This window comes from Aquarana catesbeiana, linkage group LG01 (genome assembly GCF_042186555.1).
Source record: "Aquarana catesbeiana isolate 2022-GZ linkage group LG01, ASM4218655v1, whole genome shotgun sequence".
In the NCBI taxonomy this organism is placed as follows: domain Eukaryota; kingdom Metazoa; phylum Chordata; class Amphibia; order Anura; family Ranidae; genus Aquarana; species Aquarana catesbeiana.
Window position 1 is genome coordinate 385,921,932 of NC_133324.1, and position 72,089 is coordinate 385,994,020.

Genomic DNA, 72,089 nt, shown 5'->3' on the forward strand with positions numbered 1-72,089 from the left:
CCCCCTCCTCCATTAGTACAGACACCCCCTCCATTAGTACAGACCGCCCCAGGACAGACCCCCCCCTCCATTAGTATAGACCCCCCCAGGACAGACCCCCTCCATTAGTAATGACCCCCTAGGACAGACCCCCCTCCATTAGTACAGACCCCCCAAGACAGACCCCCTCCACTAGTACAGACCCCCCAGGACAGACCCCCCTCCATTAGTACAGACCCCCCAGGACAGACTTCCTCCCCATTAGTACATACCCCCCTAGGACAGACCCCCCTCCATTAGTACAGACCCCCAGGAGAGACCCCCACTCCATTAGTACAGACCTCCCCCTTTAGTACAGACCCCCCCAGGACAGACCCCCCTCCATTAGTACAGACTCCCCTGGACAGACCCCCCTCCATTAGTACAGACCCCCCCTCCATTAGTACAGACCCCCCAAGACAGACCCCCCCCACTAGTACAGACCCCCAGGACAGACCCCTTCCATTAGTACAGACCCCCCAGGACAGACCTCCCCCCTATTAGTACAGACCCCCCAGGACAGACCCCCCTCCATTAGTACAGACCCCCCCAGGACAGACCACCAGCCTCCATTAGTACAGACCCCCCAGGACAGACCCCCCGTGCATTAGTACAGACCCCCCAGGAATGACCCCCCTCCATTAGTACAGACCCCCAGGACAGACTCCCCCTTCCATTAGTACAGACCCCCCCTCCTTTAGTACAGACCCCCCCAGGATAGACCCCCCTTCTCCATTAGTACAGACCCCCTAGGATAGACCCTCCCTCCATTAGTAATGACCCCCCAGGACAGACCCCCCCCCTCTATTAGTACAGACCCCCCAGGACAGACCCCCCTCCATTAGTACAGACCCCCCAGGATAGACCCCCCTTCTCCATTAGTACAGACCCCCCAGGATAGACCCTCCCTCCATTAGTAATGACCCCCCAGGACAGACCCCCCCTCCATTAGTACAGACCCCCCAGGACAGACCCCCCTCCATTAGTAATGACCCCCCAGAACAGACCCCCCTCCTCCATTAGTACAGACCCACCTCCATTAGGGTACGGTACCTAAAAACACCCGGGCGGCAGCTGGAGAGGAGAGGACAGTGTGCAGCCGCCCAGTGGATAGCAGAGCAGTTCACAGCAGGCAGGAGTGAGAGACACAGAGAGGAGGAGAACGTGTCAGGCACGGACCGCCCCACCCCCCGCACATGACATCACTGCGCGGCTGGTCTCTCTCCACACAGAGACCAGCCACTCTGCCTCCGATCTCATCTTCGGCTGGCTGCTCTCCTTCTCTGACAGGAGGAGGGAGGGGCTTGAGCAGGAAACACAGCAGCGCCTTTCTTCTTAGAACACCGGCGGAGAGCCGCCACGGGACACAAACAAGAGGAGGAGGGAAGGGAACACTCTGGCGCTTCAGCTCCCCCACCTCTCTGGCGCCCGGGTGCACTGCACCCCGTGCACCCTGTCTGGGATCGGCCCTGAAGGGAGGCCCGTAGACGTGGTGTATCTGGATTTTGCAAAAGCATTTTATACAGTTCCCCATAAATGTTTACTGTACAAAGTAAGGTCCATTGGCATGGACCATAGGGTAAGTACATGGATTGAAAACTGGCTACAAGGGCGAGTTTAGAGGGTAGTGATAAATGCGGAGTACTCTAAATGATAAGGGGTGGAAAGTGGGGTCCCCCAGGGGTTCTGTCCTGGGACTATCCTATTTAATTTGTTGATGACCTGGAGGATGGGGTAAACAGTTTAATCTCTTTATTTGCAGACGATACTAAGCTAAGCAGGGCAATAACTTTGCAGGATGTGGAAACCTTGCAAGTAGATCTGAACAAACTAATGGTGTGGGCAACTACATGGCAAATGAGGTTTAATGTGGAAAAATGTAAAATAATGCATTTGGGTGGCAAAAATATGAATGCAATCTACTCACTGGGGGGAAAACCTCTGGGAAATCAAGGATGGAAAAGGACCTGGGGGTCCTAGTAGATGATAGGCTCAGCAATGGCATGCAATACCAAGCTGCTGCAAACAGAATATTGGTATGTTGTATTATGCATTATATGCTGTTTACACAGATGCCAATAATATATATGCTGTTTACACAGATGCCAATAATACCGTGATAATCATTTCTGAAGTCTCTACTTTATAAGTCATTAATTACATAAATTTGTCTCCAGACTGTCAGACTACCACATTTCTCAGCAATTCAAACACGGTCCAATTTCCCTACCGGCTTAACCCATCTGGACCTGATATCCACGGGAAACCAGCCCCAGGTGGTCCCATAATGGGTGAATGGTTGTGCAATGGTGCGGTTTAGTGGTTCACTTTCTTTTATTAGACCAGATGAGCATTTGTAACATTCTTTCTATACAAATGTAATTTAATTTAATTGAATAATCTTTTTGGTGTTTTTCAAATTGATGATAGGATATGTATTACTATACTCATGGTATGTTTTATATTCTATGTAATCTAGATGAAATCAGTAATGCACGTAGTGCCCTGATGAAGTGATAAGCGAAACATGTTGGCCGCTCCTGCATACCTACGTAAATTGATTTCATACACGAAGTTGTAATTTAAGGTCACAATATGTATTTTGGCTGTATTGTCTTTTATCTGTCTTCTTCAATAAATGTATATTTTTTTATATTAACCGTTGTCGGTGTTGCTCACCTTTTAACAGACACATTATCTCCCTCCAAAATCTCATCATCCTCTTGAGAGAGCTATGTCTCCCTCTCCACAATCTTAGAATATTGGCATGCATTAAAAAGGGGATTAACTCCAGAGATAAAACGATAATTCTCCCACTCTACAAGACACTGGTCCGGCTGCACCTGGAGTATGCTTTCCAGTTCTGGGCACAAGTCCTCAGGAAGGACGTGCTGGAATGGAGCGAGTACAGAGAAGGGCAACAAAACTAATAATGGGACTGGAGGACATTAGTTATGAAGAAAGGTTACGTGCACTGAACTTATTCTCTCTGGAGAAGAGACGCTTGAGAAGGGATATGATTTCAATTTACAAATACCGTACTCGTAGGGATAAAACTTTTTGTGAAAGGGAGTTTAATAAGACACGAGGCCACTCATTAAAATTAGAAGAAAAGAGGTATCTGTCTGCTAAGTATACCTTTTTTGTATTCACATAGGGGAGAAAAGAATCAGTACATCTGAGGACACCAGTAACCCCACACCTACTGAAGAAAGAGAACTCAGCACACAACCTGAGGATGTGGATGCAGAGGTTCAGGAATTGCTGGATGAAGTGGTCGAAATGGAGTCGACAACAGGTCAGTGTCTGAGACCACAGCTTCAGGTAATAGATGGATGCCTGCATATTTATAATACATGGTGTGTTTTTTTTTATTTTTAGGTGATGTGGATGTTGTGGAAGAAGAAACTCACTTCAGCAGTGCAAGTGCACAAGTACTCATCAGTGAGATCATGGTGTGCAATCGTAATTTAGAAAGGTGAAGCAAAATATCAATGATGTTCAAAAAAGACTGAGCAACATCATTGATATTTTAGGCAATATCTAAACAAGAAAAAAATTTTAAGTTGTTGTTTTTGTTGTATGTGTTTTAAAAGAATTGTAAAGCCAAATTTTGAAGATGCACACAGTGGAGGTTATTTCCGAAAGGCAACAAATCCACTTTGCACTACAAGTGCAAACTACAACGGCAAAGTGTAGTTGAAATTGCATTGAAAGTGCACTTAGAAGTGCAGTCACTGTAAATCTGAGGGGAAGATCTGAAATGAGGGGAAGCTGCTGATTTTATTATCCAATCATGTGCAAGCTAAAATGCTTCTTTTTTTTTCCTTGCATGTCCTCCTCGGATCTACAGTGACTGCACTTCCAAGTGCACTTTCAGTGCAATTTCAATTGCACTTTGCAGTTGTAGTGCAAAGTGGATTTGCCTTTAGTAAATAACCCCCAGTGTGTCAACATGTGCTATCTGCCATCATGGGATATCAATGTACGCGTTTTGTGGGTGCAACCCCTTCCTCCAAACTAAAGTAGGTGAGAGGAAGAGGTTGCAACACGTCCACTGATCCCCCATGATGGGATCTAGCACATGTTGACACACTGTGGCTTATTTAAAAAAAAGCAAAACCACTTTGCACTACAAGTGCAATGTAGGGCAAAGTGGATTGTCCTTTCTGAAATAAGGCCCAGTTTGTCAACATGTGCTAGCTCCCATCATGGGGGATCAATGGACGTGTTTCAGGGGTGCAACCCCTTCCTCTCACCTACTTTAGTTTGGAGGAAGGGGTTGCACCCACAAAACGCGTACATTGATATCCCATGGTAGTAGATAGCACATGTTGACACACTGGGCCTTATTTGAGTCCCAATTTGTGTGCATCTTCAAAATGTGGCTTTTACAGGGGTGAGATCACCCCATCTGATGACTTGCAGTGCACTTGTAGTGCAAAGTGGACTTACCTTTAGTAAATAACCCCCACTGTGCTGTAAAATTTGCCAAAATCAAGCCATTTTAGGGACTCCAAGCAATTAATTAATGGAGTTGAAAAGGATGATTATTTTTATTGTTAATGCATTACATACATTACCAACAATAACATTGTGTGTGTGTAGCAGACCCACAGCACAACATAATAGCTGAAGAAGAGATTGTCACCTCATGTATCAAATAAGTTACGTTTGCACTATTGAAGAAAATGGCCAAAAATAAAAGGCCATTTAAGAACCTAGGAGACAGATAAGAAACACAAACAGAAATTCAAATGAAATATGAGTTTAGTTTTTTTTTTTTTTTAATTATTAAACAGATTCCAGATTTTCTTGTAAATCAATTGCCCCCCTACCCATGAAGTACTCGACATAGTTTTGCCGTACTTCGCGGGCGCTTTGGGGGGGCAAGCCAGGACGGCCACTTTCAAGCGCCATCATTATTTGATCCGGTGAAAAGTCGGCGTCAGTCGCAACTGAGGCCAGATAGTTGGCTGCATTCTTCTGCAGAAAATTGTGAAGAATGCAGCAGCTCAAGATAATGTGGTTTAGTTTATATTCAGCCATGTTGATGGCCATAAGGAAAAACCGGAGGCTGGTAATTAAACCCTCTGCTCCGGGGTCAGGGTCCTCATGGGGAACGGCCTCATCAGATGTTCCCCCAGCGCAAAGGCCTCATCCGCCACAAAAAAGAACTTGAGGCCCGCAACGTTATCCTCTGGAGGTGGCAACACTAAGGTGCCATTTTGGAGACGCCAGTAAAATTCCATCTGGGTGATCACTCCTCCATCAGACATACGGCCATTCTTCCCTACGTCCAGATATAGGAACTCATAATTTGCCGTCAACCCAGCCAACATCACAATACTACTGAATCCCTTATAATTGAAGTAGTATGACCCTGAGTTTTGTAGTGGGATGATCCAGGCGTGCCCATCGATCGCACCACTGCAATTGGGAGTCCCACTGCTGGTGGAATTGGGAGGCCACAGTCTGCCATTCCTGTGGGTTGGAAGGAAACTGTGGAGTCAAACAAGAAAAAAAATAGTACTTTTGCACATAACATTGCAAGCAGATTAGACACAAACATTCTTGGCCAGTATAAGTATAACATTTATTAAAATGAGTATTTAAAGACAAAAGTATAAGGTCCACTTATCAGATTCCTCACCCCCTCTGATGGCCCATTGTAAAAATTTTAGGGTGGGGGTGGGTGGGGGGGAGATGTTTTGGACAGGTAACCCTCTCCACTTCATTGAGAGCTGATGCATTAATGATGTGTGTTACTTTGGCCAGCCCCTCCTTACTTACACTATTGGCAGCCCACTGGACAGGTTAGAAGTGTCATAATCCAAAAATATGAATACACACTGTACAAATTGAAGCAAATGTTTACATTCTGCAATTACCTATCAAGATAATAGGAGAACAACACTTTAAACAGTACCATTTGAAAATATTCAGGCAGGCACTTGCACTACATGCTTTGGTGAATTCACCCATAAATATGACCACAAAAGAGGTAGGTATCGTGTGTATGGGTTTGGCAAAGTCAGCAGATAGAGTATTGGTATCGGTTGACATAGCTATTGGGGGGAGGAGGGTTCCAAATGAGTTTTGGCCCCTCAAAAAAAAGCCTCTTGCACTCTGAATTTAAGGACAACAATAACATTTGGACACATTTTAGGGGGTGTTTAGGGTAAGCACTACAATGGAGCTGACAAAATACATTGTTAAGTGACTAGGCTAGGTGTGTATGGGCCCAGGATAGCATGCTGGGGAGGTTAGTGAAGGCAAATATGCATGAAGGACAAAAAAGGAGAATAATCCTGCTAATAATCCAGCCTGCTCCAAAAGAGGCAATAAGGTGGCTGGATTCAAATGTACGCATTTTTCATTGTTAGATTTGTACATAAACAAACTCATATTTTAAACCTTTCATTAGACAAACATTTAGTTAGCTGTATATTTGCTGCACAGCATGTCGGACCCTTAAAAATTAAATGTTTGACCAAAACAATATCTAACTTTGTCTAATAGCACTTTTGCATAAAAGCTACAGCTCTGATATATCGGGATGAACCCTTCATTACTGGGTCCAGCTTGCATTAATATATTACAATGGCTTGTTTTCTATCACGCTGTTTGTGTAAGAAATACAGTTTCATGTTTCAAAAGACAACTTCTTCCTGGCAATATTATAATAAATGATAACAATACCCCCCGGTCATGCAGAGATGCCCATAAATCCAAAATATTCTTCTGCTTATACCACTGTACTTACAAGGAAATGGGGCACATCATTTCACAATCCACACATTCTGCTTTGGATTTCAAAAATAAAAATAAATAAAAACAAAAGGACCAATCTGTATGATGGACCAGAAAGCATCAAAAAATATAAAACAACTGGCTGCATGTGGCATCTATCCTAACAGGGTGTGTGGACTTGATGTGATGGTCTGTTATATTTAAATTTTATTTATTATTACTCTTACATCATGGACTGCACATCAAGTTATTATCAAGAACCTTGAAATTTCATTTTTGTAGAAGAACTTCTTATGCATTCCATCCATCTTGGCTTTGTTAAATATTATGGCAGCTGTATTCCAAATAACAACCTCATCTTAATTTTTTTTCTCTCAATAAGGGCTTATTGAATAAATGTAAAATTACAAAATCATTATCTTAATCTAAACTAATCTCATTCATTACAAATTTCCCCATTAACCTGAATTTCATTTCCAACCAAAGGTTGTCTAAACCAGTTTCAATATATCTATAAAATTGTTAAACTCATATTAGAAATGAATACTCATTATTACTTAATTTTACTTAATTTCCCTTTTTTAAATGCACTGTTTCCACGATCAAAGGATATTCAATTTGTGTAATACACGGTTAAATGTAACCTTCATTTTACCATGTTTGGAAAACAGATTCAAAATAATTGTGATCACATTGTTTACCATTAGATTCGTTAACCTGGCACATTTTGTTATAAATGTTTTGTCTAAAAAACTGGAATTGGCATGGTGTCCTTCCAGCTTATCACTGACCTCTCATCTCAGCCACATTCTTTCATGAGAACACAAAGGAGGGGGTCACATCTGCGTACATGACACACACAAGGGATAGAACTAAAGGTCCCAGCATTCGCACACACATACACCAATATCTCTCTAAAATCGCTTACTTTTTTCCCATTTGTACACAACACATGCATATTATTCTCTCACATTCTTTTAACTCTCATTAATATTTCCCTGCCTAAATTCTGCTTTCCTTATTTTGTTCAGATGTCTTTTATATCTAGCTTCTATGATCAGACAGGCAGCCAGAGTGCTCATCCCATCTTCCCTCTCTGACAACATGAAAATGTCCCTTTCTGTCTAGTGTTAATGTCACCCTTGATCCATCCTGCTCACATAGATAGCTGTTTCTCTAGCTGTTTACTCTGCATGATTCTTAGTCCCTGTGGACCTTTGTAACCCAGTTACCCATTGTGGATCCCTGTCCACTTTAACCATTAATCTAGGGGCTCAGTATAGGCAGAACCGCACCTTCGGTTCATATATAGCGCTCCTCTTGCGCTGGGCATTTTTGAGGGTCTCTTACCCTTCATTCCCTTACTTAATTCAATACCCATAATGACTGGCCAGTCTTCTCTATATGTGCCTATACCCTCTTGCCTCTAAACTACTTTATCTAGCAGATGTACTACATATACCAGCACTATTCTTCCCTTTCTTATCTATAACACTCCGATGGACAATAGACAGTGACAACATAACATATAACCACCAATCAATACAGTTCGATTAAGGGGAGTAAATAGGTACCCTTTGTCCTGAGAATGCCTTACCGATCAAGGAAGTCTGATAACTCAAATGTAAGCAAAAGGCTTACCTCAGCCGGCTGATTATCAGAAATTCCCAGATCGTCTCAAGCCCCTTGTTTCGGATACTCGGGGTCACCTGGAATCCCCTCCTAAGGCAAAGCTCGCCATGCTGACTCGGTTAAATTGATGATAGGCAACTCCTATCCTCATATTGATTAGTGGTTCCAAATTAATAATAACTACTGCAGTAGGGAACAGACACAAAAGATACGCTCAGCATCTTTCCAAATAACTGTTCTGCTTTATTATGACGCAATTGAAGGCTTTTATGCACATGATTACGTAGGTATCACATTAATATTACAATTGTACGTTAATGGTAACAAGGGGCGTTACATAGGCAGGCTAATTCTAATCAGGACTCCATAGAATGTAAACATTTACTGAAATGTACAGGGCATTAGTCATGCACTCCATAAATCTGGCCTTTATGGAAGAGTGGTAAAAAGAAAGTAATTGTTGAAAGAAAGCCATAAGAAGTCCCATTTGCAGTTTGCGAGAAGCCATGTGGGGGACACAGCAAACAGGTGGAAGAAGGTGCTCTGGTCAGATGATACCAAAATTGAACTTTTTTGCCTTTTGGCAGAAAACTAACACCGCACATCACCCTGAACACACCATCCCCACCGTGAAACATGGTGGTGGCAGCATTATGTTGTGGGGATGCTTTTCTTCAGCAGGGACAGGGAAGTTGGTCAGAGTTGATGGGAAGATGGATGGAGCCAAATACAGGGCAATCTTAGAAGAAAACCTGTTAGAGTCTGCTAAAGACTTGAGACTGGGACAGGCAGGTGGGTAACAAAAATCCAGTTTTCTCTTACGTCCATTGAAGGACACAGCTCTTCTGATTCTTGACAACAGGAATGTCCCAAAGCAGTGTCTCAAGAAAGGGTGGGCAAACCAAAAACAAGAAATCTTAAACAGCGGCCTGTAGAACCTTACAACTCAAACAAGCATCTGAAGATGCAAACACATCAACTTGTAAAATGTATGTGCACAGATAACCAGGAGGCCACCTTGCAAATCTGAGACACAGACGCCAGAAGTCTAAAAGCCCAGGAGGCACTAATAGGCCTGGTTGAGCATGTTGAAATGGGGAAAGGAGAAGCCTGACCCTTAATGGCGCATGACAGAACAATCGGCTGCCGAAGCCAATGGGATATAGTAGCAGAGGAAGCCGTCAGGTCTTTTCTTGGACTGTCCGTGAGCACAAAGAGAGAATCTAACCTCCAGAAGGAGGCTGTAGCAGGCAAGCGCACACAAACTGCCTGAACCACATTCAAGGAGTACAATGCAACCTCCTTGATATGTGACAGCCGTGAATACAAGGATGGTAGAACAATGTTCTCATTTAGGTGAAAATCCAACACCACCTTCCAAGGAAAGGAGGAGTACGGACAGCAAACCACGTTATCCTTGTGCAAGACCAGAGAGGAAGACTAGTTCTGACACCCGGCGCATGGAAGTGATGGCAACTAAGAAAGCATCCCTTGAGAAAAAGTAAGCAAGGGAATATCTCAAGTTTTCCCAAAAGGAGGCTTCTGAAGGACCCAAAAGAACCAAGTTCAGGTTCTATGGCGGCAATGGGGAACACACAGGAGGTTCCACATGACAAACACTTTCAGATAAAAGTATGGATTAAGGAACGCATGGCCAAGGGATGTTGAAAAAAGTCTGCAAGCCTGAAACCTGCCTTTAATGGTACTCAAAGCAAGCTGTTGTGCAATGCTCCATTGGAGAAAGGCAAAAACCCGAGCCACTGAAAAAGAACCTAGACAGACACCCAGAGCCTCGCCCCAGGCAATATAAGCCTTCCAGGTGCGACGAAATATCTTCTGAGAGGAACCTGAGTGCCTTCAACATTGTAGGAATCACTGAACACGACAACCCTCTGTTCCTAAAAACCTGGCTTCAATAGCCATGCCATTGAAGCCAGAGATGGTAGAGCAGGGTGGTAGACTGGACCTTGGGACAGGAGGCCCTCCCAAAGAGGCAATTGCCAGGGTGTGTCTGTGACTAGCCACACCAGGTTGGCATAGCACGGATGACGAGGCCAGTCTGGTGCTATAAGATGGACCAGAATCTCTTCGGCCTCTATTCTGCACAGCAGGTGAGGGAGCAATTTGAAAGGAGGAAAGGCGTAAATTAAACTATGCTGGTCCCACGGTGCCATCAGTACATCCGCCAGGGGGTCCCGTGCTCTCGCCACAAACCTTGGTACCTTCCTGTTGAGATGGGATGCCAGAAGATCCCCATCCAGGGTCCCCCAGCAAGGGCAGAACTGATGGAACATGGTGTATGGACCACTCCCCCTGAACCTTTATTTGGTGACTGAAATAATCTACCCACCAAGTCTCGATGCCTAGGAATAAGAATGGCAGTGAGAACCAGAACATGCTGCTCTGCAACTGCAAAATGCTTGATGCCTCCAGAGCCGCTTCCACTGCTCATTCCACCTTTGACATAGGCCACTGCTGGGGCATTGTCTGACTGGCTCCTGACCAGGATCCCCCTGAGAAGATTTTTACAGTGGTCCAGTGACAGCCTGATAACTCCAAGTCCCAGGACTTTGATGAGTAGCCAACCCTCCAGAGTCCAGCAATCTAGTGCTGATCTCGAACCCAGGACAGCTCCCCAGCTGGTCAGGCTGGCATCCATTGTGACTACCATCCTGTGGAGGGGGAAAAGGACTTCCCAGTCTGTAGGGGAGCAAGTTGGTGCCACTAATGGAGGGAGGCCCTCGTCAACTGGCCCAGACAAATCTGGTTGTTAAGGGATGCAGAAGACTTGTCCCATGTCAACAAGATTTTCCTCTGCAGAACCCTTGTATGGAACTACACATATGGGACTGCTTTGAGGGCGAACACCATAAGACCCAGAGCCTGCATGCAAGTGAGGAGGACTGCTTGTGGAACCAGAGTAACAGATGAGTTGAGACTTGAGACTCAGGCCCAGACACTCCACCCTCCCGGTTGGGGTAAGGGCAGACTTCTTGAGATTCAGAACTCACCCGAAGTCCCACAGGGAGCGCATCGTGATCCCCATGTTGTCCTTCAGGAGCAGACCGTCCAGATAACCTGTCACGGGAAACCCCCAGTTGTTTCAGTAAGGCCAGGACTGGGGCCAGCACCTTGGAGAATACCCAGGATGCCAAGGTCAATCCAAAGGGGAGCAGGCCAGCACCTTGGTGAATACCCAGGATGCCAAGGCCAATCCAAAGGGAAGCGCAACAAAACGATAATTTGTGTGATAATTTGCCCCGCTGCAGAGCAAAGAAACAACTGATGTTTTTCATGGATGGGAATGTGTAGGTTGCATCCTTGATGTCTATGGATGCCATAAAGTCCCCCCAATAAAGAGAAGCCACTACCGAATGGATACATTCCATCTTGAATTTCTGCACCCATACAAAGTAATTCAAGGCCATGGAGGTCAAAAATCGGGGGGGAACCTATTCGTTTTTGGAATGTGAACAAGTTTAAGTAAAAACCCCCCAAACTATTCTGGCTCGGGCACAAGGACTATCACTGCCTGGTGCAGCAGATCCTGCTCCTCCCTGCACAGGGTCCAAAGATGTGATGGGGGAAGGTAAATATTGGAGAGAAAAAGTTTCTCTGGCAGATAAGAAATTATACCCTGTCGCCGACAACAACCAGTTTGTGGACCCACTTCCCTGAATCGAAGGAGGTCCATGGGCCCGAGAACCATCGAAGACAACCCCCCCTCCCTGAAAACCAGTGGGGACAAACCTTCATACTAAAGAGGACTGATACGTCCAGGAGCAATAAATATTGGGGTAGTTTTTTCATTCTATTTATTATAAATATGTATTAACTTGTCTATTCCTATACTTAGCTAGTCTAGCAAAGCTCTGATAATGTTAATGGTGATGGTACAATAACAAGGTTAGCTATAAAAATAAACACACTGCTTTAACAAAGCCAGGGTCTAATTTATTTCCCAAGAAAATAGGAATGCTAACATAAACACTAAAAGAAAATATTACAGAGCATATGAAACAAAAGAACATCAATGATACTTTATGTAAGGTCGTCCTCTGTGTTCGGTAGCTTTCAGCTAGGCTCAATGGCAAGAGGAGGTTCCTCCAGCCAGTCAGTTCTTTTAAAGCCCACTCAGACACCACCCACACAACACCCACTGCCAGCCCATCTAGGATTCTGACAAATCAAAATCGATAAGAGGCAGTCCTTCTTAATATATTATTCTTTTGTCTGTCCTCTAGGAAGCATGCTGTAGTGACCACTAGGGGCAGCATTTGTCCATTAATCGCCACTATTTGATGCGGGTCAAATCTTCAGTGACAGCTGGTCTTTGATCTTCTGTAACTCAGGCCATCAGTCATCTTAGCAGCAGTTGCTTTTTGAAGCCTTTGTTTGCAGTCATGGTAATCAAGCACTTCAATCTTTATTACATCAGGTGGTTTTAAGCCAAGCTCTACTCCCATTATCCCCCGCCAGGGGGCGTGCTTCAGTCACAAAGCCCTGATGGATAAACCTGCTGTAACGGCATTCCTGGCTGCCCCAACAGTGTCGAGGCTAGGTATAATTAGATTTCATAGTTCAGAAACATCTTACATTAGGACAAAAAACATGTCCAATACCCGGACTACCAACAAGGTTCAATCCCCTTTCTTGACCCGTGTGAGGAAGGTACTCTTGCCTCCTGTGATAATCTAAATGATGTCATCCAAGGTAGGACTGAAGAGACGGTCTCCCTAGAAGGGCAGATCCCCCAAGGCCTTTTTTAAGTCTGGTCAGCAGACCAGCATTTGAGCCGAAGCACCAACAACAAGACGTAGAACTTGGAAAGAAACAGAGCAGTAGCCAAGGAGGCATTACAAATGTATTTCAGGCCCTGGACCAAATGGTCTGCCAGATCCATGTACACCTGATCCACATGTCTGGTGGACAAACTTTTGCTGAAAAACCTTGGCCCATTCAGTAAGTGTTTGAGACACCAGGGACTTGGCCAATAAAGGCCACAACACTGACCGATGGCGACCGATTCTGTCCAACCATCTGCAGGATTCATAAAAGAGGCAGACTCCTACACCAGTATCATGGCTGCTTTATTCAACCTCAAAATAGGTGGATGCACCACAGGAGGCGAGATCCACTTCTTCAGAAGGGCCTCCTCAAGGGGGTAACAGACCACAAAGCGCTTCGGAACCACAAAAAGATGCTTCAGATGTTCCCAATCATTATAAATAAACTAATTAAAGTATGCGGGGTAAGGAAAAACCTCAACGGACCTAGCCAGCTTGTGCACACCAAAGGGGATAGACACATTGGCGGCTGTCTCAGCAGAGTCCTCACATTTTAGCGTATCTCGCACAGAAGAAATCAGTGCGATCACCAGCACTTTCTCCTGTGTGATTACAGAGGCAGAGGACTTGACCTCTCTGTCCAAAGAATCAGGGGTGGCATCTGCAGGCCCCATAGAGCCTGCGGCAGCTGAACCCGACTCAGTCTGAGAAGTGTCTGAAGATGCAGGTGACGGCGAGGGGCACTTCCTGCTTGCCTTGTGCCCAAACGCTGTCTCCACACAGGAGGTAAATGACTCCAGGGCTGCTGACAGCACGTCTAGAGGGTCAGGGGACCGGGAGGAACCCACCTCCATAAGGGGGATCAGGAAAGGACGTGTGTGTGTCTAATGCCGCGTACACACGAGCGGACTTTTCAACCGGACTGGTCCGATGGACTATCCGACGGACTTTCGGCAGACTTCCAACAGACTTTCCCAATGAACGGACTTGCTTACGCACTATCACACCAAAGTCCGATGGATTCGTACATGAAGACGTACGACCGGACTAAAATAAGGAAGTTCATAGCCAGTAGCCAATAGCTGCCCTAGCGTCGGTTTTAGTCCGTCGGACTAGCATACAGACGAGCGGATTTTTCGACCGGACTCGAGTCCCTCGGAAAGATTTGAAACATGTTTTATTTCTAGGTCTGTCGGACTTTTGGGGAAAAAAGTCCGCTGGAGCCCACACATGATCGAATTGTCCGACGGAGTACGGTCTGTCGGACCAAGTCTGCCGGAAAGTCTGCTCGTGTGTACGCGGCATTAGACTCCATATGGCCCACCCACTTAAGCAAGGCCCACATCATTGCCATAAGGTAGGACACCCAGCAGGAAAAGGAGAACAATGCAAACTACAGCAGAGAGGGAGGTACCCCAGGGAGGACTCACCACCACCTGACCACCAGGGGAGCACTGTGGGTGCTGACATGTATGCTGCCTGTGGATGCAATAAGTGGGCCAGCTGTGGATGCTGCTGTGTCAACTGTGCCCCAAAAAGTGCACTCTCCAGTCCCAGAGACTGTCTCTGTATCTAGCCTGATCACCGTCAAGATGGCCACCACTGTGCAGCTACAAGAAAATGCACACCATGCATTCCCAAGCCAGTTCCCATACAAGTCAATAGGAAGGTCCACTACAAAATAGCTGCCGAAAATAGCTGCTGGCCACAGTAAAGCACGTGGCATCTGCAATGTGGCCTCCCAGATCCCTGAAGGGGACCCCCACCATGCAGAACCCACAGAGACAACTGAGAGGGCATGCCATCCAGGAAAAGTTGGCCCAAGCACCAGGGATTGGGTGGTAGGAGGAGGGGAGGGAGGTCAGCCAGGGGGAGAAGAGGGCACCCCACATGACCGACCACCCCAGGGAATACCTGTGCCCCAACCCCATGCAGGGAGGGGGCATCTATATACCAATCTAGCAGAGCATGAAGATAAGGCTCCCATGACAGATCCTCTTTTCCACCGAAGTGGGAGGGCTGTCAGCCAGGGTAACACGTGTGCCCCCACAAGTTTAACCACTTCCAGTCCAAGGACGTTATATGACGTCCTTGTCTTTCAGTGGTGATATCTGAATGATGCCTGCAGCTGCAGGCATCATTCAAATATCTTCTTTTTCAGCCAGCGATTCTGTGCACTGTAAGAATGATCATAGCGGCAGTTCAGATGCTTGATCGTTCTTACAGGCGGAGGGAGGGGGCATCCCTCCCGCTGCCCTCCGATCCTTCTTCGGGTTCTCCTATACCATCAGACGTGGACCCAGAAGGTCACCAGTCATCTCTATGACTGTCGGAGGCCCGGACGCAACATTATGACATCAGGTCCGGGCCGCGGATATAAACAAAGCTGAAATCTCGTCTGGAAAGCATCAAATGTGTCTATTTTTTTTTTATCTGATTGTTTATTGTACTTTCTTTTTTATTTTTGATCACTTTTATTCCAATTACAAGGAATGTAAACATCCCTTGTAATAGGCATGGTGCGTGACAAGTCCTCTTTATGGACCCCACATCTCTCCATAAAGAGGACCTGTCACGCACCATGCCTATTACAAGGGATGTTTACATTCCTTGTAATAGGAATAAAAGTGATCAAAAATAAATAAAAATTTTTAAAGATAAAGTGTAAAAATAAAAAAAAAAAAGTAAAATAAACAATAAAAAAATGTTTTAAAGGCGCCCCCCCCCCCCCCCCGTCCCCGTGCACAGAAGTGAACACACACATAAGTCCCGCCCACATATGTAAACACCGTTCAAAACACACGTGTGAGGTGTTGCCACATGCATTAGAGCGAGAGCAATAATTCTAGCACTAGACCTCCTCTGTAACTCTGAACTGGTAACCTTTAAAAAAATTTAAAGCGTCGCCTATGGAGATTTTTAAGTATCAAAGTTTGGTGCCATTCCACAAGTGTGCGAAATTTTAAAGCGTGACATGGGTATCTATTTACTCGGCGTAACATCATCTTTCACATTATACAAAAAATTGGGCTAACCTTACTGTTTTGTTATTTTTTAATTCATGAAACAGTTGTTTTTCAAAAAATAAAAAAATGCGTTTGAAAAATTGTTGAGCAAATACCATGCGACATAAAAAGTTGCAACGACCACCATTTTATTCCCTAGGGTGTCTGCTAAAAAAACATAAAGCACTTAACTAATATTTTTTTGTATAATTATCTTCTAAGGGGTGTGTCCTATGCCTACATACTTTTGCTAATAGGTGTCCCTCATTCCCATCTCACAAAGTTGGGAGGTATGGTGTTCATTTTTGAAGTTTGGCCATGTTTCTTTTTTTCTTTGCCGTCTTGCTGGGAAGTGTACTTCATATAAAATACTATTCCATAATATTCAAAGATAATGTGCAAAAACCATCACATTTAAAGGGGTTGTAAACCCTCGTGTTTTTTCAACTTAATGCACCTGGCAGTCACCGGCCCCCCAGCACCCCCCCCCATTTTACTTATCTAAACCCCTTCATCTCCTCGGCCGGGATGTGCTCTCCACGGGGTCCCGGCTCTTGATTGGATAGATTGATAGCAGTGCAGCCATTGGCTCCCACTGCTGTCAATCAAATCCAATGACGCGGGCGCTGGGGGGTGGGGCTGAGTCGGCATTTGTGTCTGTGGATGCAAGTGCTGGACTCAGGAGCGCTTCTCCTAGGGGGTTATTTGATGCGGAGCCAAGAGGGACCCCAGAAGAGCAGGTCCGGGGCCACTCTGTGCAAAACGGGCTGCACAGTGGAGGTAAGTATGATATGTTTGTAATTTTTTAAAAATAAAAAAAACGATCCTTTACAATCATTTTGACTTCAGATTTCATGTTACAATTATAGGTCCAACATAAATCATACCTCCCAACATTTTGAGATGGGAATGAGGGACACCTACCAGCAAATGTATGCAGGCATAGGGCACGCCCCCTACCACACCCCCTTAAAGGAGAATTAACCCAAAAAAGGTTAATGAAATCCACAAGAGCTTTTTTTTTACCACTACTATTCCTTTATATTGGCTTTTAAAATATACAAATGCAGCAATTTAAAATTTGGATAAAAGGGTTAGCACTGGGAAACACTTTTTGAAAGATAAAAAGAGCATTTTCTATACAGCAATATAGATCAGATCAAAATGAGGGACACATGAGGTGGAATGAGGGACAGAGGGACATTACTCCAAATCAGGGACAGTCCATCCAAATCAGGGACAGTTGGGAGCTATGTATAAATTATAATAATACAAAAAAAAAAAAAAAATTCCGGTCACAAATCAATTCCTCTCTTCCTGTGATTAGAGGCAAACGCCAGTGCTCACAAAGGGACTACACCTTTAAGATTGGTTCCCCCCCCCCCTTCCCTTACACCGGAAACGCCCAGTGGTGCGCAAGCATTGTGTGGAAACATCGACCCTGACGTCACCGTTTCCCCGGACATGAGGAAATCACGTGATTTATCCTAGCAAGGAGCCAGTCGCGGTGACAGCAGCGGGCGAAGGTCTGTTTAGAAGTGTGTGAAAGGGAAGCGCCGCCCTCGGAGTGTGACGTAGGTCCTTACGATCTCGGCACTGGCAGCTTACGGCAGGGGGGGGATCTAGAATCTTCTTGTGGTATCACCGTCTCCTCCTTCAACGTCTTGCGTTTGGAAACTCCCCCGTGCTGCGCTCAGCCTTGAGATGGCCCAACGACGTGCTTACAGTAGCCGGCAGGACTGCGGCTCGGCGGCAGGTGGAGGTGTTGCGGCGGCTTTGGTTTTGCCGGTACCCTGTACGGACGGACTGCGCTCTCTGGGGGGTCACCCTGTAGAAGGGCTACGGGACGTCCCGGCCAAGAAGAAAGTGGTCATGGGGCCGCTGCCTTATTACTGTAGTGGGGAGGTGGTGAGAGGGTTCGGCAGAGGGTCCAAGGAGCTCGGCATCCCCACAGGTGAGTCAGTCATAGACCTGGTGATGTGAGTACCTGTCCTACTCCTAGCATCTTCTCATTGGTGTATATTCAAGGGACACTAGCCCCTTTTTGTTTTTATCGTTTTGGTTGAAGTGGAGGCCTCTAAGCCCTGTCAGTTTTTTATTGTTTGCCATCTGTGTCCCCTAGAAGAAGTTTACCTTCGCTTCCTGTCTTCTAACCAAAACAGGAAGTGAGAAGAAATCAAAGTGAGGTTATCCCTGGTTGTCACTAGAACTAGTGTCATCCTCTATTCCTGTTCTGGTGTCACACATACACACAATGGGACATTTACTTTCACTTTCAGCCTTGGCTCAAACTAATGCAATGCGGGAAAAGGCACAGGATTCGCTGCGTTTCCCCCCCACATTGCGTTTCACTCCAAAGCAATCGCACAGCATCTATGTGATCTGCTGCTGGTGTCCATGTTATCATAGCCAAACAAGATATTTGGAGGGCACACCCTAAAAGATACATTAAAGATGGTGCAGCCATAAGACCAGAGAACAGAACAAAATATTACCATTATCCTAAAAATGTTTAGGTGTTTTAAATAGCCTTGCAGGAGGTAAATGTCTTTTTTGCATGTGTGCACTGTAATATTTTGTTCTCGTGCTATCATAGTGACACCCCAGAACAGATTGCAAAATGCAGTGCGATTGCCAGAATCATAGGTGTGAGCACTTGGGTGGTCACCTCATCCCTTTCAAACCAAACACATTAAATACACAGGTTCTATGGCTGATTAACCTCTTCAATACCTGGGCGCCCCCCCCCCTCCTGCCCAGGTCAATTTTCAGCGCTGTCGTTTAAATGACAATTGCGTGGTCATGTTACACTGTACTCACCCTAAAATTTTTATCATTTTCTTCCCATAAATAGAGCTTTATTTTGGTGGTATTTCATCACCTCTGGGGTTTTTAATATTTGCTAAACAAACGAAAAAAGCCCAAAATTTTGGGGAGAAAAAAAAAGTTTTTCTTAGTTTCTGTAATAAAATTGTTATCTCCTTCACTGACGGGCACTGACAGATGGCACTGATGAATACTAATACATGGCACTGATGAGGTACTGACAGGTGTTACTACTGGGCTAGGGTTGCCACATCATCCCTTTAATCAATGACACATATTAATTACAGGGGTTCTGAGGCTGATTTAATGCAGATAAGACATCAAGTGAGTTTAATTACCACCTTAATCAGCCACAGAACCTGTGTAATGTGTGTCATTGATTAAAGGGATGATGTGGCAACCCTATACTGGGTACTAGCACTGAGACTTTATTAAAGGGGGCACCGAGTGGCAGCTAATGGGGACTGTGCTGATAATCAATGTGCTGATTATCAGCACAGACCCCCCCCCCCCTCTGACAAGGAGAGCCACCGATCAGCTCTCCCTATCGGCGCAAACTGTGGAATTCCGTTTACCGGCACTTCTTGGTTCACATTATGATCAGCTGTGATTGGTCACAGCTGATCACGTGGTAAGAAGCCTCTGTCAGAGGATCCTTACCATGATCGGAGATGCGGCGTGTCAGACTGACTCGCTGCGTGCTGGTATGTTATCCTACTGGACATCATATGACGCCCAGTCAGGATAACAAAACCACTTCCCGGCCGCCAATCTGCTATAGGCCGGGCGGGAAGTAGTTAAATGTTGGTGTGCTTTGTGCAATTCTTCCAGATCTGTGCAGGAATCCAGTGCACAGGAGCATTCTGTAATAAAGACTGGTCACTATTGCTCTTTTCTGGTGCATCGTGACTGGTCTGGTCTCTGCCCCATCTGTAGTTTTCTGCAGGCAGCCTGTAGTGGGCGGAGCCTGCTGGACCCCTCCCACAGCTCTGCTCTCTCTCCTTGTGCAGGGAGACTGGTCTTGTCTCCGCCCCTCCTGTAGTTTTCTGCAGGCAGCCTGTAGTGGGTGGGCTTTCTGATTCCCTCCCACAGCTCTGCTCTTTGCACAGGCAATGTACAGCACAGTGATGATGTCACTGCTACTTTTTATAAGGCAATATATGGGCTTGCAAAGGCATTTGGTGCACACAAAGTGGAATTATATCTGTTGTGGCTACTGAGGAATACATTTGAGTGTTTGTGAATGGAGTTCAGCTTTTAAATCTGTTTGTCTTCTAGTCAAGACTGGTGTAATCGACCAATGTTTATGTTGCAGCTAATTTCCCTGAACATGTGGTGGACAATCTTCCTGCTGACTTAACTACTGGAATCTACTATGGGTGGGGCTGTGTTGGTGACGGGGAGATTCACAAAATGGTGATGAGTATTGGCTGGAATCCTTTCTACAAGAACACCAAAAAATCTGTGGTAAGACCCATTTTCTCAACAGCTTTTCCTACAGAATGCTCATTAATAATTTTAAAGTGAATATGTGCACTTGTTCAAACTGTTAGCAGTAATTTTACTAACAAATAAAAATAAATACAGGTTAGGCTTCCTTTTCCCTGAGCAAGCATGAAAGTTTTTATGCTGTATAGTTAAAGTGTAGGTTTTGAATACAGCAGGTAAAAGAAGTATTGGACACGTCACCTCTTTTCAGGGTAAATATATTAAGGTGCTATGATGAAAATTTCATGTCAATATGTCGGTAACAACCCATGCAATCCATACATACAAGGAAACCAAAACAAATAAGTTCAGAAATTAAGTTGTGTAATAAAATGGAATGTCACAGGGAAAAAGTATTGAACACATGAAGAAACGGAGGTGCAAAAAAGGCATGGAAAGCCGAGACACCAACTGAATTCCATCAGTAATTAGAAAGCAATCCTGCCCCTTGTCAGTGCAAATTAATCAGTTGGTTCAGTCTCAACTGATGGCCTATAAAAAGGTGTCTCATTACCAAGGTGTCACACAAGAAACTTCTCATGATTATTGTTGCAAAACCATACCGATGGCATTGGTTACAGAAGGATTTATAAACTACTGAGTGTTCCAGTGAGCACTGTTGGGGCTGTAATCCGGAAGTGGAAAGAATATAATTTCACTATTACCTGGCCACGACCAGGGGCTCCTTGCAAGATTTGTGACGGAGGAGTGAAAAGAATTATCAGAAGAGTTGTCCAAGAGCCAAGGACCACTTGTGGAGAGCTTCTGAAAGACCTGGAATTAGCAGGTACAATTGTTTTAAAGCAAACCATAAGGCTCGGTTCACACCAAATACCGATGCGACTCCCAGCAGGGGTCCTGTGTGTCCTGGTTCATCGTTTCAGGTCTGATTTTCAACCCCAAATTTTGGCTGAATTCAGACCTGGAACGGTCCAAAAGACGCACAGGGCTCCTGTGCAAATTCGCACCAGAGCCGCATCGGAGATATGTGAACCGGCTCCATAGAGACAAATCACAATCTCTTGCTATTGCGAATTGGACGCGGGGTTTCCGCATCTAATTTGCAATAGTGTGAACCCAGCCTAAGTAATGCACTCAACTGCCATGGCTTGTATGCATGCTCACTATGCAAGACTCCATTGCTGAAGAAAAAGCACGCTGAAGCTCGTTTAAAGTTTGCTGCGCAACATTTAGACAAGCCTGTAAACTACTGGGAGAATATAGTCTGGTCAGATGAGACCAAAATTGAACTCTTTCGATGCCATAATATACACCATGTTTGGAGGTCAATTGTTACTGCACATCAGTCCAAAAAACACCATACCAACAGTGAAGTTTGGAGGTGGGAACATCATGGTGTGGGTATGTTTTTCAGGATACGGTACTGGCAAACATGTCATTGAAGGAAGGATGAATGGAAAAACATACCAAGATATTCTAAATCTGCTGCCATCTACCAGGATGATGAAAATGAAACGAGGGTGGGCAGTTTCAGCAAGACCATCCCAAACACAAAGCCAAGGAAACTCTCAATTGGTTTCAAAGAATGAGAATGCCCCAGCCAGTCACCTGACTTGAATCCAATAGAAAATCTATTGAAAGAGCTAAAGATCAGAGTTCATAGAAGAGGCCCACAGAACCTTCCAGATTTGAAGACTGTGTGGAAGAGTGGGCCAAAATCACACCTGAGCAATGCATGAGACTAGTTTCTCCATACAGGAGGCATCTTAAAGCTGTCATTGCCAACAAAGGATTTTGTACGAAGTATTACATTTTAGTTGGCGTGTTCAATACTTTGGTTAGCGTGGAGAAGGTTTTACCATTCTCATTAAAAGTAAAGAAAATCCCAAATTTTGGGTTGTCCCCAGAAAATTAGTAAAGGGAAAATCTTCCAATGGGGGGGGGCACAGAATTCCATTAATTTGCAGGGATTTCCTCTCACATCCTGTTTGTCTGCCCGCCATAGGAAGAATATTTTTCAGTACTTTCAGCTTAAAATAAAAAAACAATATTTATATATTAGAGATGCACCGAAATTTCGTCGGCCGAAAATGGTGTTTTTGGTACTTTGCCGATAATGGTGCCGAAAACTCGTGAAAAAATGTGATTTTGCTGCAGTTTTACTGTGCTTAAAGCGTTCGTTAACCCACAAACAAAATATTAATCCTGTTTCCTTAAAAAAAAAAAAAACGCATGTTATACAGCGTGTGCTGTGTAATTTGGCCCCCTGTATCACCTGAAATACCTGGCTGATCCTGCCAGTTTCTGCCCTCCTCCATGTAAACTGATCATGATTATCAGGGCTGCTGAGGTCTGACACCATGGTCAGAGTACGTGCCTCCATTATCCGCAGCCTGCTCTCCTGTGTCTACCAACCCCCCCCCCCGCCTCCCCGCCTCCCTGCCTTGTCTGCTACCCAATCCGCCTAACCTGCTCTAAATATAACTGCTTTTTTCTTCTTTCTTCGCTGATGTAGAATGCTAAACTCCCCAGTGCATGTCATTTTATAAAAATATGCGGTATAATAGCTTACTTCAGAGCGCCATTCGGCGCTCGCATGACTGCCCGCTGGTCTCCTCTCCTCAGCTGATGTCAGCGGTTGTTTCGCGGCACCTCCCCCTGTAGCTATCGCATCAGGAGAGGAGACCAGCGGGCATTCAGCCGAGCGGCGCTCTCAAGTAAGCTATTATACAACATATTTTTATAAATGACAGGCACTGGGAAACTTGGTGTTCTATATCAGAGGGAACTATAGCAGATTTTTTTTTTCCTTAACCACTTGCTTACTGGGCACTTAAACCCCCTTCTGCCCAGACCAATTTTCAGCTTTCAGCGCTGACGCACTTTGAATGACAATTGCGCGGTCACATAACCACTGTACCCAAATTACATTTTTATCATTTTTTTTTTTTTTTTCCACACAAATAGAGCTTTCTTTTGGTGGTATTTAATCACAGCTGGGATTTTTATTTTTAGCTAAACAAACAAAAAAAGATGGAAAATTTTGAAAAAAAAAAAAGTTTCATAGTTTGTTATAAAATTTTGCAAACAAGTAATTTTTCTTCTTCATTGATATGCGCTGATGAGGATGCACTGATGGGGACAGATAAGGGACACTGACTGTGGGGACAGATAAGGGACACTGACTGTGGGCCCTGTTGTCTACTGCTAGGTGGTACAGGTGGGCACTAAGGAGCTGGCGGCAGCTCTCTGTGATCGGGACTGATGTCCCTCTCACAGCCGCCGGTGATCGGCTTTTTTTTCTCCTAATGCTGTCAGCGCGAGGACAAAAAATAGCCGATTACCGGCTCTGTTTACATCACATGATCAACTGTCATTGGCTGACAGTTGATCATGTGGTAAGGGGTCAGGATTGACTCCGATTTGTGATCCAGAGAGTCTCATAGCTGATCACAGAGCGTGCTGCATGGGTACGGGAGGACGTCAATAGACCTACTCCCGGCAAAGCAGGTCCGCGCTGTAGCCGTCATTCGGCTATAGCGCAGATCTGAACCAGTTAAACACTTTTTGTATGGTGGGTTTTTCATAGGTCACGTGACTCAAAAACAGCATGAAAAACTTAACACAGGTGCATTCTTGCTGCATTTTCAATGGATTTCAACAGGGAGGTGCGTTTTTTTTTTTTTTTTTTTTTTTTATGCTATTATTAAGTTATTTAAAATTTAAGTGTGTGTGTGTGTGTGTAGCTCTAATCTCTATCTTTTTTTTTTTTTTTTTTTTTTTCCTCCAGTCATCTTCCAGGGCAGCACACCTGAGAGATGAGAGGCTCCTCCCTACAGGAAACACAATCAATCGACAGCTGTTTTAAGTCCCCACCCTTCCCCTTGGTCCTCTGTTTTTTGTGTTTCTCCCTACACAGCAAAACCGTTTGTTTATTTCCAAATAACCCGAAGCCTGGGCTGGTGGTCTCCCCCTGGGAGCCGGACCACAAGCTCGGGAAGCCTCTGGGTCCGGTAGGATACTCTTGTCCTTCCTGGGGGGTCTCCCTATCTTTTCCTCAGGGGGGCAGCAATTGGAAGAGCCCCCCTGAGAGTTGAAGGACCCTGGGTACAGTGGTGTACCCAGAACCTCAGAGGCCGTTATCCTGCCCTCCCCCTTACCTGTCCAGCGTCCGTTCAGACGGAGTGCTGGCCATCAGCTCTTTCCAGGGAGAGCGCGTCCCCCCCCCCCCCCCCCGACTCCTTGTCCCCTGGTAGCTCAAGAGGGTGCCGGGCGTCAAGCGCCCACGTCATTTTCGTACTTCTGGAAAATGGCGGCGTTCTTACCCAGGAGGGAAGGCTGAGAGTCAGCAGGAGCAGGCGCCCACATCCTCCTTTCGCTAGGCGAGGAGGCACCAGTTTACTATGGTGGATGTCTGCCTAAACCACCTCGGATGGGAATGAGGAACTTAAGGCATTGAAGCCCCCCCCCTCCCCCCGTGTATATACTGACTGGTACAGTGCAGGACACAGCCTAACCTTGCAGCTCCCTATGGGGACAGCAGTTGGGGGGGGGGGGGGGCACTTTGGTGGCAATCCTCCTCTTTGCATGTGGACCATAGGGATGGAAAAGCAAGCCTGGTGGCTGTGGCAAAGGGGAAGATGACAACGGTGAGTACTTTCCTTTGCCTTGGGAATTTAGCTGCAAAATCCCCAATTCCAGCCAGGTAGTTTATAAACACCAGCCACAGCTCCCTCTTACATCCTAGATGCTGTATGGTGGACAAGTTCATGCAGAGGAGCGAGTGTGCCTAAACCACCTCAGATGGGAAAGAGGTAGGTAAGGTCTCTCCCTCTGGGGTCTGGATAGAAATAGCCCAGAAGCTACTGCTAAAACACCAGCCACAGCTCCCTCTTACATCAGAGACACTGGTTATCGCAACAGTAGTTTGCCAGCCTTTCCCTACATGCCTAGTAGGGGCGAATATAGCGAAGAGGGGGGACCTGGTAGATACCAAGAGTTCCTTACAGGCCAAGTATACCATCGAAAAAGTTATTAATTGTACAGTGGTTGGAGGATTCAGGAGTAGGCTCCCCTGGTCAGCAGGTGCACTAGGTTACCGGCCCAATTAGCCCAGCTGCTAGGAAGTTGCTCCAAGATGCTTAAAAGCTGTCCTAACTTTCAACGATGTGGCAGGACCAAGCTTCTGTGTGGCACAGTAAGGGTTCCCTTGTAACAGATCCTCCTTTTGGGGGTTGCTTGCTATGGTTAACTTTTCATAAGCTCTAACCTCCCACTCCACCTTTACACTGTGGTTATATTATAGTGCAGGAGGTAAGAAAAACCTTTTTGTTGGTTTGGGCTACAGTCCACTCAGTGACAGATCTAAAAGCGATTTACCATAAATTGCTTCTTACATCCTTTAATCGAGCATTTTCTCTGCAAACCTATGCAAGAGCTACATGATTGCTTGTTTAAGGCCTGCAGGTAGCTATTTACCTCCAGGCTCAATTGGTGACCACCTCCTTCTAGAGAGGCTCTTAATTGGTCTCTAGGACTGGGCTCATTAAGTCTTTAGTTGCTGATTAGCCTCACCTGTGTGTGAGCTGGCTAGCGTTTGCTCAGTCTCAGGGAATGGAGGTAAGGTAGGACAACCATTTTTGGATTTGTTCCTTTATTGGTGGTGAAGGGTTAGTATCTAAAGACCAGTCTATGCCTATGAAATAACTTGCCCCTGTTTGGCGTCATAAAGGGATACTCCATGACTCCTTGGCTGCACACCAGTAGACCTCAGTAGTGAAGGTTTGTCCTTGCTGGGATGTTTTGTGGCACAGCAGAAATACACAATTAATGCTGTACATCAGTAATGCACTGTACTGAAGCCTGTTTGGTGTCCTTTATATCCTAAGGGTACTGCTTTATTTGGCTACAGATCAGAAAAATACAACAGTGAAGGTGGTCTGTACTTTCTGGTTTTGTGCCGCACGGAAGAAATGCACATTATTGAGTCTTGTGACATCTCTGCTCATAATTGTTATATTGCTGCACATCAGACATACAAAAGATTGAGGTCTGTCTGTGGGTTTTCGTGTCCTGTATTACTGCCTTATTGGTTGCTTATCAGAAAGGCAGCAGTGAAGATGGTCCTGATTTGTTAGGCTACATAGCAGAAATAGAAATTGAACCTGTGCCAGGGGTAGTACATACTATACTGCCTTTGGTAATCGGTGCAGCACCGAAAAGTGGTGTCGTGCTATTAACGGCAATGGCTGCTGATTTTAGGAATGTGATTTTGACATGTTGAGTCGCATGCCAAATCACTTCTTCAATATGGATGTGCTATCTCTATTCAGAATTGTTATATTGTTGCACATCAGACATATACAAGATTGAAGGTTGTCTATCCTTTATCTTACAAATACTGCCTTATTGGCTGCATATCAGAAAGGACACAGCGGTGAAGGTTGCTTTGTCCTTTTCTGCTGCTCTGTTGTTTTTGCTGCTCAGCAGGGAGACACATTGAGGATGGTGGCATCTCTGCTCAGTTTTGGTATATTGCTACATATCAGACATACACAAAGATCGAAGATTGTTTGTGTCCTGTATGTCCCATATTTACTGCCTTATCGGCTGCATATCAGAAAGGCACGGCAGTGAGCGGTGCCTTTTCTGTTTCTCGTTGTTCTACCTTGCTGCTTCTTAGGGAGACAGCATTGGGGACCCTTCTCTTGTTCGACCTAAAAATTGCAAGTTTTTCCCTGCGACCTGTGTAATCTTGAGGTCTGTGGATCCAGAAAGCAGGGACTACTTGGAGGTGCTGCCACCTGGAGTAGCACAGACACGAATGGTACCCATTGGAAGCCCTAGTGTATGACTCTTCTCTTGCGTTTTCCAGTTGCAGGTTGGGTCACACGGGTGTGGGAGCCCTAAGCTTATCTGTCCCTTCTGGGTGAGGTTTTGCTACACAACAGGAATAGACATCATGGCGTTATTGTCCTACTTTGCAGTACACCAGAAAGATCGCAGCTGTGAAGGCTATCTGTTTTTTCTGTTGCTGCACAGCAGAAATACTCAACATTTAAGCTTGTTGGTGCTTTGTTTCCGATTGCCTTACCTTACTGCACTTCAGAAAAACACAATGTTGCAGCTTGCCTGTGTCCTTTCTCAGTGTTGGTTCTATGTGACTGCACTACAGAACTGCATAACAGAAAAGATTGTCTGTCTTGTGTTCCATATTATTTTACCCTGTGCAGAAATGCACAACATGGGAGTTGGTGTGGGTTCTGGCTGCAGATGTCACATGTCAGAAAGCCTCAGCTCCTTACATTCAGGGATGCCAGAACCATTTCCTAGGGTTGAAGCCCAGTAGGGTTATAGGTAGGGCCGAAACAACTAATCGATTAATCGACAACTAATCGATTATGAAAATGGTAATCAATTAATCGGCCAGTAACGTAACGGGGTTAAAAAAGCTAAAATTAGCCCTATATAGTACAAAAAGAGCAAACAATCTCTACTGTAAATATTACTTTCACTGTTGCACAGTAAAAAAAAACTAAGGGCTATTTTTTTATTTTTTAACTCCATTATGTTACTAAATGTCTTAGGCCTGGTTCCCACCCATGTGATTTTTGGTGCTTTTTACAGAAATGCACTACAGTTCATTTAACGTTGACGTCTATGCTTTTTTTTTTTCAGCTGCTGTGTATTTGGAAAGGGTCAAGGACCTTTTTTAATGCAAAACGGTGCTTTTTTGGTTCAATATACTTCAATGGAGAAGCTGCAAAAAAGCATATAATATTACAGTTTTGTTTGAAAATCTGCAAAACAGTCTAGAATTTTTTTTTTTTTTTCTTTTAAATAAAAAAATTTGATCTGAGTCTGATATTTACCAGATTCAACCTCTAATAGTATATAGAGTATATCTCTTCTGTCTGTTATTCTCAGAGAGGATTAAAGATTTTACTCCCTAAGCCATATAGTTAGTTATTTATATTTACCCCTGCGTATAAAGATATTTAGGAATAAATTGCCTTTTTTTTTTTTTTTTTAAACTTTACATATTAACTAAATTATACACCACACTATTTTTAAGGTTATTAACCGATTATTCAAAACAATAATCGGCCAACTAATCGGTTAATCGATTATGAAAATAATCGTTCGTTGCAGCCCTAGTTATAGGACACTGGAGGAAGGCGATAAAGAATCGCCCTGTTTAGTAAGAACTTGGGAAGTTCTGTTCAGAGGAGTATTATGGCCTGAAGATGAAGTATAAAGATGTATACCCGACTGAATAGCTTACGGCTCTGTGCATGGCCTTCATTTCGCCCTTCTAGCAAAACTAGATGTAGCAATATGAGTGTTCTACTCCTGCTATGGAGTTTAATCTCCTGAAGTAGGCTCTCGGGTGTAAGTAAAGCCATAGATTGGGCATGCCTTAAACCCAGGGATCAAGCTTCTGTTAATCTATTACCCTTAAGTAGGCTTCCCTTTAGTCTTTGCTGACGTAAAGATAGAAATGAACAAAAAAGGTTGTCTGTCAGGGGACCCCCTTTTTTGCAGTTTTATTTCCCTGAACAGGGTAGTATTAAGACAGGCCCTCTTATTGATCAATGTAGTGTCCTTGTCTTACAACACAGGTATCTGATTAATCTTTTTAGTGCATAAACAAAGGGGGGGGGGGGGGGGGGAATGGTATTTGCCACCCAAAATAGTAAATATGACATTTCATATTTACTAATCTTTTTAGTGGTTCTAAGTAGCACCTATAGGCACAATAGGCCATGGTTGTTAGATGTGTGAGACAGGCAACATTGCTAACCTACAAGTTTAACATGTTTTCTGATTCCATCTTTAAGAGCCCACTCCACCTAGATCCTGCATCTGAAGCAGAGAAGACAGGGACATCGGTGGAGTAGACCTGCAGATCAGCCGCATAATCCAGCTAAGATACCTTCATCAAGCATATGGAGTGGAGGTAAAGCTCACTGCAGTACCGAGGTTCGACAAGAGGGTCTTGCAGTGGTCCCACCCTAAGGTAGGCCTGAGGTACTTGCTTATCCTCTCAGGTGTTCCGTCCTGGAAGATGACTAGAGAAAAGTACCAGTTACTTACCGGTAACTGCCTTTCTAGGAAATCTTCCAGGACGGCAGGCCTACTTTCCACCCGTTGGAAAAGGGAAAATTATAGAACACTAGAAGGTGAGCGCCTATGAGGAATGATTTCCCTTGTGAACTGGGTTCAGGAGTTACTTCTCTACAAACTGAGGATCAAGGGAAAGGTTGGGTACTTAAAACAGCTGTCGATTGATTGTGGTCCCTGTAGGGAGGAGCCTCTCATCGCTCAGGTGTGCCGTCCTGGAAGATTTCCTAGAAAGGCAGTTACCGGTAAGTAACTGGTACTTTTTTTATTTTTTTTTTTAATTTAATCTCGTGTGCAATTAAAATATGAGCTCTAGTTATACAGTACATATTCCCTAATAAGCAATGCAAACGTCCATATACACAGCATTACATTACATAATATTGGCTGTGTGTATGCCGCAATGCGTTTTGACCTGTGCAGTTGCGGTCTTCTTCTGGGGGATAGTTTGCTTTAAAACAATACATTTACCATTTCAAATTACAAAAACATTTCATCATGCACCAAATTGCATATACATAATAGTGTAATGAATTAACGTTTAATTGTACGCTTGTTTGTTTCAGGAAACTCATGTAATTCATCAGTTTGATGAAGACTTTTACGGTGAAATACTTAGCATACTTATTGTGGGTTACATCAGGCCAGAAAAAAGTTTTGACTCATTAGGTGAGTATCTGGGAGGTACAAAATAGGTGTTGCCTCCTTAGAAAATAATTAGGCTTACTTAATCCATAAGCCTGTCTGTATGCTTTTATTGTATTAATCATGGGGGGAAAATAGTCATGTCTGTGTCTAGATAAGTTGGTAAACTAATTGAAAATGTGCAAGTGCATGTATTCAAAATCTGCTCCTTTTTTGTTTGGAAGGATCCTGTATCCCAGGTACAGCTGTATCTCTAGGAAGTCAAGTCTTCAAGTCAAGATTAAACCCTTCCCCCTGTTATTTAGCAGTTAAATGCCACCATCTCTTCTGGCCTGTAAGATTTCAATTTGACAGTTAAATAACAGTGATGGGGTATAATCCCAGTTTGTGGGGGCAGTCAATCCCCTATATAAACTGTCAGGATTGCTAATCCTATTTACTGATGTGGTATACAGGTTCTAATGTTGGATTAAGTTGCTTGCATTCAATTAGCCACCAATCCGATGTAACTCGTATTTTTTTCTGATTTTCCATTGAGGGGCATAGCTTTATGAAGAATAAGCAACCAAGGGTTATACTGCCATGTGCAGGGGAAATTGCCACTAGACACAGCAACTGAAAGCCAACTATCTAGAGGCTATAACCCTTGCCAGTTATGCTTGGTGTCCTTAAGGGCCGGTTCACAATGCTGTGTGTTGCATAATTGCATGTGATTCACTCTGCAGTGCAAATCACATGCGATTTCAGCCATACAGATAGTATGGATGAAATCGCATCAAATTTTTTGGTCCGCACCAGAGTTGGATCGCATGGGTCGAACTGATAGTTCGCAGCACGATATGCGAGCTGAAATGGAAGTGTCATTAACAATGTATTGAAACTCCCCAGCAGTTCGCATATGGCAGTGTGAACTGCCGTGTGAGTCGGGTGCAGTGCGGGAACCCGCAGTGGATTCGCAGGGTTCCCGCATCTCAGCAGTGTGAACCGGGCTTAAAAGAACAACGTACAAGTCCTCTCTACAGGACTTTTCGCTTGAATTGGAAGATTGTCTACTATCCACGTTTATTGGTAGATTTTTGCTGTCTATTGAAAGTCCTGGAAGGCCTCCTTTATGCCCTAGGTGGTCTCTGCTTTTCACCTTGATTGAGGATATTGTGCTAACTTTGTTGTGTCAAGCTCTGGTTCACCCCAAACAGATCTAGGGCCATTTAGGGTTTACCTATTTGCTTTTTTTTAGGCAAATAAAATCCCTGTTTGTTCTAGAATGTCCTAAAAAGCTGCTTCAGTTTCCAGGTCCACTCTTTTTCTAAGTGGATTCAACAAGTTGTTGTGCAGGCGTGTGAGTTGCGAGAGAAAGTGCCTCCTTTTGCCATTTGTTTACTCTACTAGAGCAGTGTGTACCTCCTTCTTCAACTTTTCATCATATGGCTTCTGTGACTCATATGTAAGGCCTGTTCTTCTTCTGTTCACATATTTTCTACATTTACAAAGTCAATGTTAACTGCCTCTGCAGATGCTAATTTCAGCCAAAATGTTCTGCAAGCAGCTGTTTAACGCCTCTCTTTTTTTAAATTTTTTTAATTTTTTTTTTGTTTGTGTGTTTTTTAGTTTTGTTAGGCTGGTGTGCCTGCTCCTCTGGACTTATTTTCTACGTTGCTTATTCTTCAAGCTTTGTCATTTAATGGTAGATAGTGAAATTAAGGTTTTGTATACACAGTAAAATCCTCTTCCTTGAGTCCATTAAGGGAAACTTCTCCTTCTCTTCATATGCCCTTTTTCTGTGTGGGAATGTGCCCATTTCTCCTGTAGGTGGCAGTATAACTCTTGGTTGCTTATTCTTGATAAGGCCTCATGCTTACCGATGTTTAAAGGTTCAAAAGTGCTCAAGCAAAAGGCTCGGTTCACATATGCCCGGTTGCGGTTTTAGAGCGGTTTTTAAAAGAAGTGCAAATTTTTTACTTGAAATCGCACCTGAACCAGACTGAAAAACGCACAAGAGCCTAGAGTTCCAGGTGGCACATGCAGCCAGTCATACAAGTCAATGGCTGGCTGTATGTGGTAGCATCTGTGTCAAGAAAATATTCTGTCCACACATGCGCGTGTAAATGGGGATGTACAGGAGTTTACTTATGTGCCACCTTTGGCTCCCTTATACGAGAGAGTGCTGGAAATTTTATATGCACTTTTGAGTCTCTAAATGTCTGAGCATGAGGCTTATTGCCGTGTCCCCTATGGACTCCAAGATAAACACTTTACGGTGAGTTCCCTGGCAATTTTCATGAAAATGTCTAACCAAGACAGGTGACTGTTCAGCTTAGATTGGTTAAGACTGTCTTCTGGCACTCATAGATGTAATCGTTGACGATAATCTTTAAAGCCTTACAATGAACCTCTCTACCTTACTTTCACCAAAACGTGCAGCTTAAATGGTACTGTAACAAATATGCAAAAAAAAAAAAAAATATATAGTTCTCCCCATTTACTTTAGTCAGATGTCGCTAGGTAATCCTTTGTGTCCATGTTACACCACTTCCTGTGGATAACCTATGCCTACTGCTCTGCAGAAAGCAGGGATATGTGACTGTCACTAATAGAACAGATGTCTTTTAACATGCAGGCTGTAATTGAAAGCCCTGCTTCACTTTCTGAGCTGTTCAGATGCAAAGTGGTGATGCCCAATGGGGCTCAGAGGAGACAAACTATAGAGTTTTGCCCATTAATTTATGTAGAGATGTTAGGAAATAGCCTTTCTCTTTGTTAAAAGGATGACAAACATCTCAGTGTACTATATTGAACCAGACGCAAACCAGTAGATGGGACTTTCCAGGCACGAATTAGAATACAGTACAAAATACAATAAAATCAAGTATTGTAAACTGTTAAAGTAGTGAACAAATGTCATAAAACTAAAGGCTGATAAGTGTTACAGTATATCGCCATTTGTATACTCGATTCCTCCATTGTCCCACACACCATTCTCATTTGACATTTCAATTAGTTTGCTATGGTGGTCTCAAGTGTGTGGTTGAGCTGTGTGTTTTGTACACTTCCTCAGGAGCCAGAGTGGATATCTTGTCTATAAAATATGAAGGTATTCTGCTTGAAGAACACAGTGATTTACATGAAAAATCTGACATACTGGTTGTACCCAAGTTGATCGATCAACTTTGTTTACATTCAGCCTGCCCGTACATGGTTCGAATCTCGGGCGGTCCCTTTTGAACCATAAATTAAAAAGGGTTAAAGGGGACCAGCCATGCTTCGAACTGTCCACAGGTGGCTTTACAGTGGCAGCCAAGTGGCCTCAACTAACATCTGCCACAGAATAATTTATGGCATATATCAAAGCGTCTTAAACATTATAGGTCCTAAATCATTATCACCTTTTTAAGATGACATTACCTAGATCCAAATAATAAAGCGAAGTTCCACCCATTTAAAAGTCAGCAGCTACAAAAAGTTTAGCTGCTGACTTTTAATAAACAGACACCCACCTGTCCCACGGACCAGCGATGTGGGCCCTCCTCTCCACGGCGGCAGGATTGTAAATGTGGGCGCCCGGCTGTGACTTCACAGCCGGGCGCGCACTGCGTGTTGTGAATGGCCGGGCAATCTTCTGGGACCTGTGACGTGTCCCAGAAGATTGCAGGGAGGGAGGGGGAGAGGTGAACTTCCTTCCGGCGCCAGGGGAGTAAGTGGGAGCTGGGTGCCTGTCAAAACTGGGTCACCAGTACTTAAAGCGGAAGTTCCGTTTTTGTGTGGAACTCTGCTTTAAGTATTCTGGCTGGGGGGAGGGATGCACTTCCAAGAGAAACAGAAGCCAACTGCCCATGTAAAGGTTTACATAAAGGATAATCTCAAAATAGTTGCTGTCCTGATGCAAGATCTATGTTAGAAATGTGTATTCCCCCTCACTTCCCCTAAATATGTACTTAAATATTTTTGTGTTCATACATTGCATAGGGTTTCAAAGATCCTACCAGTTTGTACTGCCTACTAGACATAGACATGTAGCCCATTATCCACCTTCATAAAGTAATGCTGTATGTTTATGATGTGTTTTGCTCACCTTAACAAAAACATGTACTGAACAGTTTGTGCAATAGGTTAGACCAACCTTTTTCAACCAGGGTGCCTTGATGTTTCTTCAGGGGTGCCTTGGCAAAATGCCTAAAAAATCTCCGTTAGCACTGGGGTCACATTAGCTGAGTGAATGAAAAACATTGTAATACTAGTCAGTACCAGTTTGCAAAAGAGTATTTGCTTTGGAAGAATAAATCCCCTCTAACGTTGGGTGTTCTACGTGTATTGATCTTGCTGCATTATGTAAAACTATTAGAATAGTTTATACATTTTAGAATTGGGTCCCTTGATTTGATTTGGGGAGTCATGGAGATGCTGATTTCATTTTCCAGCAAGACTTGGCACCTTCCCCCACCAAAAGTACCAATACCTGGTTTAATGATCATGGTATCGCTGTGCTTTGCTTGGCCAGCAAACTTGCCTGACCTAAACCCCATAGAGAATCTGGGGTATGGTCAAGAGGCAGATGAGACACCAGACCCAACAATGCAGACAAGCTTAACCACTTCAGCCCCGGACCATTTGGCTGGCAAAAGACCAGAGCACTTTTTGCAATTTGGCACTGCGTCACTTTAACTGACAATTACGCGGTCGTGCGATGTGGCTCCCAAACAAAATTGATGTCCTTTTTTTTTTTCCCACAAATAGAGCTTTCTTTTGGTGGTATTTGATCACTTCTGCGGTTTTTATTTTTTGCGCTATAAACAAAAAATAGCGCAAATTTTGAGAGAAACGCATTATTTTTTACTTCTTTCTATAATCTCCCCAAAAAATATATATAAATTTTTTTTTCTCAGTTTAGGCAGATACATATTCTTATACATATTTTTGGTAAAAAAAAAAAAAAAAAATCGCAATATGCATTTGGTTTGCGCAAAAGTTATAGCATCTACAAAATAGGGGATAGTTTTATGGCATTTTTATTAATTTTGTTTTTACTAGTAATGGCGGCGATCAGCTTTTTTTTTTTTTTTTTTTTTGTTTTTTTTTTTTTTTTGGCAAAGTCTAATCTGGCTTTTCTATTCTTCAGGCTTATGAATGGTTTGCACCTTGTGGTGCACCCTCTGTATTTGCTCTCGTGAATTCTTCTGTTGATTGTAGACTTTGACAATGATACAAACAATGTGTGGAAATATACCGCCTCTACCTCGCATTACTCTGCGCCAAGAACTACTCCGAAATCTACTGTAGTAAACCAGAGCAGCTACTTAAAATGATAAACATATATAAATAAGCAATAAATCATAAACAAAAATGGGTGCCAAGTCTCTGATTTCTTATTGCAGTAGCGCTATGTGTCAGATGTCAGGACACATTCAAATAAGACCAGTGGTAAAGAAGGTTTAGGAAAGTTCAAAAAAAGCTGTAGTCTGTGGGTATGAAGAGTTTCTTTCACCAAGAGTAATCACCGCGTGAGGGGGTAACCCCCAGTGAGATTGCACTCACCACAATTCCAGCAAACACAAGCCTTTATGTTGTCTTTGATAGCTTTCCGTCTCCTCTATCCAACCACCAGATGTCGCTAATACTCGGTTAATATCGTGTCATATATAGGAGGAAAATAAAGTGTCCATATAGCGTAATATTGCTAAAGAAATTTTATTTAACATGCAAAATAACCCCTCCCCCCTTTATAAAACTGCGTACCAGATGTACGATAAAATAGAGCATTTGTAAAGTGCACTGTGCCTGTATTCCCGTCTCCCGGGAGGTGTTCCAGAACACTCGCTGTGTACAGCTGGTTACTTGCTTCCTGGTTCCTTTCCGGTGCGTGGAACGCACACGTCACTTCCGGTAGATTACGTCCCTTAAGTACCGGAAGTGACGTGTGCGATCCACGCACCGGAAAGGAACCAGGAAGCAAGTAACCAGCTGTACACAGCGAGCGTTCTGGAACACCTCCCGGGAGACGGGAATACAGGCACAGTGCACTTTACAAATGCTCTATTTTATTGTACATCTGGTACGCAGTTTTATAAAGGGGGGGAGTTATTTTGCATGTTAAATAAAATTTCTTTAGCAATATTACGCTATATGGACACTTTATTTTCCTCCTATATATGACACGATATTAACCGAGTATTAGCGACATCTGGTGGTTGGATAGAGGAGACGGAAAGCTATCAAAGACAACAACATAAAGGCTTGTGTTTGCTGGAATTGTGGTGAGTGCAATTTCACTGGGGGTTACCCCCTCACGCGGTGATTACTCTTGGTGAAAGAAACTCTTCATACCCACAGACTACAGCTTTTTTTAACTTTCCTAAACCTTCTTTACCACTGGTCTTATTTGAATGTGTCCTGACATCTGACACATAGCGCTACTGCAATAAGAAATCAGAGACTTGGCACCCATTTTTGTTTATGATTTATTGCTTATTTATATTTGACAATGATACGCCCACCTCCCTGGAGAGTGTCTTTCACTTGTCTGGATGTTGTGAATGGGTTTTTCTTTACCATAGAGAGGATCCTGCGATCATCCACCACTATTGTCTTGCATGGATGTCAAGGTCTTTTTATGTTGCTGAGCTCACCAGTGCACTCTTCTTTCCTCAGAATGTACTAAACTGTTGATTTGGCCACTCCTAATGTTGCTGCTATCACTCTGATAGATTTGTTTTTGAAGCCTTACAATGGCCTGTTTCAATTGCATGGACAGCTCCTTTTGAACACATGATGTAGGTTCACAGCAATAGATTCCAAATGCCATACTTGGAATAAACTACAGACCCTTTACCTGCTTAATTGATGGAGTAGCCCACATTTGGCCATGAACAGCTTTTGATTTAATCATCCATTTACTTTTGGTTCCCTAAAAAAGGGGGATGGCTAATTTTAAGAGCTGTAATTCCTAAACCCTTCCTCCGATTTGGATGTAAATGCCCTCAAATTAAACCTGAGAGTGTGCACTTTCAGCCCGTATCCATTATATAACTATAGCTTGAATATGTTTTGGTAAATACCTGGAAAAAATATAAAATTGTGCCTGTGTCCAAATATATATGGACCTAAGTGTGTGTGTGTTTTGTGTGTGTATGTACAGCTATATAAATGCCTGCCTTTTTTTAATGTATTCTCCCAGACCTAGAAGATGCTGCAGGGTATATTTTTGACATGCATCTAAATTTCCCTTTCCTCCTAAAGCCCAATCACGTTTGGATTGCGCTCTGGTGGCTACTGACAGATGTTGAGGAAGCGATGTGATCCCTCTTCCGTGCCTGTTTTAACCACATTTTTCCCGATTTAATTTGTTTATCTAAACCCATGCATCAATCTTTACTCAAAAAATAAATAAATATATATAATTTCTTTTTTTTTTTTTTTCTTCTTCTTCTTCTTCTTCTTCTCTCACTTTCTCATTATTACATGGAACTTATTTTGACAGACATGGTTTTTCTCAACAGATGCCCTTATTGCCGCGATTCACAGCGATATTGAAGAAGCCAAAAATCAGCTGGACCTGCCAGAATTTAGAAAGCTGAAAGACAAATACTTCAATAACTCTCATAAAATAATGAATGGCCATTGATGCTGGGCTCTTATTTAGTCAATGAATTGTGCAGCATTGCACTGTTATAAAGTTTTTGGTCAAGTTCGCTTTTGACCAACTCTTTCTCATGAAGGCTTGTTATGTATTTATTATTTAATATATATCTAGAACAGGTCTAAAAGTGATAACTGTCATCTTTGTAATGCACTTTTAAAAACTCCCTTTTTTTTAATTTTGATTTATGGTTAAAAATAAATCTAAAACCACTGGGACAATCTGCTAGACTGAACACATCATATGGACTAAATTGGTAAACTGTAACTTTTTGTTACCCAATGATTCTACAGTTGTAGAAGCTTTACATATTTATGGTGAGATTTTGTAATATAATGTTACATGAAAGATACAGAAAGGCACTAAATCTTTTAAATGTGGATATATAATAAATATATAGCTAAAGTGCTTAGATACACTAATTTTGGCTCAATGCAGCTACCTATGTAAGTTATTTTTTGTTTTTTTTCAGTGTAGACATCCATGACTTTTTCCATACAACGCACAAGATGGCCGGTATAATAGATTATTTTTTACATCTTGCTTCCTACCTATAACTACCGCATTTAAAAAAAAAAAAAAAAAACCTTTATATTCAGTGCACCACTCTACTGCTAATATGTTGCTTCTTGGTTTATAATAAAACCAATCTCAAACTGAATTCTCCCTAGTAAGTATCACTTTTTACTTCATGTTAAGGGAACTGTGAACCCTAAATACTAATCTAGAACTTGTTTATGTATTATTTTGTAATGAGAATGGCATTTAAGTTGTAGCTGTGGTCACAATAATAATTTCTTGTTGGCTACACAATGGCACCACATTCTTCTAGAGTGCACTGGGAACCCTACAACCTGGAGCATGCTAATAAGCAAATGTCAAAAGCTCTACCCCCCCCTCCAACTGCATTTTACTATTGGGTCATAACTGTGGTGATTGGCTGGCCTTTGATTGTGCAAGAGAAGGTGGGCAATGCTGTTGACAACAGAAGATGGTCAAGATTTGTGTATTGGAGCAACCTGGAACTTTTGTAAAGGTTCCTGCTGTGACATGTAAGGGCAGTTTAGTAATATTAATATGACCACAGGTGTGTGTTGTGTGTTTTTTTTTTTTTTTTTTTTTTTTTTTTTTTTTTTTTTTTATATCCAAAGGCCAAACAGGTCAAAATTTTGACAACTCTTACTGTATATTTGATCCGTACCTTTTTTTTTTTTTTTTTTCTTTTTTTATAAAAAAAAAAAAAAACACAAAAAACACTTCTATAGTTGTTAAACCGTTTATTTAAAATGTATCTGGATTTCTGCATGAAAAGCTGCTAATAATGGTAAAATTTCTTGTATGATCAACACATTTTACATTCCAGTAGAACTATTGAGCGGATGGTTTAAACTGTTGAAGTCCTTGGTGGTTAAATGTGAATACTTTTTAATGGTTTGGTAATCATACAAGCATGGCACAAAATGGAAGATGTAAGGTGAACAATAAAAGTAGTCTAGGCATTGCTTATGCATTAGTTTTCTGTTGCATTGTGTTCATTATTGCCCTTGAAATTCATACTGTCCATTTAAGTTACATCCCTTAAAGTGACCTTGTATTTTTTTTCTCTTTAAATCCATCTTGCCTTTAAAAAGAAAGCAGTAAATACTCACCTTTCCAAGTGTCCATGATGCATAACCCTGCTCCAATCCCTGAGGGCTGCAGGGGCCCCAAAAGATCAACACACCTTGAATTTTTGGTTTTCCAGCAGACTTTGTTGGATCTGCAGGATGTTTTAGAGAAAATCTTCCAAAGTGAGGGGATTTCCCCTGTTCGATAGCTTTCTCTATAGAAAAATTTCTTCTCTCTTTGGGGACAACTTTAAAATGTTCTTGGTGAAAATGAGCAATTTGTCAAAAAGTGTTGAATCTCCCCAGTGCTCTAACCCCCTTCTATTCTATCCAAAAAAATAAAAATAAATAACATTGCCTAGAAATAATCTAAACCCAATCACTAAAAAACTGCTAATGTAATTTCAAATGTTTTCTTTCTTATAGATGCAGATTTCTTTAAAATAATGCCTGGTGATTCTGACATAAATGTCCTTGTTCTAGCACTGCCAGTTATGTGGTGACCGCTGTCTCCCAGTTTTATTCCTGTGTTGCCACTCTGTCACACCACTGGTTGAAACTGCAGTTGGTCATGCTGCCACACATTGGCATACAAGGCACTGTTGTAAATACTATGAAAAGTGGTCCAGAGTAATGATTTGCAGCTGACACTGGAGTGAGTGCATTTAGACAGGAAGTGGTTGCAAGAGGCTGGAGATTAGCACCATTGATCTGCAAGAAGCTTTTTTGGGGGAAAAAAAGAGTTCTATGAAAAATGGCTGGTACATGGTCTTTTAGCAAATTTAAAAGTAAAGCAGTTTTACATTTTACTAAAAAAAAAAAAAAAATCTGTACAGCTAAACATGGAGGCTGGCAAACATGCATATTAGGAAAGGCAGGCAGAGTCAGAATCCCTAACACATTTATTCCAAATCAGTGAACGTACAAAAACCAGTAAATGTACATGCCAGCCAAAAAGTAAGTATTAACAGCCATGTCAGCGCTATATATTTCCTCGGTATAGGTTTACTTTAAAACCAAATGTGTTGCCATGTCTTAAATTCAAACACAAATCTAAAAACAAGGGGGGTTTATCCATACTTTATAATGGTAGATACAATAGGACTCATTTTTATTAAGCACCTGCAGCCATCTGTGTATCCATTCCAGCTTAAGTGCAACTGTTCATGTTGTAGGCAATAATCAAGATTATTTTATGGAAAGTAGTCTATGCACTGTTGCCCACAATGATTTATAACCAGTGGTTTATTAAATGAGTATGTAATGACAGAGGTGTGTTTATCCTTTTTGTTATATTAAAAAAAAAAAAAAAATTCATCTCCACTTTTGTAGCTGAAATGGAATCCTTTTCTCCAGATTGGCTTATGTCCAAAACTAAACCCCCAGAACGGTTTATTATTCTTCGGGGCCCATTCATACCTCCCCATTATGGTAATACAAAGGGAAAGCCGCTCCAAAAGCCTTCGTAATCCCTTAGAGAACTCCCGTCCTACCACACAGTGCTGGGTGCTGGCTGTGCTCAAGTCTGCGAAGGAAAAGAAGTCCTGGACTGCCGCACTCCATGCAAAAACATCTTTATTGAAAAGTGCGTTTTAAAAATCCAAAATAGCAAACAAAACAAACCAAAAGGTGGACACAGCGGGCATAAAATAGCTAACGCGTTTCACATTCAAAGATGCTTACTCATAGCTAGGTTTGATCAGACAACAAAGGTGCATATAAAGGGAAAAAGGAAACGGAGGGACAGGGTGTAACCCCCAATCCCCATCAACAGACAATTAAATGAACACACATGCTGCATGATTAAAATTGAGTTCGTAACCATGAGACCCACCTAAACATTGGAGACAAACCAACAAATACAAAATAAATGTTTATACAACTGTTCCAAAAATTAATGTAAACGTAGATAAGAACATCCATTTAATACCATATAATGGATTCATGGTTAGAATATATCAAAAAATGACAATAAGAAAAAACGGACATTGAATGGGATGCCTCCCCATTGTGGTAACCCACATAACTGGTGTCACAGTGCCTTTCTTATGGTATGGCACCCCATTGCACCTCTGTTGTAGCTTGCCACAATTCATAATAGTATGTTGCATCAAGTACTTTTTTAGCATGTTAGGGGTGTGTTGGCAGCCCATTCATTTTGAAAAAGCTGCCCAAACGTGCAAAATAGGACATTTTAGCTTGCAGCAAAGAATTAAATGGGCCATCAAAACTTCGTATCATTGTAATTCCCTACAATTAATAGTAGTTATGCTAAGCAGAGTGCTTGATCCCTCACAACTCTAAATGTTATAATTTTCTTCCATATTCATAATTTTTTCACTCAGGATATCCTAAATAGTGTGTTTTCAAAGTATTGGGTTACTTTTCTGCAACTGTATCAAAGCTGAGTTCTTCTTTAAAGTGGTCATGCCTTTAGGAAAGTGATGGTATAATTTTTTTTTTTTTTTTTCTTGCACTTCCAATCCAACAGAGAGCTTGACATTTTAGTAGCTTTCTCACAAAATGTCTCGCTCAAAGGTCACTGTATTATAAATGTCCTCTTTCCCTTGTTAATTATCTGTAGCGATGGCCTTGTTGCTTTGCTGTTCTTTTGTGCTGCTGTTTGTTTTACAGATATCATATTTTGGCATTGTGTGTGTACAAAAAGTAAAGAACGATTTTAGGAGCAGTCTGTTATGTGGGGCCATGAGTGAACGGATTTTCATTGCTTCGTGTTTTTAAACTATGCTTCTATCATTTCTATGGCTGATGTGTCTAACGATGATCTTTGTCTAAAACAAGCATTTCTTTGCACTGGAGGGTGATGGAGGCTATTTGTCAAATACTACAATGTGAAGATCCAGCTGTTGCAGTTCCCTTAAATACTACCTATCTTAATATCTGAGGAGCTCCAAAGAGTCAGAGGGACCGAAAGCAGAACTAAACCCACCTATCCCTCACAGCTAAGAAAGGTGCCGTCCTGGTCCTCCTGCAATTGCCAGTGTGATATGCTATGACAGCAGCTGTTTAAGGGCTTCAAAGGTCAGCTAAGAGCTGACATAAGCACACTAGCAACTTAATAAAAGCTGCCACAAGAGGCATGCCTTAAATGTAACTTGGGAAATTTTAAATTGGTGGGTTTAGTTCTGCTTGACATTCCTGAAGACAGGCATATATACCAAAGGGAGAGGGTTTGCAGAGTAACAGCAAATGTGCTTTTACACACATGCTCCATGCACCATCCTCTGCTAAAAATGAATTGCTTTGGATATGGATCACTCAAATGGATTTATATTACATGAAATGATATGCTGTTCTTCAAACCGATCTTGTGTGCATTTAGTAAACTGAACATTGTCAAAGCAACACTGAAGGAACATGTTCTGGTTCAGATGATTGTGATTTCCATTAAATTACTATTTTAATAAAATATGGATTCTAGTTTGACTGTTTTTACATGCCTCTTAAAGCTTAAACTTGTCTCCCACTGTTTACATTTCTATAAGTTGCTAATTCTCTGTATAAAAGTTTTGTAGGCTAGTCTCTCATGTTTACTCAGTTGTACACGTATCAAACTTCTACTATTGCTAGCAAGCTTGCTACAAATGCCTAGCTCACATGGGTGGCAAAACCATGGTAAAAATTGGCAGGTGACCTTCTTTTATTTTTTTATTTATTTTTTGGTTAACGTGGCCAGCAAACATGTCTGTACACGTTGCTGTAGAGCTACCAATTTTTTACGCCATGCTGCTTTTGGAAGGTGGTAGTGCTGCCAAAAGCACCCAATTCAGGTTCATAGGATAGGACAGCACCTCAACTGCATTATGCACACAGTTGTGGTTGAGCTGGATTCCCCTTGAGAACCACTGGCCTAAAGCAGTATTTTACAGTTTTTGACCTGTGTAAAAAGTGTTTTGTGACAATTACAGAAAAATATCAGATTTTATACTGTCAGTTATATTTATATATAATCTCACTATTTTTTTTTTTTTTTTTTTCCTTTTTGTTTTGTTTCCTTATATCCCTTTTTATTTTCTGTGTTTCGATCTGAGCCCTGTGTGCCATTGTTCTGGGTCATGGGCACCCATTTATTTCAATGACTACATGGTTTTAGCAGTTTACTCCTTTTACAATGGGTAACATTGCCATTTTTCATATGGGCAGGCAGTTGATTTATATTTCATTTTGGCATTCTGCTATATATGGTTGAGTCCCAAAAGTTTCTTCTTTTTTTCAGGCACCAATTTAAAGATAGTTAGTTAGTTTTTCCCAGTAACAAATGTATGGGCCTCTTTACTGGTCTTTTGCTGCATTCAATCTGGTATTCAGCACTTATTTATATTATTATTATTTTTAATTGTAGATCAGGGGCCTCCAAAAAATTTGTATGCAAGACAGAATTTTATTTATTTTTTTTTTTTCCCTCCAAAATATTGCTGAGCTCTGATACCGTTTTTTCCAATAAGCCTGGGTTATGTTGGGTTATAGATTATAGTACTAGCCCCACTATCTTCCTAAATCTACCTGGTTTTTAAACCCTAAAGCTTTGTCTCTGTAGAAGATAGCAGGAGGAGTGCAGCAATGTGCTGTATGCATTTTCGTCAAAGCATGGTGGGAATGTCATTTGGGAGGTGCGTCAGTTACCTTATCTTCCTGTGACAAAGTATAGATTGACAGGTATACTGTCAGCTCCTGGATTATAGTGACGGCTAAGTGTACCGATTAAATGTATAAAAATGACCCCATTACCAGCTTTTTTTTTTTTTTTTTTTTTTTACGTCCGCCTCAGAATTTGTAATTTATGCCCTCAGGTGTTCTTGTGGCCTACTTTTAGATAGATAGGACTATTAGAACCCTGAGGACAGAGAAAATTGAGTACTGTCTGTGATACTTTTTTTATTTGCACTAACATACAAGTTTTCAGGACAAGCTTTCGGGGTATGTCCCCTTCTTCGAGGTCCAAGCAGTACTGATTCACAAATTTTTAAGCAGAATGTTAAAGAAGGGGGGGGGGGGGACCAAACACATACAAATCAATGGTAATAAAGATAGCAGCAGAGTTATGCCCCGTACACACGGTCGGATTTTCCGATGGACAATGTCTGATCGGAGCGTGTTGTCGGAAATTCCTACCGTGTGTGGGCGCCATCGGACATTTTCCATTTTATTTTCCGACACACAAAGTTGGACAGCAGGAGATAACATTTTCCGACAACAAAATCCGATCGCGTCAATTCCGACCGTGTGTGGCCTGTTCCGACGCACAAAGTGCCACGCATGCTCAGAAGAAATTCCAACAGGGGACAGCTCGTTCTGGTAAACTTAGCGTTCGCAATGGATACAGCACTTTCGTCACGCTGCAATGTTAAAAATGGTTTAATACAGCGCACTCTCTTCTTCTTTATAATGTGACAAGAATTAAGTCGTTTTGCTGCTCGTATTCACACACACTTCTCACAAACTTTTATTTGTGTTTTTTTAGTGGGATTCCCTGAATATATTGTTATTAGTTGTCACATCTGACAGTTTGATATTTTTTAATTTTTTTTATTTTGGATTTTAAGCCTTTTTTTTATTTAATGTTTGTATTTTTTCCAAGGCTGATCTTTATTCAATGTTATTTTTACTCCAGAATATTTTTGGGTGTGTTTTGTGTGTCAAGTTACCCCAACACCATTGATATCTTTTATTATTTAATCTCAAGGAGATTGTTTGTTGTTGGTGTCCCTTGTTCATTTCACATTGTATATTTGAAATGTACCTGAATCCTCACAAACAAACTGTCCTTTTTGAAGTAAAACACATAGGAGAGTATAATTCAAAACAAAAATCCTTTATTAAGGGATCAGAACCAAACAAAGAGGAAGGCAACACTGGATTAACAAGAGAAATTAGCGAAGCCTGGGACCCCCACGGCAGACATCAATTCTTCAACATCAAAATTGGTGGCCTGAGGAGTCCATATGTAAAGGAGGGCAGTCTGGTCCGGGATTCACAGAGACTTGGATAGCAGCAGATGACATGTGTGTCCGCAGGCTGTGGTACCACAAGGCTGCATTTTTTTGCCCAACAGACTGGATCCAGGGTCCTCACTGTCTGGTCTTCCTTTCACGCTTCATTCCCGGCTGTGGCTGTGCAGTTGGAGATGTGGCAGGAGGAGGAGGAGGAGTAGGACCTGCAGGAGGAGGAGGACCATCCCAAAGCTGTGTGTGAGGTGTAATTTGGCCCCTCATACCTTTCGCCAGAGCCTCCGATATGAGGGCCTCACACATGGCTTTTTGGCCCTCCTCCATCCTCTGCATTTTGTATGCTATGAAGGCAGCAATGTTCTCCTGCCTGGTGTGTGGTGCTCCCAGGACCTCTGTAGCCCTCCAAAAGAATCTGATAGCCACCTCCTCTAGGGCACTCGTCCTACTGCCACTTTCTGTTTTCAGGGGGGGTGGAAGGACCTTGATATCAGCCAGCCGGCTCGGCCCGGCCACCTCCTGGCTGAGACTTCCCTGTGTATGAAAAAGGGACATAGTTGTAATGTTTTGCATCATCAATCACAATCCTTAATTAGTACTCCCAACTAACATATAGTTCACATCATTGATTGTACAAGCAGAAATATTTAGAGGAATGCTATACCTGGCTCAATCTGGGCTCCTCCACATGCGGCCTGGAAGGCCCAGGTTGGGCGTCAGAAGCCTCAGCCGGGGGGGAAGGAAGCATGGAAGGAAGACTGGAGAGGGATGACCTGGGTTCAGTCTGGCCTGCCAGAAAGTGCAGCCTGTCGTAGTACAACATCCTGGGGACATAGATGTCACCTGCTGCTCCGGATCTCTGTGAATCCAGGACTTTATTGCGCTCCCTCAGATATGTGCTCCTCAGGCCACCAATGAAAATCTTTAAATAAGTGATGTCTGCCGTGGGGATCACCTGCTTCACAATTTCACACAATTGCTCCAGTGCTGCCTTCCTCTTTGCTTGGTTCTTGTAATGGGGGTGTTTAATCTCCCACAGACAGGGCAGCTCCCTTAGCATCTCTATGAATACTGAAATGAAGTCCTTATCTTTGAGTACCATATCCATGTTCACTGCAAGACACAACACAAGACAAAGCCTAATGTCACACAAAACTCTCCTAATCTTGTTACAATATAGGCCTCAATCTAGAAGCAGTATAGGCACAAGTTTGTCTCTTACCTTCGTTCTTACGATCGGCGCGTCCAATGCTCCTTCCTCCGCTCACAGATCAAACGTAATACGCACGCGTGTTACGCTTTATATACACTGCGCATGCGTGTAACTCCGCCCGCCCCTGGCGTTCTTTCTAGTGTATTCCCCGCCCCTTTTTTTTCGGCGCAGTGGGGGAAGAGCATGATGGCGGACATACAGCAGGTGCGGGCTAATTGTAGCAACGAGGAGGAGGAGGAGGAAAGGGCGGATCCAGGCACGTCCCGATCCAGAAGGAGACGTTTTAAGGCCACAAATATGTAATTTGGGGAGATGTTGGAGATGGTCGACATCATGAGGAAGTCCGACTATGACGGAAAATATGGGCCTTACCCCAACCCGAACATCCGAAAGGCCAAGATCATGGCGAAAGTGGTCAGGAGTCTAGAGCGGAATTTCGGGGTACGAAGGTCTAAAGATCAGCTCAGGAAGCGGTGGTCAGACCTGAAGTTGAGAGAGCCAGAGCAGTACCGAAAGATCCGGAGAGTGCTGCAAAAAAGTAAGTAGTTGTGCTGTGTTCCTATTCTTTCTGTCTTTATTACGTTCGTTCTGCTCCATATGCTTTTATTAGTTGTAACGTTTCAAAAGGTCAACTTTAATGTTCATGGGCACATTATTCGTTCGTATCAAACATTTTTCTTTCGGCCTCTAGAACACCATTGTTTAGGCCATATGCATTTTCACACATTTTTGGGGGCCTACTTGGATGCCAAATATTTGTTTGTGTAGATGGGTTTGTTACTAGAATGAAATGCAAACTAGATTGTGTGTAAGGAGAGGACACTGAGCAGCTGTTTTCACATCTGGACACTGGAGCACTAGTGTGGGACACAAGAACACCATTTTTATTAGGGGGGGCACACAGGTGCTCCAGTGTATACTATAGGGGGGGCTACATCTGTGAAGCTTGTACCAAACAGGTAAAGTATTGCAGCTTGACAAAGGGCAATAAAAAATATACATCTTGGAACTCTGCTAAAATAGACAATTGTACCCCACTTCCAAGCAATGTTTCCTATTTCTAGTTCTGCCATCAAATATCTGTGTGCTAAGTATACCATTTTTGTTTTACATAGGGGAGAAAAGACTCGGACACCCCTCATCCCAGGAGACCAGAGACCCCCCCCCCCTGGAAGAAGGGGAAATACCAACACAAGAAGAAGAGCAGGAGGAAGAAGAAGACGTGGTGGAGATTGGCACCACAACAGGTGAGTGTCTGCGACCACAGGGTTAGGTAAAAGAGATGGATGGTGGCAGATTTTTGAGACCTTTTTTTTTGTTCTTTATCTCTTTTTAGGTGATCGTGATCCAGAACGCTTTACATCTGAAAGTGCCCAGATACTGATCGGGGAGATCATGGGGTGTAATCTCCAATTGCAAAACATCCAGCAACAAATCAGTGATGTTATTAAAAAAAATAATAACATCATTGATGTTTTGGGGCGAATTTAAACCCCACAAAATCGCCTGTTTTATCGTACCAAAATTTTTTAAATGTTTAGAAAAGCCAAATTTGGAGGATGCACACAGTGTGCCAACATGTGCTATCTGCCATCACGGTAGATCAATGGACGCGTTTTGGGGGTGCAACCCCTTCCTCAATTATAAAGTAGCGTTGAGGAAGGGCTTGCTCCCCCAAAACACGTCCCTTGATCCCCCTGATGACAGATAGCACATGTTGACATTCGTAAATTGGTGTGCATCTTCCAAATTTGGCTTTTCCAGGGGTGATTTCCCCCCATCTGAACGCTATATCAAACACAGTTCATAAATACTCATGTCTGATATAGCCTTCAGGTTTTACCATATGTGAACTTTGTAAGTTCAAGTTTTTTGGCTTTCTTGTTGGTTTTACACTGGCCTGTTTTATCTGAAATGGATATTTCGATTTTTGATAATGCTACTGCAAACATTGTTATACATGTTGGTTTGTTTTAAAAACCTTTGGGAAATGCACATGTGATTGTGCAGGTATAAAAAAGTGCCTTACTCAAGAATGTGTGGATTATTGTCTCAACACTACAACACTTTTGGGGTGATGTAATTGCTGTTTTATGCAAAAATGGGGGTTATTTCCTAAGGGCAAATCCTCTTTGCACTACAAGTGCAGGTTCAGTGCCGTTGCAAGTGCACTTGTAGTGAAATGTGTTTTTGCATTTAGGAAGTACCAGCCAACACTGTTTTTTATAAGGTTACCCAATCACGACATTTTCTGCACTCAACACATTTCTGTCAGGGTCAGCTAAAACAAACACAAGCAGTAAATGTCCACAAAGAATTTCTTTTGGTTGTTTTTTATTTGAAAAAGGTGTCACAGATTGTCTGGCATATTGATAGCCCCCCTACCCACAAAGAACTCCAGGTAGCGTAACCGGACATCACGGGCATTCAGGGAGGGCAAGCCAGGACGGCCACTTTCAAGCGCCGTCAGTGTTGATGGATTAGGGATTCCGGCCTCAGGCCCAACTGAGCCAGCATAGTTGGCTGAATGTTTTCTTAAAAAATTATGGAGAACACAGCAGGCAAGTATTATATGGTTCAGTTTATACTCCGCCATATGGATGGGTGTCAGAAATAATCGGAACCGGCTGGCCAGGATTCCAAATGTGTTCTCCACCACTCTTCGGGCTCTGGCCAGCCGGTAATTAAAAACCCTCTGTTCCGGGGTGAGGGTCCTCATCGGGAATGGCCGCATCAGGTGGTCCCCCAGCGCAAATGCTTCATCAGCAACAAACACAAATGGGAGACCTTCAACATTGTCCTCTGGAGGTGGCAAGTCCAAGCTGCCATTCTGGAGACGCCTGTAGAACTCCGTCTGGGCGATCACTCCACCATCGGACATCCAGCCATTCTTCCCCACGTCCACATACAAGAACTCGTAATTATCCGACACCACCGCCAACATCACTATACTATTAAACCCCTTGTAATTATAATAGTACGACCCCGAGTTGGGTGGTGGGACGAAGTGGACGTGTTTCCCATCAATTGCCCCTCCGCAGTTAGAAAAGTCCCACCGCTGGGCAAAGTGGGAGGCCACAGTCTGCCATTCCTGTGGCGTTGAAGGAAACTGTTGAGGAAAAAAAAATAAACATTACTATTTTTTCACAGAAACATGGCAAGCAGATTAGACACAAACATTATGGGGCAACCTCCAGATAGCATTTACTAAGGGGAATTTAACAACAACAAAGTATAAGGTACACCTATCATATTCCCCCTCCCCCCCTCTCATGGGCCATTTCTAACATTATAGGGGGGGGGAACTCTTGGACAGGTAACCCTCTTCACTTCATTGAGAGATGAATGCCTAAATACAGGGTATTACTTGGAACAGCCCCTCCTTAGTTACACTATTGGCAGACCACTGGACAGGTAAGAAGTGTCATAATACAAAGATATAAATACACACTGTACACATTTGAGGACATTTGAACATTCTGCTATTACCTATCAAGATAATAATAGGATACAAAAACTTTAAACAGTACCATTGGAAAGTATACAGGCAGGCCCTTGCACTACATGCTTTGGGGAATTCATCCATAAATCTGACCAGTAAAGAGATGGGTATAGTGTGTATGGATTTGGCAAAGTCAGCAGATAGATGATTGAGGATAGAGAATTGGGATCAGCTGACTTAGCAGTTGGGGGGGAGGGTTAAAAAAAATTTGGGGACACCACAAAAAAAAAAGCCTCTGGCACTCTGCCTGAATTTAAATCAAAAATAACATTTCCAAACATTTTAGGGGGTGTTTGGGGTAAAGCACTACTATGGAGCTGATAAAATACATTGTTAAGTGACTACATGAGGTGAATATAGGGCAGGAGACACCATGCTGGGGAGGTTAGTGAAGGGCAAATATGTATGAAGGACATAAAATAATAATTACCTAAAAATCCAGCATGCATGAGAACAAAGGGGACATTCACAGCATATTACAATCATGGTAATTAGGGAATGAGGGAAGAAATACAATATATTATCAAACATTCAATACAATAAAATGTGATATAAAAGGATAAAAATCTTACCTTCATATACTCCTTCTGCAGGACCTGGATGATGGCAGAACAGGTCTCTGGGATAATGATCCCCAGAGCCTGGGGGGAGATGCCTGTCGAGAACTTGAGGTCCTGCAGGCTTCTCCCTGTGGCCAAATACCGCAAGATAGCGACCAACCTCTGCTCCGGAGTGATGGCTTGCCTCATGCAGGTATCCTGCCTGCTAATATAGGGGGTCAGTGAAGCCAACAAACGGTGAAACACGGGGTCCGTCATCCTGAGAAAGTTCCTGAAATCATCAGGATTATTCTCACGGAGCAAAGGCATATGACAGAACTGGTCACGCTGAAGCAACCAATTCTTGGTCCATGAACTCCTCCCCACCCTGTTCATGGACTGGACTTGTGTCAAGGTCAGGACCCCAACACCAAGCCCCCGCACAGCACGAACTCTACGAGGAGTACGCATACGAAACATGGCTAGAAAACGGTCGGCTGCTCAGAACGAAGTAACAGAACGCACTGAAGAACAGCAAGGCCTGTGAAGAGCGACCTGAAAAACAGCAACGAGCGGGCAAGATCGCACAGAAAACTCCGATACGAACTGACTGCACGCACTGAAGAGCAGATACAAACCCACAAGCACAAACTGAACGGCAGAAAACGATCTGAAAGCCACGAGTCTGAAAAAGCGCGAATCGTCTCTCACCAAACTTTTACTAACACGAGATTAGCAAAAGGAGCCCAAAGGGTGCCGCGCTTGGTTCTGAACCGGCCTTTTCTAGTCTCGTCGTACGTGGTGTACGTCACCGCGTTCTTGGCGATCGGAAATTCCGACAACTTTGTGCGACCGTGTGTACGCAAAACAAGTTTGAGCCAACATCCGTCGGAAAAAATCCTAGGATTTTGTTGTCGGAATGTCCGAACAAAGTCCGACCGTGTGTACGGGGCATTAGTGAGATAAGACAGAGGCAGAGCTATAGACTGGAGGAGAAGGAGGGGGGGGGGGGTTACTAGTCACAGAGGGGTCGTAAAACTTTAGCATAATGTGGAAGGAAACCAATATCTAAATTCAGGCCATTATTTTTCGTGTCAAAAAGAAGTATCATTCTAAGGGTCGGTTCACACTGGGACGACTTGGGATCCGACTTGTACGCCCTCAAGTCGCCCCAAGTCGCCCCAAAAAGAGATTCACATTTAAGTGAATGGGAGCGTCTTAATAGACACTACTGAAGTCGCTCCGACTTCAGAGCGTACTCCCTGTACTACTTGGATCCGACTTGGTAGGCGACCTGTACCATAGAAATCAATGGAAGTCGCCTCCAAGTCGGATCTCTTTCTCAAAGTCAAGCGACTTTGCAGGGAAAACCCCTCCCTCCCAGAGAGCTGATTGTCCTGTGATTGGCCACAGCCAAAGTCGCCTGTCCTTGAAGTCGCGTTGTAATTTGCTAAAGTCGCGCTGAAGTCGCGTTGAAGTCGCAGTGCAAAGTCGCGTTAAAGTCGTGTTGCCCCTGTGTGAATCGAGCCTTAGTTCAAATGTTTTCCTTTCCTGGATAGTTCTGAAATTCCCTTTAATTACTAAAACATTGAGGTCATCTCTGTCACAATTGCACTAATACAGCTACAATCAAATCAACCCTGAGGACAAAGTTTGGTGAACATAAGAGAGCTATAGAACAAGGTGAGAGAGGGGAATAAAAAAAACACAGTATCCCCAAATGAGAGGTGCATCTACAGAAGGGCTACAAGTATGGATTGTAGAGCAAATTCCTAGTGCCCTCCAAATTGAAAGATATATAAAAAGCTATGTGAACGAGAAACCATGCTGGATCTTTTCTTTAAATACTTTAACCCTCATGGACTGCAATGAGGAAATAGAAACCCATACCATTATATGAAATTGCAGTGATACCTTATCATCCCTTTTGTCTTTACCATTTGAGTATAGGTTTACCCACCTTCTTATGTAATTCTCTTTATATATATATGTATATGTATATATATATATATATATATATATATATATATATATATATATATATATATATATATATATATATATACACACACACATTTTTTTTTTTTTTATTACTATTTTTTTTTCGATTGCCATTCAATTTTATGTTTTCAATTCTTGACCTTATGGAACACCTTTGGGATGAATTGGAGCGGAGACTGCGAGCCAGGCCTTCTCGTCCAACATCAGTGCCTGACCTCACAAATGCGTTTCTGGAAGAATGGTCAAACATTCCCATAGACACACTCCTAAACCTTGTGGACAGTCTCCCCAGAAGAGTTGAAGCTGTTATAGTCAATATTGAGTGGACCAACTCAATATTGAACCCTATGGACTAAGACTGTGATGTTATTAAAGTGTGTTTAAAGGCAGGTGTTCATCACTTTTTGGTAATATAGTGGATATGATGTGGCTCTCAAAGTAAAAAGTTTGAAGACCCCTGTCTTAGAACAATTGCAGCTGATGCCTTTTGGTTTTAATATTTTATGTTCTAGAGCAGGGCTAGGCAACCATAAGCCTGGTACACACAATGACATTATCAGACAATGATCAGGCGGGGTTTTTTTTTGTTTTTGCATGCTAGACTCTATATCAAAAGTGAACCGGTTCCGAACAGAATAAAAATTTTGAAGTATTGTATTTGTATTGTATTTTTAGACTGATTAAACGAAAATCCTACAATTTTCGGATAATTTCAGACGAACTATTGTGATCGGCTCTCGAAAGCTATGTACTAATAATCAGATTATCGTATGATCGCTTCGAAAACTGTAATTTTTTTGCCTGATTTTCCGATCAAGTGTACTAGGCTTGTGGTGCAGATCTACCTGAACAACATGGAAGAAATCAAAGGGCACAGCACACATTTATTTATATATATATAGTATAATTTTTTTTTTATTTTAAAGGAGCTAACCTAGCAAGGCCATTAAAAGTAAGGCATTTTTGAAGAAAACTTGGCAATGGTTCACAGCAGGATCTCACGTTCCACATGTGTTCCTGTGCGGTGCTTTCTGACAGTCCATTCAGTTTAATAAGCTTCAAATCCCACTAGAACGCAAAAAAATTGGTGCACGCGCTACTTTTTATCAACATTCTGCACCAAACCATGGCATGCAATTTGGTGCCCGCAAACACACTGCAATCTGCATTTGGGGTGTCGTTAACAATATATTGGTACCTGCAGGCAGCTCACAAAGGCAGTGTGGTCACCTGTGGGCGGGGAAAGGAGCATGAAATTTCGCCTTTTTCTGTACCACATTCTGGTGTAACCTGACCCTTAAGAAAAATACAAATGTCAATGTAAAAAAGTATGAACTTCTCCAGGTTCAGGGAATAGGTAAAGCAGAGTTCACAGGTCAAGAGTAAACAGCAGAGCTTTCCTGTGTTAATCCTGACGAGCCCTGTGCCCAGCTGCTAGTATTCCCCTTTAATCTGCTCCTGCTGTTATTAAAAAAGAAAAAAGAATGCATTAACTACTTGTGTGCCATTTCACGTGGATCAGTATCTTAGGAGAAGCACAAGGAGAGAGGCGCCTCTGGGTGTAGAAGTCAAAAGCAATTTATTAATTCACATATACACAGGCAACTCACATGTATGAAGTCATCAGTGGGCATGTAATGGTTAAAAATGCATCCATCGTGAAAAAAATCATCGTGTCCGTCATAAAAAATCTTCCTGCTTGCCAAGCGTATAGCGTGTGTGCTCAGAACACCGCAAGTTGGAAAAGCAGGCCGCGGTGGAGACGAAACTCAGGATTAGGCTAGGAACGCAGGTAGATGGCAGGCGAGAAGAGATGAGGTCACTGGTAAGCGATGCAATGACGTGGCAGCCGCGCTCCTTCATCAAGCTGTGGATGGATGATCGGGCTGACACTTAAAAACCTGATGGGGGAGGGGAGATGGCCAGGAAAAAGGGGCACTATGATTGGTCAAAGGCCTGTGTTACAGCCTGTGGGAAACACTATAATGGAACAATCATATGTAGAATGGCTGAACTAGCAGTTAATGTGGCATAGCATGTTGACGATGGGATACATATAATTCAGTAATCGGCATTACAATTAGTAAAAGAGGGGAAGCAACAATTATAATAAATTAATAATAATTATTTTATTAAAAATTTGAACGATTAGAAAGAATGGTCCACACTGCTAACTTACAGTGGTGGGACCAATTATTTTTGCAACAATATACCGACCTTAAGGTATCACCTAGAGGCTTACGAGAAATGAAAGACTGCCCTCCATTTCTAGCGGATGAGGGCACTAAAGAATGGGCCAGCATCGCGGAATTCTGTACTACTAAATGGATGGGAATACTGATTTCCCACCGAATCCATAGATTTAATAAATTAAGTCAGCAGGTCAATACTATCATAGAAGAGATCTCCAGTTTCTCAGCTAATATTCCACTATCATGGCTAGAAATACTTAAGAAAAAAAACAAGATGAGGATGATTTCATCAATATAAAAATGTGATAATTCAAATGTGATCTCGACGACTACAATCTCAATAGAGTTTTCTCATGGAATAAAAAGAGCACTCGTCACTCTAACCATAGGGTGTCCACGCTTTCTGTTCCTCGCCAACCTACACATAAAACATGCGATCCTGCACCCCCTGGTAAATTTCCTGTTCCTCTTAAGAATATCTTACCCAGGCATATTGTCCCTCATGCTTCCCATTTGTCCTCCCCACACCCTCCGAGAGACCACACAACCCCCAGACATCATTTTAAGAAAAAACCCATGCCAATAGTAGTAAAAATGATGAACTCTTTCATGCTCTTCATCAATTTTACAACAGATCTTCTAGTTCATCACACACTGTGCGACCTATTTCTTCAGCCCAAGGCCCTTCTACTCGAGATCCTCCTGGCAGTGTCCCCATCACGATCACTGCCCCCTATACCATTCCCAATCGAGCCGATCAGCTTGTTTCTACCATTGAGCCTACACCCTCAGAACCCATGGAACATACAGAGTTGACTCTTCTTCCCCCCTGTGCCTCATTACCCCCCCCATCTCTCTCAGCTGCATACCACCCTCAGCAGGTTGTTCTACCATCCCTCCGCCCTCTTTTTTTAGTGCTCAGTCCTCCCCTGACCCCGACCTCCAGAAAAAGAGAGCTCATAGAAGAGGTTGCAGAGGAGGACGAGCCAGGAAATCATGCAAATGTGTTGAAACACCCGAAACTATAAAAATATTTAATTTGTCCTTCCGTATTCTATCCCGCGTGGAAACATCTCTCCTTAGCTATGGTCTGAATTTTGCTCCCACTAATAAACCAAATCCTTTTGTTCTCTTTAAGGACCTCAACAGCTATATATGTAACCTCACTCTCCAGAGGCATTTCCATATCAAACTAGAAAAGGAGAAAAATATCTCCAGTGAAACACATGCAACTTCCCTCATTGAACCCACCACAGTTTCATCTGCATTTAATTTTGAGTCCTCTTTTGACATTGATGATCTCAATATATCACATAGTGATGATGTGATGATGAGAATACTCACACAGCTTTTAACTTCATCTTCCCCCATTGCTCATTCATCACTAAAACCCAAGTCTATTTTCTTTCCCACATAGTCCAAGGGCCCATATATAGAAAGCTTTTACAGAGTCGTCTATGCAGACCTACTTAAATTATGTAATTCTACCTCCACTCCCCAATCCAACAACTTATCACCTTCTGAAATCCAGGCCCTTGACCATTTGATGCGCGCAGAAAATTTTGTGATAAAATCAGCAGATAAAGGAGGCGGTATAGTTCTCCAAAATTGGTCTGACTACCTGAGGGAGTCCTATAGACTCCTCTCAGATACTACGACATACACCAAACTAAGTAGAGACCCTACAGCCGACTATGCCAAAGAGGCTGATGCACTGATCTCGACTGCCCTCCAAGAAGGCATTATCACAAAAACAGAGAGATCCTTTTTGAGAAAAACTTTTTATCAAATACCCTATTTTTATCATTTGCCGAAGATCCACAAGAGCCTACAGGATCCCCCTGGCAGACCAATTGTGGCAGCCATGGACAGTGTGACTACTGGCTCCAACTTGTGTATTGATCAATTTTTACAACCAATAGTGTCCCAATTGCAGTCATATATACCTGATGGCACACATCTTTAAGAACTATTATCCCCCTATAGATGGGAGCCCACCTATGTTTGGCTCTCGCTTGATGTGTGCTCTCTATACACCTCTATTCTGCATAGTTTCGGACTCATGGCATTGGAACATTTTCTCTCAACCGATCCCCTTGTTAATATGCGTCAGGCAAGATTTATTGTGGAATCCACGAGATTTTGCCTAACACATAACTATTTCACCTTTGATGACGAATACTACCAACAGATACAGGGCACAGCAATGGGGGCCAATTTTGCCCCCTCATATGCCAATTTAGCTATGGGCCTATGGGAAAATAATTATATCTACAAGAACAACCCGTTTGCAGCAAACATAATTTTCTTTGGGAGGTATATTGATGATTTGATCATCATGTGGGATGGCGCCACCGATCTGATTACCTCTTTTGTCCAACATTGTAACGATAACCCCTATGGGTTATCGTTTACATCAGTTACCGACCCAGGTACTATGGCCTTTTTAGATCTAGAGCTGGAACATGACGACCAAATTATCACCTCAAAAAATTACATCAAGCCCACAGCAGGCAACTCTTTCCTACACTTTGAGAGCTGTCACTTCCCCAAGTGGATTTCCAACATTCCTAAAGGACAACTCTGTTGACTTCGACAGAACTCTACCAAAGACTCTGACTATGTTGAATTAAGTACTGTACTGAAAAGAAAGTTCCTTGATAAAAAGTACCCAGAAACTCTAATTTCAGAAGTCTATGAATATTATCTTCATGGCAAACCCGCCAAAACTAGTCAACCCTTGCAGGATCGTTCCAGTAGGTTTGTAACTACCTTTCATAACAAGTATAAAAACATGGAGAGGATACTATGCAAACACTGGACTATCCTACAGCAGGATCCACAAGGTAGCAAGGTCATATACCGGAGGGCCCCCAACTTAAAAAACAAAATTGTCCCCAGCAAATTCAAACCCATTTCAGTTTCACCATCTGTACCTATATTGATTCCCCTGGTAGGCATGTACCAAAGCCGAAAGGCGTTATGTAAAACTTGTGCTTTTGTCCAACATAGACAAAAATCTTTTACTACTAAAAGGGAAAACTTACATGCTAAAAAAGTTTTACAATTGCTCGTCCGACTTTGTTGTTTATGGCCTAAGTTGTCCTTGTGGCTTGATTTACGTAGGCCGGACCATCAGCGCCCTAAGACAAAGATTTGGCGAGCATAGAAGGCTCACTGAGGGCGGCACTGACCCCCATAGTGTCCCGAGACACTTTGCCATGGCCCACCAGAGCTCCACGGTGGGGCTTAAGGTTTGGGTCATTGAACAGATCCCTAAGTCTCTACCTGCGACCGAGAGATTCAAGAAACTTTGCGCCCGCGAGACTTATTGGATCTATACCCTGGACGTACTCTCGCCAGGAGGCATTAATGAGAGTATTGAGATTGCCACCATTTTATAAACACATTACCCTCTCCCTCTTTATATTTAGATTTACTTGCTTTTAAGTTAATTTCAAATTATTTACATTTTCATTTGCAGGTTGGCGTTCTTTTGATTTCCTTTTCTTATGGGGGTGGCGGGCGGCTGTAAGTATGTATATAATGTGAGGGGTTTAGCTCAACAGCGGGTGTGTGTGACCCCCTGGATGGGTTCACCACACAAAATCAGGCACAGCAGACAGCGTTGTAGGTGAAACAAAAACACTGTCGCGGTTTATTTATGCTATATGCATTGAAAAATAACAGCAAAACAAAAAGAAACATGAAAAGAAATCCTGGTCAGCTTGACTGCTTACTACACACGTAGATTCCCTATCTAACAGCTGGGTGCTGCCTTGTGCTGCCCCAGTCCCTATCTCTCTTTTAGAAGCTCTCTCTCTGGTTTTCTCTGTCCCCAGATGACCTCCAAGAATGTGCCCATGGGCCAATTCTAACACCAACTTCCTGTAAGGTTTGGGCACCACAAGTTTCTCAATGGTTTCTTCTGCCCTTTGAGCCACTCGATACAGCAGGTCCCTTTCCACAGTGAAGGATGGGTAAGTGCAAGTTTTTTCTGGGTTCACTAACTCACCATCTATTTTCACCACATTTTCCCGTGCCTTTATAAGGGTGGGGTCTTTTAACTGTTCTGTGGCAAAATTTTCCCTGTGAACCTCGAGATCCGAAAACTCCACAGACGGCATGTTTTCATCTGAGGATGTTGGCTCCTCCCCAGTTTCTCGAGTTTCCCCCACCAATACCGACAAGGGAAATTCTGGAGAGTCCTCACCACTCTCAGAGGAACTCTGGTCATCACCTTCCTGGTCTATAGGGGCACCAGTGGGGGGCTCAGGACAATCCCAGAGTTCCCAGAACTTTGGAAAATCCCTTCCCACAATGGCATCATGTGGTAAGTGAGACACTAACCCCACCTGATGTGAGAGGTTACCTTTGTGGGTCTCAAAAAACACTGAAGTTACAGGATACTCTCAAGTGTCCCCATGCACACAAATAACAGCCACTTTGTTATTCCCAGAGACCTCTGTAGTAACTAATTCAGCTTTTATCAATGTCACCAGGCTACCTGAATCCAGCAACACATCAACATTTCTACCATTAATACACATTTTACATAAATGTTTCTCAGGTCCCCGAATGGCAGTACATGCAACTGTCACAAACAGCGACTGACGTCTGTCCCTTATAAAGTCACATTGCATAGGTTCATCCACAACTTTGGCAATTGGTTGCAATATGTCCCTCTTGCCGGCAGCGGTAGCAAATAATCTTTTTCGCTGCTTCTTGCAGCCCGGGCTTCCCGGGCTGCTCCCGCCAGACATTAGGTTGAACCCCCCACCCTCTCAGTCTCTCCACCCTCACCCCTTGGAGTCATCTTACTCGCCACTGGGGATGGTCTGGTCTTAGGGTGGAAAGTCTGTGAGTCCCTGGAAGAGGTAGTCAGGTTCTCTGTAGCCAAGTACCTCTCAACCAGATCCACAAGCTTATCTGCAGTTTCTGGGTCTCCATGGCTTACCCACTTTTGGATGGCAGTAGGAAGAGCTCTCAGGAAATGATCCATAACAGCGCATTCCACAATGTTTGGTGCTGTCTCTGGCTGCATCCACTTCCTGCTCAGGTGAATGAGATCATACATTTGAGACCTGGGGGGTTTTCCAAGCAGGAAAGTCCAGTTATGCTGAGCCCGGATGGCCAGGGTGACACCCAGCCATGCCAATATTTCAGTTTTTAGCACCACTTAGTCTTTTGCTTGGTTAGGCTCTAGGTCATAATAGGCTTTCTGCGATTCCCCTGTTAACAGAGGGGCCACAAGTCCAGCCCACTGCTCCTTAGGCCACTTTTCCCTTTCAGCAGTCCTTTCAAATGTGGTCAAAAACACCTCCGGATCATCCTCTCCAGTCATTTTTGTCAGTAAACGGCTCACACCAAAGGATGCGGTATTAGTGGAACCACTTGCCTCACTGGTCTGCGGACGTTGCTGCATTAATGTCTCCATTTATTGTTGGAGTCTCGGCTCTTGCCTTTGTAAAAGGTCTTTGAAGCGGGCCTCAGATTGCTGCTGGGCTTGTTGCTGAGCTTCCAGACTCTGCAGGTGAGCTTTCTGCTGAGCTTCCATACTCTGCTGGTGAGCTAGCTGCTGAGCTGCAAGGCTCTGTTGTTGAGCTGCAAGGCTCTTTTGCAAACACGCATTTGTCTGCTGCTGATTTGCATTTGCTAGAGCCAGCTGTCTCAGTATATACTCCATGCTGGCCTTAAAAAAACTGCCCCTGCTTCTCCAACTGTGAGGGGGTTTAGCTCGGCAGCGGGTGTGTGTGACCCCCTGGATGGGTTCACCACACAAAATCAAGCACAGCAGACAGCGTTGTAGGTGAAACAAAAACAAAGGTGCGGTTTATTTATGCTATATGCATTGAAAAATAACAGCAAAACAAAAAGAAACATGAAAAGAAATCCTGGTCAGCTTGACCGCTTACTACACACGTAGATTCCCTATCTAACAGCTGGGTGCTGCCTTGTGCTGCCCCAGTCCCTATCTCTCTTTTAGAAGTTTGCCACACAGGCGTTAACTCACCGCACAGTACAGATACCACACTCTCCAGTCTACACACACAGAACTGGTTCCAGGATGGAGCATCTTCCTAAGCATGCTGGGGTGTTTTCTATAGGTCTTAATGAGCCCACTTACTTCAGCTGGGCTCATTAACTCTCTTCCCCTGCAGGACTCCCAGCACTCCCCCTAGTGGTATAAGTCAGCATAAAGCCTGAATCTAGGGCATACATATTTTCCATCCTGGATGCAACCATGCAACCAGGTGATTTTACCTGCCTGCTGTCACAATAACATTGCCCCACATAGCCTACACTCTTGTTTTATATTTTCAAAAAGAGGTACTGTGCATTCTCCAGATATCTATATATATATATATATAGATATATATATCTATATATAGATATATATATCTATATATATCTATATATATATATGTGTGTATTTAATTCCATTAATAATCCCCTAATTTTTTAGTCTTTACACACAGCCATTTATAGATGGCCATTGATATTCTCATTTAGCATGCGCATGCACATTTTTTACCATTAACATCCCTATACATAAAAACATTTTTCTTGGTGCTTTTTTTTTTTTCCTTAAGCTACATACATTATGCATATCTATACATGCATATGTATATTTCTGCAGACCGATACACAATATAATACCCTTTATTCTTTATTATTTTTTATTATTTTATTTTACATTTCTTCTCTCCATTCCATATTGTACTTTTAACCTTTAATTATAATATTAATTATCCTTTATACATGTTCTCTCATTTATTATGTTCTTCAGATTTGATATTTGGATAACATTAATTGTTCTTATTGTGTATGATATGCCTTTAATTGTTGCTTCCCCTCTTTTACTAATTGTAATGCCAAATACTAAATTATATGTATCCCATTGTCAACATGCTATGCCACATTAACTGCTAGTTCAGCCATTCTACATATGATTGTTATAGTGTTTCCCACAGGCTGTAACACAGGCCTTTGACCAATCATAGTGCCCCTTTTTCCTGGCCATCTCCCCTCCCCCGTCAGGTTTTTAAGTGTCAGCCTGATCATCCATCCACGGCTTGATGAAGGAGCACGGCTGCCACGTCATTGCAGCCCGTACACTCAGGAAAAGCGTCATCTCTTCTCGCCTGCCATCTACCTGCGTTCCTAGCCTCATTCTGAGTTTCGTCTCCACCGCGGCCGGCTTTTCCAACTTGCGGTGTTCTGAGAACACACGCTATGCGCTTGGCAAGCAGGAAGATTTTTCATGAGGGACCTGATGATTTTATTCACGATGGATTCATTTTTAACCATTACATGCCCACTGATGACTTCATACATGTGAGTTTCCTGTGTATATGTGAATTAATAAATTGCTTTTGACTTCTACACCCAGAGGTGCCTCTCTCCTTGTGCTTCTCCTTAGATATTTGGAACTTGGTTTCAGTTCCCCCTGAAGGCAGCCCTGCTTGTGGATTCCCCACCATCATCCCTCCTTCCCCTGTTTATCATCACAAACTTTTATGGACTTATCATTCCTTTCCCCCACCTCTATATTTTTTTATATAGTGTTATTTACACATTATAACCTTTTATATCCACTGTTTTGTATGTTATGGTGTTTTTTACCCGATTTCTCCAGTTTTTGCGCCTTTACTTGCCTATCAGTATCTTACCTGCCTGTTTTGGCATGCTCCTTTCCTGCCTCACATCTATCCTGAGTGCTATATGTGATGTAGATGTCAGTGTAGCTGGTGTAGACGCGCTGCACAGATGGCTGCTTTTTCGTGCAGCTTTGCTTGGGGACAAGTTTTGACAGCAGGCTGGCACTGCAGGGACGCTGTTGAAACCCAAGTCTTAAAAGATAGGGGTATTTTTAATTTTTTTTTCTACCTTTACAGTAAAAAATTATGCTCCCGCAAAATTTACCATGACGCATAGAAAGCTTACTTTGGTGCAAGGACATGAAACTGAGTCCCAGGAAATATTCTATCACTCTTTTTGGCCTTTTCCCTGTAGTCTTCACCAGAATATGGTTCTGAGGTTTCTGCTTTATTTTATTTTGGAAACCTCTTGCCTTGCAGTCCCTAATCAGGACTTTTCTTGAGGAAGTTGTTCATATAAGCTCCCCAATTCAACCTCCTATATCACCTTAAGATGGATGTGGTCAAAGTTGTCGGGGTCTACCTGGCAGCTGCAGCTTCTCAAGACTAAAGTTGGATACACACTATACAACTTTTGTGGTTCGATTTCCTTTAGGTTTACCTTAAACTATGTAGTGCAAGGGCCTGTCTGACTGTACACACATTGAAAGTGTTTAGATTTACCAAAACTATATAATATGAGGTCAAACCTAAAGGAAAAAATCTAAAGAAAATTGTATGGTGTATATCCAGCTTTAGTCTCTCTGTTCGTGGACCCTTATTTAGGATATCCTGCTTCTTACTCCATTTTCCTTGTTAAATATGTTTATTGAGTTTTTTCATAAATTACAGAGTAAATAAATAAGTAAATAAAAAAGTAATACATAAAATAAGTAAATAAATAAATAAAGAGATGAAGTAAATATGGAAATATGAAGCATGAGCACTTCATATACAATTAGTATAAGATAAATAGTATCAACATGAAAATATAAACTTATCTTAATACTTTAAGAATGATACAATTTATAGGTATACATCAATGTGATCATGTCATAGGAAATTAATAAATAAATAAACAAATAGTCGATGTGACTTTTTCTGCTCATGAATATATGTCTTATAAGGAATAAGAATAAGAAAAGAAAAAATAATATAGAAAACAAAAAGAAAAGAGAGGGGAGTATAGGTGGTGGTGGTCTGGCTCCTGAATTACACAATTTATTATTATATTATATATTCTATATTCAATCTAATGAGGTAATAACAAAGATTGGTCGAAGTCATTAGGGTAATAGTGTTTAACCCATGGTTGCCATATCTTACGAAATTTATTGATCTTGTTGTCAGCTATAGCTGTCATCTTATCATAAACAAGTGCTCTATTGATTCTATGTTTTGTTTCAGCCAGGATTAGAGATTTAGACTTCCAAGCTTTGGCAATTGTTTGTTTGGCTGAAGTAGTAATTTGAATAAGTAATTGGAATTTAGTATGAGAAAGTGTATTGGGTTTGAGGTTTAAAAGTGCAGTAGCAGGATCAGGAAGAATAGAGATTTCAAGAGCTTTAGAAGCCATGGAAAATATGTTTTTCCAGAATTCCTGGACTATCGGACATTGCCACCAGATGTGAAAGTGAGTTCCAAGCGAATCGCAACCTCTGAAGCAATTAGGTGGGTATGTAGGAATGAATTTTGCTATTCTAGCTGGTACTAGGTACCACCGTGCAAGGACTTTGTAGTTTGTTTCTATGGCGTAACTATTTGGAGAAGAAGATTTATTGGCTAACCATATGTTTGACCAATCTTTGTTATCCAAGGTCCGATTCATGTCAAGTAACCATTTGGCAGTATATGAGGGTAAGTTTTCATCAGATTTACTTATAAGTTGTTGGTATAATAAAGAAATCAGTCCTCTGATGTGTGGGTCGCTTATACAAATCCGTTCAAATTGAGTCATTTGATTAAGAGAAGAACCTGTAGTAAGGAGTGGTTCATAGAAATTTTTAATTTGTAGATAACGAAAGATTTCATTTCTCGGAATATTAAAGGTCTCACACAAATCAGGAAAGGAATATATTGTTTTTGCAGATGTCAGTCTGTATAAACGATTCAGGTTCATAGAGGACCATATGGAAAAAGATCTAGGAAATTTCCATGCAGGGTAGAAAGCTGGATTGCCTAGGAATGAAAGTAAAGGATTATGTAAAGATTGAAGATTATGTAAGTTTTTGAACTTATCCCAAATAGCTAAGGTGTGTTTAGTTATGGGATTGGAAATATTTTTTCTGTCAATCTGGCGAAGCCATAACATATTGGCAACTGATATTGGGTCAGTATCCACTGCTTCGATAGCTACCCAAAGGGGTGTTTCGATAGTAGCATGGTATTTAGGTAAAAGAGCCATTTGGGCAGCATAATAGTAAGATAAAAAATTGGGTAGTCCTAAACCACCTTTTTATTTATTAAGGTAAAGTGTAGATTTGGGTATACGAGGCTTAGTGGTACCCCAGATAAATTATAAGACTCTTCTTTGAGTAAGTCTAGTAAAATAAGATGGTAAATTTATAGGTAACACTCTAAATAAATATAAAAATTTTGGCAATATTGACATCTTAATAGCATTGATTTTACCTAACCAGGAAAGTGGAAGAGAGGCCCATTGCTTCATACATCCTGATGTTCGTTTCAATAGAGGTAAGTAGTTAGCTGAAAACAGATCTTTGAGAGAAATTGTGAGTTGTATCCCTAAATAAGGTAATTGTTTTGAGACCCAAGTAAAAGGTAAGATAGATTTTGTATGTTGAAGTTCAAATTGCGATAAAGAAATATTTAAGGCATTTGATTTAGATGGATTAATATGGAGTCCAGAAATATGAGCAAATTTATGCTCATATTTAAGTAGATTTGGGGTAGATATATGAGGATGGGACAGGAAAACAAGGATATCATCAGCAAAAAGGCTTATCTTATGATGGTAACCACCTAATTCAATACCTTTAATATCTATATTCGTTCTAATTAGTTGTGATAAAGGTTCTATTAATAGGGCAAAAAGTAATGGTGAAAGGGGACAACCTTGTCTTGTGCCTCTATTTATATCAAACATTGTGGATTTATAACCAGAGTATTTAATATATGCTCTTGGCATATTATATAATGAGGAGACCCAGGTAAGGAAATGGTTACCAAAACCCCATTTTTGAAGTATATAATCCATATATGGCCAAGTGACTGAGTCAAATGCCTTTTTTATATCCAATGAAACCAGGCATGCTGGGATATGTCTTGTTTTGGCTGCATGTATGAGCAAGAGTGCTCGTCTTATATTGTCACCTGCATGACGTTTCGGGATAAAACCTGTTTGGTCTTTATGGATTAAATGTCCAATAATATTATTCATTCTGGAAGCCAGAATTTTAGCTAATAATTTAATATCTAAATTAAGAAGTGATATGGGACGATAATTAGGCCAAGAAGATGAGTCAGATTGTGGTTTGGGAATCATAGCGATAATAGATGTGAGTGTCTCTGTTCTAAATGAATGTCCTTCAAGAATTGAATTAAAGGCCCTAGTTAAGATTGGTGTAAAGATATGCGTAAACTGTCTGTAGTATACTGCCGGGAACCCAACAGGGCCCAGTCTCTTGTTAAGTTTTAGAACTTTTATAGCATTCAAAACCTCTGTAGTCGTAATAGGGCTTTCAAGAAGATCTCGTTGTTTTTGATCAAGATACGGGAGTTTAATGCTAGAAAATAAAATATCAGCTTTTGACTTATCAAATGTTGGGGCTGGGGAATATAGTCTAGCAAGATTGGTACTAAAAATCTCAAGAATTTTAACCGGATTGCTAGTATATGCTTCTTTAGAGATTTTCAAACGGATAGGTTTCTTTTCGTATTGTGTAGTTTTCAAGCTTCTGGCCAAGGGTGTATCCGGTTTATTAGCCTTCAGGTAAAAAGTATGTTGTCGTTTGCGTAAAGATTTATCAGCGGAATCAGTCAAAAAAAGATCCAAATCTAGGCGGGCTTTTTCAAGTTTAGAATTATTAATAGCCGTTGGGCAAGATTGAAAAGTCTGATGACAGTTATTAAAGTTAGTTTCCAATTTTGAGAACATTAATTTGCGTTCTCTTTTGAATTTTGTTGCTAGTTGTATCATTCTACCTATAATGACAGGTTTATGAGCCTCCCATAGTGTGAGGGCAGAGATGTCATTTGTGTCGTTATCTTTAAAGTAGTCAGATATTGATTTCTCAATCTCTTTATTAAGAGATGGATGAGTCAGCATGAAGTCTTTCATACACCAAGTGGTGTCATGAGATCTAGGGATCATAGAAGCTATATTAATGGAAACTGCACAATGGTCAGTCCATGGGAATGATATAATTTTAGCTGAAATGATTTCTGGTAGTATGCTAGAGGGGATAAGAATATGATCAATCCGAGAAAAAGATTTATGTGGGTAGGAGTAGTAAGTAAATCGTCTGTCAGTAGGATTAATTTCACGCCAGGTGTCGACCAAGCTATGAGAGGTGAGCAAACATTGAAAAGTAAGATTTGTTGTGCCTGTTGTAGGCCCAGGGGGAGATTTGTCTAGAAATGGGAAGATTGTTGCATTAGAATCACCACATATAACAACTGTTCCAAATTTATGAGACTCTATAACTTGAAAAAGGTGTGATAAGAACGCCGTTGGGCGTTTATTGGGAGCATAGTAAGATACAATAGTTATAGGGTTGTCAGAAATATAACCTGTTAAAATTAAATATCGACCTTCCGGATCTATCACTTGCGTTTTGAGGTTAAACGGAGTGGTACGATGGAAACCAATAAGCGTACCCCTTTGTTTAACTGCAGCAGAGGCGGTATAAAATTGTGGTTATGAGGGTGAGAGAAATCTAGGTTGAGCTTTTTCTGTAAAGTGTGTTTCCTGTAAGCATATAATATGAGCTTTTTTGGATGAAAAGGATCTTAGAGCTTTAGTGCGTTTATATGGGATATTGAATCCCTGTACATTTAAAGATAATACATTTATCGGAGCCGTAGATTAACAAATATAACTATTCTAACATAGCATAAAGAGTATATACTGTGAGCCAGATCCACCACTCTGAGAAACATGAGGAAATCGGGGTTCAAGAAAAAGGAAGAAAAAAAATATAAAGAACCAAAAAAAGAGGTAAATAGAACAATCGTATTAACCCTTTACATAGATAGTGCTGTTTAATTAGAAAACAGAATAATAGTGTTAGGGGGCATCTCAAGAAAGTTTTCAATGCTTCCTGAGAGGATCCGAGTCCATCAGCAGAGTCCCCCATAAAAAGAGGCAGGAGTCTACAAATGGAAAAATCAAAGGGGCAGCAAGAATTCCTATAGGAAGGACGGCCCCGGAGAACCACAGGTACCAAAAAAAGAAAATAAGAAACCCAGCAAGAGATGTGTAATGCTTTGCTTAAAAATTATATTATATATATAGAAAAAAGGACTAAAGAGAAAAAAAGTCGAATAGACTATCCAATTAAAGCATAACCTCCGTGTCTTAAGCATATCTTTTGCTTAATAAAAAAAAAGAGAAAAAAAGAACAAGTGGTTATGCTAAAGAAAAAACCAAAAACAATTTCGGTAATGAAACTTGTAGCGAGAGAAGATTATTGGTAGTAGGTTACTTTTTTAGTCAGTCCATTGATTTATCGTTTTTAGGCGGCGAGTGTTCATATCGGCCACGCTTGTGGAGATTTTGGCATGAAGATGAAAAAGAGTTGGAGTCTGAACTTTTCTTTTGCTGAGGAAAACGAGATGTTGGACGTCTGCGAGGCTGATCTTTAGGTAAGGCTGTTTCTACTAAGCCTAATTCCAATAAAGCCGATTATAAGTCCTCTGAAGAGCGACAGACATATCTAGTTTCCAGGTGTGTAAAGCGAAGGCAAAAAGGAAACCCCCAATGATAGGTAATATGGTTATTCTGAAGTACCTGCAATTGGGGTTTGAGGGCCCGTCTTTTTGCAACTGTAAGAGGAGACAAGTCTGTGAATAACTGATAAGAATGACCCTGGAAGCTGAGAGATTCTTTTTTTCTAGCAGCTGATAACAGTTGTTCTTTAGTTTTGTAGTAATGCAATTTAGTTATTATGTCCCTTGGGGGGCCGTTGGTTTTATGTGGTGCTAAAGCTCTGTGCACTCTGTCCATTTCTAATCTATCAATAGTAATTTCAGGGAGTAATTCTTGAAAAAGTGTGGTAATGGTTGCCTGCAGGTCTAAGATGGATTCAGGTATACCTCTTATCCTTAAGTTAGATCGTTAGGGCTGTTATCTCAGAAGTGCAATATTGTGTTTGACAGTCAATATCATCTACCCTCAATTCCAGTTCAGCTGTTCTCTGACCAATTTCTTTAATTTCCTTAGTTAGTTTCTCTGTGATATGGTCAGAAGTCTGTTTCAATGCTTTCTGTAACATAACTTCAAATGTAGCAAACATATCAGACTGTGTTACATTTTGAACTGGATTAATAACATTGTCAAGTTTAGTTTTGTCAGCCTCTGTTTTTTGTCTGGAAGGCTGTGGTTTCCCAGTCTGTGAAGCGCTGTGCTGTGAGGAGATAGATGACGCCGCCATCTTAGCCGCCAGTCTGAGAGCCGCCTCAGATTTGTAATTGGCTTTATTTTTGCTTTTTGGTCCTTTCAGGACCATAATATATATTTAGTAAGGCGCTGGGGAGGTTTACCTACAATTTTGTTGTATTTTGCAAGCCGCTGGGACCTGTAGTTCTCCGGTCCGAACTCCTGAGGAGCGGAGCTCTAAGGCGGCATTACCGTTCCCTCAGGCATCCGCGCATGCGCCCCCCCTCACTTCATTTTCATGTGGATCATGAAAGTTATCTCTAGGGCCTATGCATTTAAGGAAAGAACTTCTCTTTTTTCCTATGAGAGCCCATTCCAACAGGGCTGTTGGTGTTTCTTGGGCTTTTCAGCATCAAGCATCCTGTCCTCAGATTTGCAAGGCCGCTACCTGGTCTTCTGTTCCCACATTCTCCAAATTCTATCAGGTGGATATATAGGCCTCAGCTGATATAAGCTTTCTCCACAAAGTGCTTCAAGCTGTTAACAGAGTGTTTTATTCAGGTTCTTTAACCTTTGTTTTTCACGTAGGCCTGTTGGCAGTTCTGTTTGCTTTGGTGTCACTGCTCCCTCATTTTATTGCACGGTCCATAAATACAAGTCCTGTATCCTGTAGTGCAAGGGTAGTGAATTAAAATTCAAGGAAGTCCGGTAACTAAAAGATTTTTCCGGCCGAGGTTGGAATCACAAGTCTGTGCCATGAAAGACTGTACGCGTCTTCTTTCTTTTTTTTGGCGTAAGCCATGCTCTCTGGCTCTTTTCTTACTGTTTCCTCCACACACTCTGGTAATACTCTGTAAATGTCCCCAATAGTGTTGTCCCTTACATCACCAGAGTAATTCATTACATTGGGTGCCCCCATCAGACTACCCCCAAAAATCAGTTGCCACCGTCAGACTATCCCTTTATATCAGGTGTCCCCATCAGAGTGCCCCTTACATCAGGTTTCTTCATTTGAAGGCCCCCCTACATCTGGTGTCTCCCATCAGTGTGCCCCCTTACATCATTTGTCCCCATCAGAGTGGCCCTTTACCTCAGGTGTCCCCATTAGAGTCGTCCTTTACATCAGGTGTGCCCATAAGTTGTCCTTTACATCAAGTGTGCCCATCAGATTGCCCCCTTATATCAGGTGTCCCCATCAGAGTACCACCTTACATCAGGTGTTCTCATCAGAGTGCCCCCTTAAATCGGGTGTCCCCATCACGTCAGGTGTCCCCATCCGCGTGGCCCCTTAACATATGTGCCCATGAGCGTGCCTCCACTTACATGTGCCCCCTTAACATAAAATGTGCCCATCAGTATGCCCCTTATTTTTTATGGAGCACTCAGATGGCTACATTTATGTTAGGGGCATACTGATGGGCATATTTTGTTGTGCCCATCAGCGGGCCCCTTAACATAAAATGTGTCCATCAACGTGCCCCTTAAAATAAGTGAGAGGGAGCCAGCTGAAGTAACAAGCTGCAGGGGGCAAGGGCTGCACCAGGAGTCATGCTGAAGGGGGGTGGGGTGCGCATATCTCATCATACATCGCGGCTGGCCGAGTGAGAGCCGGGAGCCGCAAAATAATGAGCAGCAGAGGCGGGGCGCACACACAACCTCATTGGTTGCAGGGACGCTGGTGGTCCCAGCAACAAATGACTGCTGAGTGGAGGAGTGGGGATGTGGCATTGTACACTGGTGGCCTAACAATTCAGACAGGAGCATAGCTCGGTCCGTGTTGGGACCACGGGCCGCCATTTAATGGTGGCTGCTGTACTGTATGATTAAGTTGTTAAAAAAAGAATTTACAGGTAAGTTCGGTTTCCTGAGTACAGTACACAACACAGGCCCCTCATCTCTGTATCTTGATCACTCGTTATTGCTTGTTAAAAAAACCCTGGTATTTCAGGGCGTGGGTGGGGTATATGAGTGCGCTCTAGGGGCTCTTCTAGCAAGTTTTTTTCCAGTGTCCAGCCACCAAAAGGTAGCTTGTATATACCGCATGGGCTATAAATACAAGTTCTGTTCCCTGTTATGTACTCTAAGATAAGGAATTTACAGGTAAATTCCTATTATTCTCTTTTTTTTCTCTTGCTTTTTAGTGTAAAGTGCAAAATTGAAAAAAGGAACTATTTCATGGGTAAATAACTGCATTGCTTTGTGCCAGAATTGTAATTTAAGTGTCATCAAAAATTGAACAAATTCATTTTTTTTTCTCTCTGTAATATACAAATAAAATAAAAAAAAAAAAAAAAATATATATATATATATATATATATATATATATATATATATATATATATATATATATGTGTGTGTGTGTGTATGTATATATATGTATGTGTGTATATATATATATATATATATAAAACACTGATCAAAGTGGAAAACCATATTTTTTTTGTGGCTATAGATTGTAACACAAAATAAAATAATTTTACAGTGGTACTTTGGGTTACGAGCATAATTACCGGTAGTTCCAATGCTTGTAATCCAAAGCACTCGTATATCAAAGAGTTTCCCCATAGAAGTCAATGGAAACTCAGATAATTCCTTGCACAGTGACTTCTATTGTATTGTATTGTATGCAGTACCGCATGTGGCTAGAGGTGAGGGGGGAGGGTGTCGGAGACACTTGGAAACTGCTCGGATGCACTCAGAGTGGCTCAGAAATGGAGTGTTTCTGAGCGGCTCCAATTGTCACCGGCGCTCCCGAACCTCTGGCCAAATGCGGTACTGCACACTGCAGAGGCTTGAATCCTGCTCGTTTGCGAGACAAAGCTTGCAAACAGAGTCAGGATTTTTTTAAATAATAGCTTGTATTGCGCAACAGTCATTAACTGCGTTACTCGCAATCCAAGGTATTACTGTACTTGGTGACAAAGATATTGCTAAATAAACACCAGGGAAATGTAAAAATGTATCTGATATACAGTGGTATACAGGTGCTAGAGTTAAAATAG

General features: G+C 42.3%; 1 protein-coding gene across 1 annotated transcript; it reads left to right on the plus strand.

Annotated features, from left to right (window-relative positions):
• Positions 1-17,736: 17,736 nt before the first annotated feature.
• RFK (riboflavin kinase) lies at positions 17,737-42,916 on the plus strand. Its single transcript, XM_073634091.1, has 4 exons — positions 17,737-18,149; positions 20,337-20,488; positions 30,160-30,262; positions 37,729-42,916. The coding sequence occupies exons 1-4, from the start codon at positions 17,900-17,902 to the stop codon at positions 37,851-37,853; spliced, it is 630 nt and encodes a 209-aa protein (XP_073490192.1). The 5' UTR covers positions 17,737-17,899; the 3' UTR covers positions 37,854-42,916.
• The last annotated feature ends 29,173 nt before the right edge of the window (positions 42,917-72,089 follow it).

What these genes read in the sequence shown, in the direction of transcription:
- RFK (XM_073634091.1), top strand. Translation starts at nt 17,900, where the DNA reads ATGGCCCAACGACGTGCTTACAGTAGCCGGCAGGACTGCGGCTCGGCG. An exon ending in GGAGCTCGGCATCCCCACAG is followed by an intron (nt 18,150 to 20,336) that starts GTGAGTCAGTCA and finishes TTTATGTTGCAG; the next exon opens with CTAATTTCCCTGAACATGTG. An exon ending in AAAAAGTTTTGACTCATTAG is followed by an intron (nt 30,263 to 37,728) that starts GTGAGTATCTGG and finishes TTTTCTCAACAG; the next exon opens with ATGCCCTTATTGCCGCGATT.